Below are 70,948 nucleotides of genomic sequence, written 5' to 3' on the forward strand. Positions count from 1 at the left end.
CTTATAGTGCATTCATCCAGCCCATACTTCCTTAACTTGCTGACAAGAATACTGTGGGAGACCGTGTCAAAAGCTTTGCTAAAGTCAAGAAACAATACATCCACTGCTTTCCCTTCATCCACAGAACCAGTAATCTCATCATAGAAGGCGATTAGATTAGTCAGGCATGACCTTCCCTTGTTGAATCCATGCTGGCTGTTCCTGATCACCTTCATCTCATGCAAGTGCTTCAGGATTGATTCTTTGAGGACCTGCTCCATGGTTTTTCCAGGGACTGAGGTGAGGCTGACTGGCCTGTAGTTCCCAGGATCCTCCTCCTTCCCTTTTTTAAAGATTGGCACTACATTAGCCTTTTTCCAGTCATCCGGGACTTCCCCGGTTCGCCACGAGTTTTCAAAGATAATGGCCAATGGCTCTGCAATCACAGCCGCCAATTCCTTCAGCACTCTCGGATGCAACTCATCCGGCCCCATGGACTTGTGCACATCCAGCTTTTCTAAATAGTCCCTAACCACCTCTTTCTCCACAGAGGGCTGGCCATCTCTTCCCCATTTTGTGATGCCCAGTGCAGCAGTCTGGGAGCTGACCTTGTTCGTGAAGACAGAGGCTAAAAAAGCATTGAGTACATTAGCTTTTTCCACATCCTCTGTCACTAGGTTGCCTCCCTCATTCAGTAAGGGGCCCACACTTTCCTTGGCTTTCTTCTTGTTGCCAACATACCTGAAGAAACTCTTCTTGTTACTCTTGACATCTCTCGCTAGCTGCAGCTCCAGGTGCTATTTGGCTCTCCTGATTTCATTCCTACATGCCCGAGCAATATTTTTATACTCTTCCCTGGTCATATGTCCAACCTTCCACTTCTTGTAAGCTTCTTTTTTATGTTTAAGATCCGCTAGGATTTCACTATTCAGCCAAGCTGGTCGCCTGCCATATTTACTATTCTTTCGACTCATCGGGATGGTTTGTCCCTGTAACCTCAACAGAGATTCTTTGAAATACAGCCAGCTCTCCTGGACTCCTTTCCCCTTCAAGTTAGTCCGCCAGGGGATCCTGGCCATCCGTTCCCTGAGGGAGTCCAAGTCTGCTTTCCTGAAGTCCAGGGTCCGTATCCTGCTGCTTACCTTTCTTCCCTGCGTCAGGATCCTGAACTCAACCAACTCATGGTCACTGCCTCCCAGATTTCCATCCACTTTTGCTTCCCCCACTAATTCTACCCGGTTTGTGAGCAGCAGGTCAAGAAAAGCGCCCCCCCTAGTTGGCTCCTCTAGCACTTGCACCAGGAAATTGTCCCCTACGCTTTCCAAAAACTTCCTGGATTGTCTATGCACTGCTGTATTGCTCTCCCAGCAGATATCAGGAAAATTAAAGTCACCCATGAGAATCAGGGCATGCGATCTAGTAGCTTCCGTGAGCTGCCGGAAGAAAGCCTCATCTACTTCATCCCCCTGGTCCGGTGGTCTATAGCAGACTCCCACCACTACATCACTCTTGTTGCACACACTTCTAAACTTAATCCAGAGACACTCAGGTTTTTCTGCTGTTTCGTACCGGAGCTCTGAGCAGTCATACTGCTCCCTTTCATACAGTGCTACTCCCCCACCTTTTCTGCCCTGCCTGTCCTTCCTGAACAGTTTATAACCATCCATGACAGTACTCCAGTCATGTGAGTTATCCCACCAAGTCTCTGTTATTCCAATCACGTCATAGTTCCTTGACATCACCAGGACCTCCAGTTCTCCCTGCTTGTTTCCAAGGCTTTGTGCATTCGTATATAAGCACTTGAGATAACCTGTTGATCGCCCCTCATTCCCAGTATGAGGCAGGAGCCCTCCCCTCACAGACATTCCTGCCTGTGCTTCCTCCCGGTATCCCGCTTTCCCACTTACCTCAGGGCTTTGGTCTCCTTCCCCCGGTGAACCTAGTTTAAAGCCCTCCTCACTAGGTTAGCCAGCCTGCTCGCAAAGATTCTCTTCCCTCTCTTCGTAAGATGGAGCCTGTCTCTGCCCAGCACTCCTCCTTCATGGAACACCATCCCATGGTCAAAGAAACCAAAGCCTTCTCTCCGACACCACCTGCGTAGCCATTCGTTGACTTCCACGATTCGACGCTCCCTACCTAGGCCTTTTCCTTCCACGGGGAGGATGGACGAGAACACCACTTGCGCCTCCAACTCCTTTATCCTTCTTTCTAGAGCCACATAGTCCGCAGTGATCCGCTCAAGGTCATTCTTGGCAGTATCATTGGTGCCCACGTGGAGAAGCAGGAAGGGGTAGCGATCCGAGGGCTTGATGAGTCTCGGCAGTCTCTCCGTCACATCGCGAATCTTAGCCCCCGGCAAGCAGCAGACTTCTCGGTTTTCCCGGTCAGGGCGGCAGATAGATGACTCAGTCCCCCGGAGGAGAGAGTCCCCGACCACCACCACCCACCTCCTTCTCTTGGGAGTGGTGGTCGTGGAACCCCCAACCTCAGGACATCGCATCTCATGCCTTCCAACCAGCGGAGTCTCCTTCTGCTTTCTCGCCCCAGACATATCATCTGGTCCACTCTCCGCAACGGTACCTGTGGAGAGAACATGAAAGCGGTTAGTTACCTGTGTCTGTGTTACTGGAACCCGGACATTCCGCTTACCTCTTCTGGAGGTCACATGTTGCCAAGCTTCTTCACTGGCCTCTTGGCTCCTCTGTGCAACCTGCTCTATATCTTTAGAGCTTTGTGCCCCTAGAAGCCTATCCTGAGTTTTGTCTAGAAAATCCTCAGTTTCTCGTATGCAACGCAGGGTCGTTATCTGTTGCTCCAGACCTTCAATCTTCTCTTCCAATATGGAGACCAGCTTGCACTTTGTACAGACAAAGTCGCTTCTGTCCTGTGGAAGAAAGACAAACATGGCACATCCAGTGCAGGTCACAACAGCTGAACCCCCCCTTCCATATCACCTTCCTACTATGAGCTTCCTCAGAGAAGTTTGCAAGACGTAAGCCTCACTGGGCTCACTCCAGGTGAACTCCCAGGCAAACTCCTGCTGTGTGCTGCTCTGCTGTCCCTGTTGGTTCGCCGCCGCTCAGCTGGTTCGCGAAGCTCTGGCTATTTTTAAACAGCCAGGCTTCCCTGACGCAAACAAACAGACACCCTAATGCCCGCCCCCTGCAGGCTAGCAGCCAATCAGACACTCACTCAGGCTCTCACACTGATGATGCAAAGGAAAGATGGGAAGAATAACAAAAGGCCAATATCACCCTATGACGGGGTTGGGACTCACCACCGCGGTGCTTCCCGCTGGTGACTCTGGGAATTAGCTCAATCCTTGTGGAGCACCCTCCACCGGTGGTTTCCCATCTGTCTCTCACCCTCCATTGGTGTCTGGACCCACATTGCTCCTCTCGGCAGCATCCTCTTCAGTATACTGCCCTCCGGCAGTGTCCCTTAGTCCACACTCACCCCCTTCCAGGGGAGGGTGGTGTTTAACAGCAGTCTCCTAGTTTGCCCCTGCTGCAGTGGGCAACCACACCCCAAAGTCTAACCCCTTCCCTCAAGGGTCTGGTGCAGTCCATTATGGCCACTTCCCACTGCCAGATGCAAGATAAGGGGGAAAGGGGGGGACCCAGGCCCACCCACTACTCTGGGTCCCAGCCCAGGGACCCTCTAGCGACAGCCTCCCTGCCCTCCTTCTCTCCCCTTGTCTGTCTGCTCTCCCTGGGTCACTTCCCCTCTGACCCCTTTGCATCCTCTAGGCCCTTCTGCACAGAGCCCACAGCTTGGCAGGTAACAGGCTGGAGCTCTCCTACACTGTCCAGGTGCTGGTCTCCTTGCTCAGGAGACCAACCTTCCCTGCTGAAAGTCTGGGAGAGACTAACTGTTCCCTTCCTGGGCAGCCTTCATATAGGGCTGAGCCCAGCCCCGATTGGCCACCTCTTGCCCAACCCTGATTGGCTCTCTAACAGGCCCTCCCTGATTGGCTGCTGCTTTGCACCGCCTCTCTGGCCTGTCTTTGCCCACTCTCACAGGGGGGTTGGGCAGTCGCCCCACCACACACCCCATCAGGAGCTCTTTATTGCCTTAAAAATCTAAAAGGAATCCTTCAAAAATTGGAAACATGGACAAATTGCTAAGGATTAGTACAAAAGCATTGCACAAGCACATAGGGACAAAATCAGAGAGGCTAAGGCACAGAATGAGTTACACCTAGCAAAGGACAAAAAAGGCAATAGGAAGAGGTTCATTAAATACATTAGGAGCAAGAGAAAGATGAAGGAAAGTTTAGTTCCTCTGCAGTGCTGGCCTTACCATGAGGCGAACTGAAGTGGCTGCCTCAGGTGCCAGACTGTGGGGGAGCTCCACGAGGACCCAGAGTGTAGGAAATTGTGTCTGCTGCTGGTGCATCTGTATTCTCTCTGCTCTAGATGCACAGAGATAGTGGAGTGCTGTGCTGGGGGAAGGACGGCACAAGAGACATAACAGGCAGGCAGGAGAAAAGGTGAGAAGGAATAACAGAAAGCAGCAGGGGCTGCAGGGAGAGAGAGGAGGAGGAGCCTCTTATGTATGTCTCTAGCATCCCCAGGAGCCTGGACTGATTAAAACCAGCTTCTCAGGGAGCTTCCTGTTTCCTGCTGCTACCCTGAACCCACTTGAGGAGAACAGGCAGTCAACTGAAGTAGTAGGAGCCAGTTAGGCCCTTAAGACGCTGATATCTTCCCTCACTCAGGCCCTCCTATCAGCCTGCTTATTTGCCCCCTTCAATTGAGTGTTGAGAGCCACTATAGCTGGCACAGAACAGCAGTCATGAGTGAAAAGAAAACGCCCCTCTGGGGCAGCATTCAGAAAAGGAAAGAAAGCAAAGGAAGCTTCTCTATCTAAGCAGGAAGGAGCTCTCCTGAGATACATAGACACAAATGTTCACGGTGAGCCTTCCTGCCCCAGTGAGGATGTGAGTGGTGCGGAGATGCCTGATCTTCCGGTTAGAGTGCAGGTGACCTGGCAGCTATTGCAGCATCCATATCTACATCTCAAATAGATGTAACCATGCACATTGCTGAAGAAAAGTGTAGATCAAAGAAGAGTGTGGTGGAGGCACAAGAAACAGCTGCTTCTGAGTTTAGTTCCTTAAGTCTAGATGATCCAGGACTGTGGACTCACTTGAGCAGTAGCCCGAGGGACTTCCTTGTACTGCATGGACCACAGCAAGTGAAAAACTTCATGTTCCCCAAAGACAATGAAAATAGAAGTTTCCATCCAACACATTACTGGCGTGAAATCCCCAATGTGACAAAAGTGGAGAGGCCATGGCTTATGTACTCAAAATCTCAGAATGCTGCATACTGTTTTTGTTGCAAACTCTTCCAGTCTAATGTTCCAGCCACATTGGGTTCTACAGGAACAAAGGACTGAAAAAATCTGGCTAGAAATCTGGCATGCCATGAGAAGGCAGCAAATCACCAGAGAACATTCCATAGGTGGAAAAAGCTTGAGATGAGACTAAGGTTAAAGGCCACCATAGATGATCAGCATCAAGAGAAGATTGCATCAGAGTCTCTTTACTGGCAAAATGTTCTGAAAAGGCTCATTGCCATTGTGAGAATGCTTGCTACCCAAAACCTAGCACTGCGTGGCACTTCAGATCAGCTGTATGTGCCAAACAATGGAAACTTCCTTAAAGTTGTGGAGCTGATGGCTGAGTTTGATGCTGTACTCCAGGAGCATCTAAGAAGAGTCACCACCCAAGAAATTGGTACACATACCACAACCTTGGAAAAATAATTCAAAATGAGATCATACAGTTACTGGCAACAAAAGTCAAACAGAAGATTGTGGCAGATCTGAAGTCAGCAAGATATTACTCTGTTATTCTGGACTGCACACCTGACATCAGCCATATGGAACAAATGACTTTAATGGTGCGTTTTGTAACAACAACAGAACCTAGTGAAAATGTCCCTGCAATAGTGACGGTCAGAGAGCATTTTCTAGAATGTATTGACATTGATGATACTATAGGAGCTGGTATGACAAATGTGCTTCTTAAAAAGCTGGAAGATATGGGAATTGCGATAGCTGACGTGAGAGATCAGGGCTACTATGATAATGGTGCCAACATGAGAGGAAAGAACAGAGGAGTGCAGACACGGATCTGAGAATTAAACCCTCGAGCTATTTTTGTCCCATGCAGTTCTCATTCATTGAACTTGGTGGTCAGTGATGCAGCATCAGCTTCTAGTGAGGCTATTGAATTTTTTAATGTAATTCAAAGCATCTATGTATTTTTCTCTGCATCAACTCATCGATGGCAAATTTTGAAGCAACATCTGGGAACTTCCTCTCTGACACTGAAACCACTGAGTGCCACATGATGGGAAAGTCGAGTGGAGGCGATAAAGCCTATCAAACACCAAACTGGGAAGATAGATGATGCCATAGTTGCTATTATGAAGGATGACGCTATGACAGGAACTATTCGTGCGAGAACAGTGGCAGAGGGAAATGGAATCATCAGAAATGTACATAAGTTCAAAATTCTGTCTGGCTTAATGTTGTGGCATGACATACTGTTTGAAATAAATACTGTTTGAAAAAAATGTTGTAAGCAAGAGACTCCAAGGTGTTGACCTTGATATATGTGGAGCAATGGAACAACTGGACAAAGCAAAGTCATACCTACAGTCTTACTAGACAGATGAGGGATTTCAAAACTTTCTGAAAAGTGCACAGAAGTTGGCAGAGGAACTTCACACTGAAGCTATTTTCCCACCCATTCAAGAATGCAAGAGTCACCAAAGAAGAAGACATTTTGATTAGGAGGCACGGGATAATCCCATAAGAGACCCCAAACAACAATTCAAAGTTGAATTCTTTAACCAGGTGCTCGATTGTGCAATACAGTCAGTTGAAGAAAGTTTCATGCAGCTCAAGGAACACAGCAGTATATTTGGGATGTTGTATGATATTCCAAAACTCCTCACTATACCTGAAGAAGACCTACACCAGCAATGCAGGGCACTAGAGACACTGTTGACACATGATGACATGCACGATATTGATGCCAGTGATTTAGGTAATGAACTGAAAGCCCTTTCAAGATACATTTCAGCAGGATCAACTCCAAAGGCTGTTCCGAAATATATGTGCACAAATAAGATGACCACCCTTGTCATAAATATAAAGGGAAGGGTAAACACCTTTAAAATCCCTCTTGGCCAGAGGAAAAACCCTTTCACCTGTAAAGGGTTAAGGAGCTAGGATAACCTCCCTGGCACCTGACCAAAATGACCAATGAGGAGACAAGATACTTTCAAAGCTGGAGGGGGGGAGAAACAAAGGCTCTCTCTGTCTGTGTGATGCTTTTGGCAGGAACAGAAAAGGAATGGAGTCTTAGAACTTAGTAAGTAATCTAGCTAGATATGCGTTAGATTCTGTTTTGTTTAAATGGCTGACAAAATAAGCTGTGCTGAATGGAATGTATATTCCTGTTTTTCTGTCTTTTTGTAACTTAAGGTTTTGCCTAGAGGGATTCTCTATGTTTTGAATCTGGTTATCCTGTAAGGTATTTACCATCCTGATTTTACAGAGGTGATTCTTTTGTTTTTCTTCAATTAAAATTCTTCTTTTAAGAACCTGATTGCTTTTTCATTATTCTTAAGATCCAAGGATTTGGGTCTGTGTTCACCTATGCAAATTGGTGAGGATTTTTATCCAGCCTTCCCCAGGAAAGGGGGTGTAGGGTTTGGGGAGGATTTTGGGGGGAAAGACGTTTCCAAGCGGGCTCTTTCCTGGTTATATATCTGTTAGACGCTTGGTGGTGGCAGCAATAGAGTCCAAGAACAAAAGGTAAAACAGTTTGTACCTTGGGGAAGTTTTAACCTAAGCTGGTAAAAATAAGCTTAGGGGGTTTTCATGCAGGTTCCTACATCTGTACCCTAGAGTTCACAGTGGGGAAGGAACCTTGACATGGTGGCAGAGCGGTGGGATTAATATGAAATCATTTTGAGATCAATTTGAGATTTTTTTGAACCAGAAGCACAGATTTTAAAAGGAAATTTTTTTTTTAGTTTGGGCTGCTGGAAAGCAGGTTTTAAGCTGAAAGCAGTTAGAGGTGGTTTTTTGATTTTTTTTTTTTTTTTTTTTTGGTCTCTGCTTGGGGGCCAGAGCAGGGAAATTCATAAGTTTTCACAGACCTGAAGAAGTTTTTTTTTACCTAAGAGCAACTGGAGGGGTTTTCTCTCTATTTGCCTGGAGACAAAGGTGTTAGGCTTTTTTGTTGTTGTTGTTTTTTGTTTAAGCATTTTTCTGTAGGCTGACAATCACTATCAGAGACTATAGGTATCATATTACAGCACAGCAAAATGTTACAAGCCAAGTTTTTTTGTTTGTTTGTTTTATTTCTACCTCTCGGGTGTAAAGTTAGTTAAAAACAGAGAGGCAAAGATGACAGAAACCAAGACACAACACAAATTGGAGTTAATCAGACTGGAGGCAGCGAAAGACGCAGAAAAAGTTCTAGAAGCTGCCCACAGGAGAGCTATGGAGGCAAGGGACACAGAACTGGAGGAGAAGGAAAAAGAGAGGAAGCATGCACTGGAGATGGAGAAGGCAAAGGCTCAGCAGAATATACCAACAAACCCTAGCAATCCTTCTCCAGGTACCACTTCCCATCCCAGAAAGTTCCCCACCTACAAGGCAGGCAATGATACCGAGGCCTTCTTAGAAAACTTCGAAAGGGCCTGCCTTGGATACAGCATCTCTACAGACCAATACATGGTAGAGCTGAGGCCACAGCTCAGTGGACCCTTAGCTGAGGTGGCAGCTGAAATGCCTAAAGAACACATGAACCAATATGAACTGTTTAAAACCAAGGCGAGAGTCAGAATGGGGCTAACACCTGAGCATTCCCGTCAGCGGTTCAGAGCCCTAAAGTGGAAACCAGACGTGTCATTTACCTGACATGCCTACCACAATGTGAAACATTGGAATGCCTGGATATCGGGAGCAAGTGTTAAATCTCCAGAAGATTTGCCCTTCCTGATGCAAATGGAGCAGTTCCTAGAGGGTGTTCCTGAGGAAATAGAAAGATACATCCTAGATGGGAAGCCCAAAACTGTAATCGAGGCGGGGGAGATTGGAGCCAAATGGGTGGAGGTGGCAGAGAAGAAAAAAACTGATCGCAGTTGGAGTGGATACCAGAAGGGACAACCTCAGACCACACCCTACTACCGGGGGCAGCCCAAGGCCCCTCCTACACCCCAAGGAACCCTCCAGCCACCTTATCGTCCTGCCACACCGTTCTCCAGCAACCCACCTCACCCCAGTGACCCATCAGCTGGACGATGTTTTAAATGTAACGAGCTAGGGCATGTAAAGGCCAACTGCCCCAAGAACCTCAACAGATTACAGTTCATTGCACCAGAATCACACCAGAGGTCCTCAGGCCCAGATACCTCCCAGATACCCTCAGAGCGGAGGGAAACTGTGAAAGTGGGTGGGAAGAAGGTCACCACGTGGAGGGACACCAGAGCACAAGTTTTGGCTATCCATGCTTCCTTAGTGGACCCCAATTTAATCAACCCGGAGATCCAAGTGACCATTCAACCCTTCAAGTCAAACTCTTTCAATTTGCCTACAGCCAAGTTGCCTGTCCAGTACAAGGGCCGGTCAGGAATGTGGACTTTTGCAGTCTATGATGATTATCCCATCCCCATGCTGTTGGGGGAAGACTTGGCCAATCAGTGTGAAGCTAGCCAAGGGGGTGGGAATGGTCAACCACAGCCAGGCTAAGCAAGCTGTCACGCCTAGCTCTGTTCCGGAAACTTCTACCAGGACTCGGTCAGAGGTGATCGGCCCTGACCCCAGACCAATGTCTGCAACAGCAGTAGTGGATCCAGTCCCAGAGACCCAGAAAGAGCCAGTCCCAGAACCGGAACCGGCAGCAGCCGATAACCCTACACAAGAGGCTCAGCCAGAGCCTGAACCCCAACATAGTGCACCAGTGGAGACCGGTTCACAGTGCACGGAAACAGCCCCATCCCCAACATCACTTCCAGAGGTACCAAGCCTAGGTCCACAATCCAATGAGGAACTGATGTCTCCAGCATCAAGGGAACAGTTCCAGACCGAACAGGAAGCAGATGAAAGCCTCCAGAGAGCTTGGACAGCGGCCCGGAGCAACCCACCACCTCTCAGCTCTTCTAATCGATCCAGGTTTGTTGTAGAAAGAGGACTTTTATACAAGGAAGCTCTTTCTGGTGGACACCAGGAAGACTGGCATCCTCAGAGACAGTTGGTAGTTCCAACTAACTACTGGGTCAAGCTCTTGAGCTTAGCCCATGATCATCCTAGTGGCCATGCTGGGGTGAACAGGACCAAAGACCGGTTGGTGAGGTCATTCCACTGGGAGGGAATGGGCAAGGATGTTTCTACCTATGTCCGGTCTTGTGAGGTATGCCAAAGAGTGGGAAAACCCCAAGACCAGGTCAAAGCTCCTCTCCAGCCACTCCCCATCAGTGAAGTTCCATTCCAGCGAGTAGCTGTGGATATTCTGGGTCCTTTTCCGAAAAAGACACGCAGAGGAAAGAAGTACATACTGACTTTCATGGATTTTGACACCCAATGGCTGGAAGCAGTAGCTCTAAGCAACACCAGGGCTAAAAGTGTGTGCCAGGCACTAGCAGACATTTTTGCCAGGGTAGGTTGGCCCTCCGACGTCCTCCCAGATGCAGGAACTAATTTCCTGGCAGGAACTGTGGAAAGCCTTTGGGAAGCTCATGGGGTGAATCACTTGGTTGCCACCCCTTACCATCATCAAACAAATGGCTTGGCGGAGAAATTTAATGGGACTTTGGGGGCCATGATACATAAATTCGTAAATGAGCACTCCAATGATTGGGACCTAGTGTTACAGCAGTTGCTCTTTGCCTACAGAGCTGTACCACATCCCAGTTTAGGGTTTTCCCCATTTGAACTTGTATATGGCCACGAGGTTAAGGGGCCCTTACAGTTGGTGAAGCAGCAATGGGAGGGATTTACACCTTCTCCAGGAATTAACATTCTGAACTTTGTAACCAACTACAAAACACCCTCTGAAACTCTCTAGCCCTTGCTAAAGAAAACCTACAGGATGCTCAAAAAGAGCAAAAAGCCTGGTATGATAAACATGCCAGACAGCATTCCTTCAAAGTAGGGGACTAGGTCATGGTCTTAAATGCGCTCCAGGCCCATAAAATGGAAGCTTCGTGGGAAGGGCCATTCACGGTCCAGGAGCGCCTGGGAGCTGTTAATTATCTCATAACTTTCCCACCTCCAACCGAAAGCCTAAGGTATACCATATTAATTCTCTAAAGCCCTTTTATTCCAGAGAATTAAAGGTTTGTCAGTTTACAGCCCAGGGAGGAGATGACGCTGAGTGGCCTGAAGGTGTCTACTACGAAGGGAAAAGTGCTGGTGGCGTGGAAGAGGTGAACCTCTCCATGACCCTTGGGCGTATGCAGCGACAGCAGATCAAGGAGCTGTGCACTAGCTATGCGTCGACATTCTCAGCCACCCCAGGACTGAATGAACGGGCATACCACTCCATTGACACAGGTAATGCTCACCCAATTAAAGTCCAACCTTACCGGGTGTCTCCTCAAGCTAAAACTACTATAGAACGGGAGATCCAGGATATGTTACAGATGGGTGTAATCCGCCCCTCTGGCAGTGCATGGGCATCTCCAGTGGTTCTAGCTCCCAAACCAGATGGGGAGATACGTTTTTGCATGGACTACCGTAAGCTAAACGCTGTAACTCGCCCACACAACTATTCAATGCCACGCACAGATGAACTATTAGAGAAACTGGGACGGGCCCAGTTCATCTCTACCTTGGACTTAACCACGGGGTACTGGCAGGTACCGCTAGATGAATCCGCCAAGGAAAGCTCAGCCATACATGCTGGGCTGTATGAATTTAATGTACTCCCTTTCAGGCTGCGGAATGCACCCGCCACCTTCCAAAGACTTGTAGATGGTCTTCTAGTGGGATTAGGAGAATATGCAGTCACCTACCTTGACGATGTGGCCATATTTTTGGATTCCTGGGCAGAACACCTGGAACATCTACAAAAAGTCTTTGAGCGCATAAGGGAGGCAGGACTAACTGTTAAGGCTAAGAAGTGTCAAATAAGCCTAAACAGAGTGACTTTACCTTGGACACCAGGTGGGTCAAGGAACTATCAACCCCCTACAGGCCAAAGGGGATGCTATCCAAAAGTGGCCTGTCCCAAAGTCAAAGAAACAGGTTCAATCCTTCTTAGGCCTGGCCAGTTATTACAGGCAATTTGTACCGCAATACAGCCAAATTGCCGCTCCACTGACAGACCTAACCAAAAAGAAACAGCCAAATGCTGTTCAGTGAACCGAAGAGTGTCAGAAGGCCTTTAACCAGCTTAAAGCGACACTCATGTCTGACCCTGTACTAAGGGCCCCAGACTCTGACAAACCGTTCCTAGTAACCACCGATGCATCTGAGCGTGGTGTGGGAGCAGTTTTAATGCAGGAAGGACCGGATCAAGAATTCCATCTTGTAGTGTTTCTCAGCAAGAAGCTGTCTGAGAGGGAAAGCAACTGGTCAGTCAGTGAAAAAGAATGTTACGCCATTGTCTACGCTCTGGAAAAGCTACTCCCATATGTTTGGGGACGGCATTTCCACCTGCAAACCGACCATGCTGTGCTACAGTGGCTTCATACCACCACGGGAAATAACAAAAAACGTATTCGATGGAGTTTAGCTCTCCAAGATTTTGATTTCGACATCCAACACATCTCAGGAGCTTCTAACAAAGTGGCTGATGCACTTGCCTGTGAAAGTTTCCCAGAATCAACTGGTTAAAATCGTCCTTGAGATATGGAAAATATCGTTAGTTTTTATATATTTGGTAGTATATTTAGAGGTGCATGTGTCTATTTAACTCTGTTTTTTCCTAGAGCTCCAGGAAGAAATCCCAGACAGCGTTTCAACCTATCTGTGATTTGGGGGGCGAGGGGGCACGTGTCATGAATACAAAGGGAAGGGTAAACGCCTTTAAAATCCCTCCTGGCCAGAGGAAAAACCCTTTCAACAGTAAAGGGTTAAGAAGCTAGGATAATCTCGCTGGCACCTGACCACAATGACCAATGAGGAGACAAGATACTTTCAAAGCTGGAGTGGGGGGAGAAACAAAGGGTCTGGGTCTGTCTATGTGATGCTTTTGCCGGGGATAGAACAGGAATGGAGTCTTAGAACTTAGTAAGTAATCGAGCTAGATATGCGTTAGATTCTGTTTGTTTAAATGGCTGAGAAAATAAGCTGTGCTTAATGGAATGGATATTCCTGTCTTTGTGTCTTTTTGTAACTTAAGGTTTTGCCTTGAGGGATTCTCTGTGTTTTGAATCTAATTACCCTGTAAGGTATTTACCATCCTGATTTTACAAAGGTGATTCTTTTTACTTTTTCTTTTATTAAAATTCTTCTTTTAAGAACCTGATTGTTTTTCCATTGTTCTTAAGATCCAAGGGTTTGGGTCTGTGTTCACCTATGCAAATTGGTGAGGATTTTTATCAAACCTTCCCCAGGAAGCGGGGTGTAAGGTTTTGGTGAGGATTTTGGGGGGAAAGACTTTTCCAAACGAACTCTTTCCCAATAATAAATACCGGTTAGACATTTGATGGTGGCAGCGATAAAGTCCAAGGGCAAAAGGTAAAATAGTTTGTACCTTGGGGAAGTTTTAACCTAAGCTGGTAAAAGTAAGCTTAGGAGGTTTTCATGCAGGTCCCCACATCTGTACCCTAGAGTTCAGAGTGGGGAAGGAACCTTGACACACCCTAATGAATATTTTATTTTTTAAGTTTACAAGACAGTTTCATGTGTTTTATAATAATAATGTTGTCTGCTCCACGATACGGTCAAAACATGAGAGATCCTTAGACCAGAGGGTAAACAAGCTAAAAAGAAAAAGGAAAGAGACAGCTGAGAAGGAAAATTCACTAGCATCAATAGCTGATCATAGAATCATAGAATCATAGAATATCAGGGTTGGAAGGGACCCCAGAAGGGTCATCTAGTCCAACCCCCTGCTCGAAGCAGGACCAATTCCCAGTTAAATCATCCCAGCCAGGGCTTTGTCAAGCCTGACCTTAAAAACCTCTAAGGAAGGAGATTCTACCACCTCCCTAGTTAACGCATTCCAGTGTTTCACCACCCTCTTAGTGAAAAAGTTTTTCCTAATATCCAATCTAAACCTCCCCCACTGCAACTTGAGACCATTACTCCTCGTTCTGTCATCTGCTACCATTGAGAACAGTCTAGAGCCATCCTCTTTGGAACCCCCTTTCAGGTAGTTGAAAGCAGCTATCAAATCCCCCCTCATTCTTCTCTTCTGCAGGCTAAACAATCCCAGCTCCCTCAGCCTCTCCTCATAACTCATGTGTTCCAGTCCCCTAATCATTTTTGTTGCCCTTCGCTGGACTCTCTCCAATTTATCCACATCCTTCTTGAAGTGTGGGGCCCAAAACTGGACACAGTACTCCAGATGAGGCCTCACCAATGTCGAATAGAGGGGAACGATCACGTCCCTCGATCTGCTCGCTATGCCCCTACTTATACATCCCAAAATGCCATTGGCCTTCTTGGCAACAAGGGCACACTGCTGACTCATATCCAGCTTCTCGTCCACTGTCACCCCTAGGTCCTTTTCCGCAGAACTGCTGCCTAGCCATTCGGTCCCTAGTCTGTAGCTGTGCATTGGGTTCTTCCGTCCTAAGTGCAGGACCCTGCACTTATCCTTATTGAACCTCATCAGATTCCTTTTGGCCCAATCTTCCAATTGGTCTAGGTCCTTCTGTATCCTATCCCTCCCCTCCAGCGTATCTACCACTCCTCCCAGTTTAGTATCATCCGCAAATTTGCTGAGAGTGCAATCCACACCATCCTCCAGATCATTTATGAAGATATTGAATAAAACCGGCCCCAGGACCGACCCTTGGGGCACTCCACTTGATACCGGCTGCCAACTAGACATGGAGCCATTGATCACTACCCGTTGAGCCCGACAATCTAGCCAGCTTTCTACCCACCTTATAGTGCATTCATCCAGCCCATACTTCCTTAATTTGCTGACAAGATGGATGAATGGATGAAGCCCAGTAAATATATTTTGCTTATTGGTTTGGTTATTTTCTGAGGTTTTGTATTTTAAGCAAATACATAGGTGTGGGTGAGAAAGATGGTAAAGTTAAATTTTGTAAAATAATTTTTCCCCCCTAATCAGGCATGGGCAGCTCTCCTGACAATGCTGTAGTCAGAGCTACAGGGACATCTCCACCAGAACTGCCAAAGACCCAGGAATCTGCTTTGAGACCTTTAACAATGCCAAAGCAAAACAGCACAAGAGCACAGATGAAGCATCAGGACAATCCAAACCTCATATACTTCAAACCCAAGGACAAAACAAAAGACTCTGGTAAAAACCAACCATGCAAACATAACTCCAGTTCTTCAGTGGCAACCACCACACCAAGCCCTGAGAAAACTGTGAGTGAAAACGCCCACATTCACAAACCCGGAGCACGCACTCTAGTAGTTGTGAATGTGAGTGAAAACACATCCATTCACAAACCTGGAGCATGCGCTCTAAGGATTGTGAATAAAAATCCAAGGACCAACAAAGCATTCTCCCAACACCATAAGCTCGTCACAGGTCCCCCATATTCTAGTGTTTGGGAAAAGTATGATGCTTCATTCAGAAAACTGATGATGCTGTATCCTTGGGGGTTCTAAAAGAACGGTATTCTAAAAAGATTTGGGGAAAATATGATGCTTCATTCAGAATACTGGTGGACGCTGTATCCTCAGGGGTTCTAAAAGAAAGGAGGGCTGGAAACTACATCAAAAATGCAAAAGCTCTTGCGGGTGGCTTTTAGAAAAATACTTTTATTTTTCCAAAGGGTGGCTCTGAGCAGGCATGACTATTTGTGGAAAGGGGCCTGGGTAAAAGGGGCACCCTGAAGGGTACACATCAGTTAAGGTGTAAACAAAATGGGGGACAGCGCTTGGGGGATAAACAGATGGCTGCCAAAAAGTTCCAGGCCAGGGCCACTGTAAAAAATTTTTTAAAAGGCTAAAGAGGTAATGAGGAAAAAAAACAAACAAAAAGAGATGCCCCCTACTGGAGGCTCTCAAATTGGTGTGTCTTAGAATGGGGAGGCAGAATCCAACCTGGGGAGCAGTGGTGACTCTCACGCAGTGTCTGATTTAGAAGATGCCCCAGATGGCTCTCTAGATGGGTCCCCATCTACTCCTGATGACCCTCACGGAGGCCCCTTGGAATCTGACTCTCAAATAGCATCTGACTTAGAAGATGGTCCCGTAGATGAACCCCAAGTAATCCTGAAAATGCAGAGGTGGTATATGCAGAGAGTGAGAAGTTGGCAACGTGAATTACCTAGATTTGGGGGGTCAGTGTATTGTGAGGAATTTTGTTTTGTCAATCTTGAGAGAATAAATTCAGCTTAGCAGGTTGTTGAAGACATACACAGGGGGATACAGTTAGTTCTCGATGACATTAATGGTAGGGTAGGCGCTGATTATTATGTTCAGTTACGTTTAGAGAGCAGTAATTTAACTAATCCTTTGTTTTTGGTCAGAAGAACTAGGGATGAGCTGTCTGCTGAGGATTTCTTAAAAGAAATCTGATGAGGTTCAACAAAGAAGCGCAGAGTCCTGAACTTAGGATGGAAGAATCCCATGCACTGCTACAGACTAGGGACCGAATGGATAGGCAGCAGTTCTGCAGAAAAGGACCTAGGGGTTACAGTGGACAAGAAGCTGGATATGAGTCAACGGTGTTCCCTTGTTGCCAAGAAGGCTAACAGCATTTTGGGCTGTATAAGTAGGAGCATTGCCAGCAGATCGAGGGATGTGATCATTGCTCTCTATTTGGCATTGGTGAGGCCTCATCTGGAGTACTGTGTCCAGTTTTGGGCCCCACACTACAAGAAGGATGTGGAAAAATTGGAAAGCATCCAGCGGAGAGCAACAAAAATGATTAGGGGACTGGAACACATGACTTATAAGGAGAGGCTGAGGGAACTGGGATTATTTAGTCTGCAGAAGAGAAGAATGAGGGGGGGTTTGATAGCTGTTTTCAACTACCTGAAAGGGGGTTCCAAAGAGGATGGATCTAGACTGTTCTCAGTGATAGCAGATGGCAGAACAAGGAGTAATGGTCTCAAGTTGCAGTGGGGGAAGTTTAGGTTGGATATTAGGAGGGTGGTGAAGCACTGGAATGCGTTACCTAGGGAAGTGGTAAAATCTCCTCCCTTTGAGGTTTTAAAGTCAGGCTTGACAAAGCGCTGGCTGGGATAATTTAATTGGGGATTGGTCCTGCTTTGAGCAGGGGATTGGACTAGATGATCTCCTGAGGTCCCTTCCAACCCTGATATTCTATGTCAGGGTAGAGCTCATTCTGACTCTGCTTACATCAACATATTCTCCACTCCATTACACAACTTTTTAATGAAAATATTCCATAATACCAGACCCAAGACAGACCCTAGCAGGACCACACCAGATACATCCTCCCAGTTTGTCAGCAAACCATTGAGCACTACACTTTGAGTACAGTGTTTCAACCAGTTATGCAATCACCCTACAGAAATTTCATCTGGACCACATTTCCCTAGCTTACTTATAAGAATGTCATGCAGGGTGTTGAGAAAAGTACTACTAAAATCAAGATATGTCTATTGCTCCCTCCCTATCCAGTAGGCTAGTAATGCTGTGGAAGAAGGAATGTGGGTTGTTTTGGAACAATTTGTTCTTTACAGTCCATGCTGGCTATTACTTGTAATCCTATTATTCTCAGAGTGCTTAAAAACTGATTTTTAAATCATTTGTTCCAGTGTTTTTCCAGGTATCGAAGTTAAGTAAACTGAGCTATAATTACCCTGCTCTGCTTTGTTCTCCGTTTAAAAGATTGATACCATATTTGCTATTCTCCAGTCCTCTGTGGCCCATCCTCCTTGAGTTCTCAAAGACAAGGGTTCTGAGATTGCTTGGTTCCTTAAATACCCTAGGTATATTTCTTCACAACCTCCTGACCTGAATACACCTAACTTGTCTAAATATTCTTTAACCTGTTTTTTATTTGTTTGGGCTTGTAACATAGGCATTATACAACTCAGCCTTCTTGATATCATCTGTTATTAGCTCTCCTTCCCTACACTTTTCTTTTCTCTTTCTCTTGATCCTAATGACTTAAAAGAAGATTCTCAAGAGTGAATAAACCAGAGACAGTGTCCCAGAGAAATGTGACTCCTGCCTAGCGTTGCCAACTGTCTAACTACACAAACCCAAACACCCTTGCTCTGCCCCCTCTCCCTTCCCTTCCCAGAGGGTCCACCCCACTCATTCCATCCCCCTGCCTCCATCGCTCACTCTTCCCACCCTCACTGGGCTGGATAAGGGGGTTGAGGTGCAGTCTCTGGGACAGGGCCAAGGGGTTCAGAATGTGGGAGGGGGCTCTGGGGTTGGGGTGCAGGAGGTAGTGCGGGGTACAAGATCTGGGAGGGAGTTTGGGTGCAGGAGGGGGCTCAGGGCTGGGGCAGGGGGTTGGAGTGTGGGAGCACGTGAGCAGTGCAGGCTCCAGCTGGGCGGTGCTTACCTCGGGCAGCTCCTGGTCAGCAGCACAGACGGACTGAGGCAGGCTTCCTGTCTGCCCTGGCCCTACGCAGCTCACAGAAGTGGCCGGCACGTCCCTTCAGCCCCTGGGGCAGGATTGGGGGTCTCCATGCACTGCCAGCACCCCAAGCGACCACTCCGCAGCTCCCATTGGCCGGGAACTGTGGCCAATGGGAGCTGCGAAGGCGGAGCCTATCTTAGACCCACTGCACCACCAACCGGGAGTTGCCCAAGGTAAGCAGGGTCAGCAGGCTCTGCACACTGCCCCCTCTGCATGCTGCTCCCAGAAGCAGCTAGCATGTCCCTGTGGCCCCTGGGGAGGAACCAGGGAGCTCCTCGTGCTGCCCCTGCCTGCAGGCACCGCCCCTGCAGCTCCCATTGGCTGCAGTTCCTGGCCAATGAGAGCTGTGGAGTCAGCGCTTGGGGCGGAGGCTGCATGCAGAGACCTGCTACCCCCGGCCGCTTCTGGGAGTGGCATGGGACCAGGGCAGGCCAGGAGCCTGCCATAGCCCTGCTGTGCCACCAGACTTTTAGCAGTCTAAAATCTCCTGGAGTGGCTTCAGTAGCCTCTGGGAGATAGAGCCCGATTCTGGGAGACTCCCAGTGAAACCGGGTGGCAGGCACCCCTTGCTCCCCCTTTTTCTCCCCCAAAGCTAGTGGGGGATCAGCTCAGGCAGTGGGTTGGGGCAGCTCGGGCCGGCTGGCGGCCTGAGGCAGCTCAGGCCGGTCTAGGGTCAGGCCAATGCTCAGGCTGGCCAGTGGCTGGGGATCAGGACGGTTCACCCATGGCTCCTCCAGCCATGGTGTGGGAGGTTTCGGGGCTGCAGCAGATGAGGAGGCCGGAAGGGGTAGGGTTAGGGCAGGGCCTTGGGTGGAAGGGGTGGGTCTTGGTGGCTGGCCTCCCTGAAGGGGGTTCACCTGCCGCCCATGACCCCTGCTGCTGCTGCTATCCAGGGCTCTAGCCAGCCCCAGAGGCCAGGTTCCCATCAACTCTGGAGCTATTTATTTTGCTGTCCCAGCAGGAAGAGTTGCTCCCTCCCCCGCACCTCAGACAGGAACACAGCAAAGGAAGGATCAAGTGGGAGACTGCTTCCTTCAGAATTTGCTCCTTTACTGTTCCAGAGCAGACTGCAGTGATCTGAAATTGCTCAGTGACATCTGCTGAAACCGCTGCCCTCATTCCGTTCATATTACCATCACGGTCCACTCCTGCCCATAGATGGTGCTAAAAGTTGAGCAGAGAGGGAAAACGAGAAGGGAGGGGAGATTTGTGGAGGAGGTAGAATGGTGTCCAGAGGCATGGTGAAACTGGTGGAGGCAAGAGGAGAGGGGCAGACAGGGAAACTCAGAGCATGGAGCAAGAGCTGTCCTATGTGCTGTTCTGATTGCCCGAATCCACTCCCTTTCCTGCAATCCACTGTCAATGTAGTTTCCATCCTTTTTGTTATTTATTTTACATGTTATTTCTATTATTCTTGTTGTTGCTAGCACTCTATCCTTCACCCTGGTTAATATTTTCTGTATGGATCTCATTGTGCTTCCTCATCCATGGTTTCCTTATTTTGCAAATGTTCACTAAGGGCACTGTGCTACTGTTATAGGACAGGTTAAAGCCCTTTACATCGACGAATGAGGCATCCATCCTTAAAAGTAAGACAGGATAGCAAAAACACAATAGCAGTGGGTACACTGAAGGCCACCAGGGAGTTTGAGCTATGTTGGGAGAGAGCTCTGCTGAGAGGAGGGGGTGCATGTAAACCCAGCCTCAACAAGCTAGCTGCTAGAGGTTGGTGCTGTAAGGAAAATAAGTTGTCATCTGTTTTGTTTTGGGGGCTGCAGGTGGAGGTGGGGGCATTTGGTCCATCCTGCGTTCACCGAAACAGGACTTTGTGAACAAACAAGATTGCACAAAAAGGTCCCAGACTCCATTGTCGTATTCTCCTCCCAACTGGAACAACCCACAGGCCCTGACCTTTGGCTATCTGCTCAGGTGAAAAGGAGGTAACACTATATTGTATGAATCCCTCTCAAAGGAAAATTTCTACTGTAAATTTTTACTAAACATCTAATGCACGCACACACACTTGGGGCTTTTTGTTTGCCTTTTTTCTGTCCCTTTAATGTGCACTAGATTTTTTCTCAACAATCATGAAGGTTAGAATCATTTTTATGATTATTATTCTTAATGAAAGCTTTAATTCTCAAGCAAACTCTTGATCCTGTTAGCCTGAGACAGTTGGAACTAGGTTTTATTTTACAGAAGATGTGCTATCTGCAGTGTTTTACCCCTTCCACATCTATCATCGGTAACTGTGTATTTAAGACAAAGGCAGATTAAGGTTGCAAACAACAAAATGGTGTTTATTGAGATACACAATAAACTAGGACTTCCTGCAACTAAGATAACACAAAGAACAACAGCTTGGTTGTTAACACAGATGATGGAAATGGGGATGAACCCCAGAGCCCCAAACCCTATACACAATGGGGTACATAGGACTAAACAAGAAGGACGATACCATGTCTTGCAGACAGTGGACAGGAGAACAGGAACAGGAACACAGACGGGAGCCAGGGTCTCAGGGACAGGTGGCAGGAACAGGAACACAACAAGAACCAGATCTCAGGAACTTCAGTGACAGGTAAATAGATCTTCAGTATGTTGTCTTCTGTCTTCTATTCTTGATCTCATCATCCTGCATGCTGAATTCAAACACTATCTCACGTGATGATGGAACAGGTGAGTGGAGGTAAGTTAAGGGAACTTTAGTAGATGTTACTGGTTTACCTCAAGTCCTAATCCCTCAGAGCTCTAGCTAATAGCAAGGCTGGTATTCTGTGGGAGGGCTTCTAAGCCGCACTGGCATGAAGACTTGCTTTCACAACATCCAGAGACACAGAGTGCCCTTCAGAGGGTGACACTCCCTTATATGCTTTCTCTGTTGCTATGTAGATTTTACTGCCAGGCCCACGAGACACTATCTTTCCCGCCTTTTTCCTTGTTTTGGTGCCAAAAAGCTAAAGGAGAAGGGGTGCCAAGATGGAGGACAGGTTGTCCTTTTACCAACTCAAAATGGCGACTATGTACACTTAATAAATTGAACCTTTCCTACCCAATAATCCCAGAAGCTTCTGTTTTGAGAATTAAACCACCAAATACTGCTATACTCACGATAAAATCACCAGTGTCTAACACCCACCACATTGGTATCAATGAGAATATTTGCACTGTGTATGTAAAGTTAATGACTTGTTTAACTTTTTTTCTGCACAGACGGCATAGTCTGCAGGCTGATACTGCACCCATTTATTGGCTGTTAGTTCTCCCACAAAAACCTTATGGCAAAAATGACAACTTCAAATATATAGTTTTCACCCCTTTCTAATAAAAACCACAACAATGCTGCAACTAATTCTACCATCCTGCCATGCTTTATTACCTGTAAGCTACATCAGTGTTAATTTTTCTCCTGAAATGCTTATTGTTCTAATTGGACAACTTACTTTCCGAGCCACCTCTCCAAGTTTTCCCAGGCTCATCTCTTTTTTTGAGGTAGCTGTCTGGGACATCTGTCAAGGTGGTTATTTAGTACACAGTGCCAGTGTAGCTGTCTAGGAAATCCATAAGCATTATCAAAACACTGCCAGCTATCCCGTTGATCTGTGATCATCCCACATGTTCTGGATTTTGTACATCAAAGGTACAACCCTATGTCATGGCCTTTTCTCTGTGGTAAATTTTTGGAAGGATACATTTCAGTAGTGTTCATCATTCTGACAAGTTTACTTTTTGTTTGTTCTTCCAAAACCAATAAGGAATTTTTTTAATGAATAGTATGTTACTCCTTTGCATTAGTCTCAGCATCCACATTCCATTGCTATGTCACAGTAGTACCTATAATGTGTGTCTATAATGAAAAGGAGTATTTGTGGCACCTTAGAGACTAACCAATTTATTTGAGCATGAGCTTTCGTGAGCTACAGCTCACTTCATCGGATGCATACCGTGGAAACTGCAGAAGACATTATATACACACAGAGACCATGAAACAATACCTCCTCCCACCCCACTCTCCTGCTGGTAATAGCTTATCTAAAGTGATCATCAAGTTGGGCCATTTCCAGCACAAATCCAGGTTTTCTCACCCTCCGCCCCTCCACACACAAACTCACTCTCCTGCTGGTAATAGCCCATCCAAAGTGACCACTCTCTTCACAGTGGCCCAACTTGATGATCACTTTAGATAAGCTATTACCAGCAGGACAGTGGGGTGGGAGGAGGTATTGTTTCATGGTCTCTGTGTGTATATAATGTCTTCTGCAGTTTCCATGGTATGCATCCGATGAAGTGAGCTGTAGCTCACGAAAGCTCATGCTCAAATAAATCGGTAGTCTCTAAGGTGCCACAAGTACTCCTTTTCTTTTTGCGAATACAGACTAACACGGCTGTTACTCTGAAACCTGTGTCTATAATGATTCTAACCAATCAGGTTTATATTAGCACTTCCCCACAACATGTTGGAAGATGGGCTAGAGATGTTTTTCCTATGATTAATACCATCACTGCCTGCTCTCCCAAAGCTGCGCACCCCGACACCATCCCCTGTGTGAACCCCACTCCTGACACCCCTAGCCCTGCATATACACTGATTATTTTTTTCATTTGGAACATTTGGTGCAGCTCTTAGTTCGCTCTTCCCAGTTGGCACTCCCGGAGCTGGCGGTCAGGGGTCAGAGCCTGGGGCAGGGGCAGGGAGGGCAGCAGCTCCGGGACTCGCAGACCCCTGCCCCCCGCCCCGGGAGCAGAGCTGGGGCGAGGAGGGGCCGTTGGTGCAGAGTCACTTTCCTGCCCGGCCCCGGCCCTTCCCCCGGGTCTCTCCCCTCACCTGCAGGCTCCGGCTCAGGGGCTGGTTCCAGCCCCCGGAGAAAGTCCCCCCGCTGGGCCCAGAGGGGCGCTGGGGAAGGGCTCTCCCCGCACACACCCCGCTGGGCAGCGGCAGCGACTGACCCAGGAAGCTCTCACACCACCACTACCCCCGTATGCTGGTCAGAGAGACTGAGCGCTTCCAGCTCTGCACACCCGCCATTGCAGCAGTGCCCGGCGTGGGGGTCAAAGGATCCTTCCCCAGGACCTCCCTTTGCCCCACTCCCCCCAGGGATGTGCCCGAGGCGATCACAGCCTGTCTCCGCTGAGCTCGGAGGCCCTGACACTGCGAGCCCTCGCTGCCTCCTGGCAGCTGAAGAGTTAATGCCCCCTGCCGCCGCCGCGCAGCGCGACTCTGCCCATCCGGGAGGGAGGCGGCTGCTCTCTCTGCCTTTGAGCGGATCCGGGGCTGAGCTTCCCGGGTCAGACGCTGCCGCCGCCTCCATCGTGAGCCGGAGCCCGGGCTGAGCCGCTGCCGCTCCCCAGCGGGGTGTGTGCGGGGAGAGCCCTTCCCCAGCGCCCCTCGGGGCCCAGCCGCGGGGACTTTCTCCGGGGGCTGGAACCAGCCCCGGGCTCTGCCGACACCAGCCCCGGAGCCGGAGCCTGCAGGTGAGGGGAGAGACCCGGGGGAAGGGCCGGGGCCGGGGCTATGGCACCATCTGCGCTCAGTCCCACCTGCTGGTGCCCCGGCTCCACCCTGCACAGCGCGCTCGCGGGGGCAAATCGGAGGGGCCAAGTCCGTGCAGGGGCCAGACTGACTGGGCGGGGGGTGCCACACAGCTGGAGGCAGGGCCAGGAGAGCGGCCAAGGCGCAACATCAGGGCAGGGGGTAGGCAGCGGGGTTAAGAACAGATACAGGCACTGCCAGCCAGTGGCAGAGGGGAAACCCCGCGATAGAAGTGACCCCAGACGTGGGGGAGCCATCTGCAGTCTTTGCAAAAATCGAGTGTGCTCTATTAATAGGAGCTGCTCTCGGCCCTCCCTTCCGCAGCTCAGCACCCACTTTCTAGGGTTGAGTTCTTAAAGGCACAGGGCAGCCCAATGCATAGGCCAGGCAGATCTTCCTTAAATAACATGTTGTACTGAGCTGCCAAAGGAGACTTGGTTCAGTGACATATTTTACATACAGCCCCCCGATGTCAGACATGTTTTTAAGGTTTGAAAGAGTCCCTTATCAGTTTCTGTGACTGCATAAAACCTCATGGCAGTTCACAAAATGCCCTAGCTCCTATTCTCATTGCCTGAATTGCTCTGCCTTTTTCTTGTGTTCCATGGAACCTAGTTGCATTCCTTTGTCATTTTATTTTTAAACTATTCTTTTGCTCACTCTGAGCACTTCATAACGTACCTGCCTTAACATTCTGCATGTGGATGTCGTGCATCACTGTACATATTTTTAATAGCAAATAATCACTGAAAATATTAATTCGCTAGTGGCTTCAGCAATCCCATCTCACGGTGTTTCTAGTATAACACTTCCCATTTGCCTTGCAACATTTTAATTTTAAAATTTCCTGCGGGGAGATTTTCTTTTTTTTTAATACACAAGTTTATTCTTTGAGATCATATTTCTTGAAGGCATTCTGATTTCCTGGGTTGGTGTCAAAACGTCTTTCATTTCTTTGATCCACCAGTGGTGACTGCCTTTGTCAACTGTTATTTTGTCTTTCTATCCAGCACTCTAGTGCTTTTTCTACATACGGAGATAAAGGAAGAAGGGGGTACACGTCAGGACCATAATTGGGCCCTGGGTGATCGCTACTTCCCACCACCCAACACAGATGTAATGAGGTTGAGTAGTGCCTGTATAAGAAAAATTAAAACTACTAGTTATTCCTCAAAAAAGGTTTTTAATGATTTTTTACTATAAAAGCAGCACAGACAAAATAAGAAAAGAAAAAGTAAAGAGCAGCTTTGGATAAGAATTGATATAAATGGCAGATTATACTGAAGACAAGCACAGGTACATGTTATGAATCATTAAGAAGATAATGAACAGCAACCCTACATACACTGGTCCTGGCAGGTTATACTGAAAGCCCTGAAGACAAGCATATATAAAGCTATTATCCACCAGTTATTTACCACTGGTTTTACACTACAGTATTGATACAACTGAGATCAATTTAGCTCAAGCAACCAAACTACTTTACTCCATAATCTTACCCTGCATTTGTCTGAAAAATACGTTACCCTTCAGTCAGTCGTTTTCTGCACTGGCCAGGTACAGACAGTCGATAAGTGCACGTCCCTTTGGTTCAGGGGGTGTGGGTCAGGTTTCCCTTATGACCAAAAACACACACACAGTCCCGTGCCTTCGTAGTTTTTATCTGATCTGTTGGCCGTGTTTCAAAACAGACCAACCAATCAGGGTGGACCACATCGTTAATGTGGTCAGTGTGGTTGCCCCAGTTGTATAATTGATGCATACCTATCTCCTTATAGCCAATTTTCATATAATTTAGGCCTATTTATCTCCTGTAGCCAATTGAGTTTTAAGTGTGGTTAATGTGGGTTTGCTTAGTTCAGGGGTCTCCCACACGGTGCCCGCGGGTGCAATGGCACTTGCCAGGGTAGTTGTGTGTGCCTGCAGGACACCACGCCGCTGAAATGCCGCTGCCGAGCGCGGCCACTGGAGAACTGCCCGCCGAAATACCGCCAAGAAGTGTTGGCCACGTTTCTTGGCCACATTTCAGTGGCGACGCTTATTTCCATTGCCACTTTTCGGAGGCAGGGTGTCTGGCACCCACCACAATCCTTTGGGAATAGGAATGTGCTATTCCCACAGAAAAGTTGGGGACCACTGGCTTAGTTCATAGGAGTCAGCAAAAAGTTGCCTGGTTACAGCGCATCCTGACCACAAGTCTTAACTTCCTTTTGCAAAGCTTGCTTTCTAGAGCTTCCGGAAGTTTGAGGCCTAACATTGACAATACTTTTGTTCAGTTCAAGCTTGACAATACAGTTGTTCAAATTATTCACAGTCTGTAGAATTTGGTTGCCAAATATTCACTGAAGGCCATGTTTTTAAACCCTCCTACATCACAGTGTCCTCGAGCCTGGGCTACAGTCCAAGACCAGACATCTACACAGCAGTGAAACAACCCCACAGCCTGAGCTCCATGAGCCCAATTTGGCTAGCACAGTCCAGCCTCGGACGTCTAATTGCAGTGTAGATCTACAGAAAGGGGGTGTAAGCACAGTTCCCAGAATTAGGGGATAGTTGTTTTTGGGTGTGCATGTGTTGGGAGCATGGTCAGTACGTACTGCACGACAGCTCTTCTGTCTCTCGAGGCCCATGGGGCCTGCGGAAAGCAAAGTGTAAGTTAGAGCAGCATTAAGGCTGCTCTAACTTACACCAATAGCCAAGTAGGACTTTGCATAGACCCTGAATATAAGAAGTGTAAAAATGAGCCATACCCAGCTCCCTGATGTACCATCTAGCAGGCCTGGCATGGTGGGCAAACTGAAACTGAGGTAAACTAAATAGCCAGAAACACAGTGAAAATTAATATGAGGTTTCTGCATACTCTGCCAAGAGCCATAAAGAGGGTGAGATTTGAACATCTATTTAACTGTTGGCAATGTGATGCTGGAAACAGCCCTGGTGATAGGGCAGATGGCAAGGGAGGATGAGGAAGGGGAGCCAGTGACTGAACTTGTGAGATTGTGCTGTGGCTGCACGTGCTGAGTGAGGGACCCTTGCTGTTTCAGAAGCCAGTGACCTTCAAGAAGGTGCCTGTGTATTTTCCTGGGGCAGTGGGCTCTGCGAGACCCCAGTCAGAAAGCTCTGTACAGGGACGTCATGCAGAAGAATTCTGAGACTGTGACCTTGCTGGGTAAGGATTCCTGTCCCTTTGGTACTGCAAGCTGGGGTCCAGAAGCATCTGGGTTGGGTTGTGTTCATGGGTGTTCCCTGGCCTCTTAGATTTCAGAGGGAGCCACCTCTATCGTCCCATATCCCATGTGTGAGAGACCATCCCCTCTGCACCTCTCCCGCGGGGCCAGAGATTCATGGACATAATGATGGTGCTGCTTTTCCCATAAGTAAGGCTCCCAAGTGGGAGAAACTCCACGTTCCCAGCCGCTCCTTCCCAGGGAACGTTCCATCCTGTGGGGCCTGTGACCCCTCTGCCAATTTAGGGATGGACTCGTGTCTCATGAGTCAGCGCTGCCTAAGTCCCCAAGGGCCAGGTTTTCAAGGGTATTTAGACATCAAACTATGCAGATAGCTGCCTCGTGGGATTTTCCAAAGCACAATGGAGATAGGTGCCTCGGCGCTACTGAAAATCCCCCAAGGAGCCTGTATGCATCTTTAAGCACCTGAAGACCTTTAAAAATCTGGCTCCAAATTCCCTGTCGGTGTGGATCCCTAAACTCACCTTAGTGACTCAGCATCTGGGCCACACATGCTGCCTTTCCCAGGAGGATATGGGACTATTTCCCTTGTTGTTTGTATTAAATGTCCCTCCAGCAAAGAAAGGGGTTAAAATCCTGGCATAACCTCCCTAACAACCACTCAGCAAACAGAGGGTGGGTTTGATCCCACTTGCTTTCTGTCCTCTGAGTAGGATTTCCCATTCCCAAATCCAGCATCATCTCCTGGTCAGAGCAAAAGGAAGAGCTGTGGGTCCTGGCTGTCCAGGGCTCTGAGGAAAGGGAGCTCCCAGGGGTGGTTAAACCAACTCAGAAACCATCAGTGAGGGAAGCAAAAATCTGAGATTCCCACAAAAGGTCCATGAGCTCCACCAGTTCTGCCTCTTCTCACCCAGGTCAGGATTATCCCCATCTGGGGTCATAGTCTCATGGCAGATGTCACTCATCATAGCTTCCCACCCACCCTAACAAATAGCTGGCAGTCTCTCCCTCTCTCTGAGTGTTCAGATGGGATGTAGATGAGAATCGGTCCCCTCCTTTCTCCTCTCAGGTATTCAGCTTCTGAATCAGCTCCTCTTTGGTTTGTTCCCCCCTTTCTTGTTCTCTTTCAGAGGTTCCCATTCCTGCCAGTACAGGGAGTGGCTCCTGTCTGGATTCTCTCTCTGTCCCAGCAGGGGATAGGACACCGAGAAAGAATGAGGAAGAGAATCTGCAGCAGGAAGGTGTCAAGCGAGTGGAATTGCCCGGGATGTTATTGCGACATCCTGAAGGGAATGTTTCCCAGAGCCTGGAGCAGGGGACTGACAGGTGGAATCTGCGCAGGTCCCTTAGGCAGAAAGGAAAACAGCCTGTGGAGAGAGAGCTCAAAGAAACCATCCACCAAGAAATTCCCACTGGAGAGACACCGAACACGTGTAGTGAGTGTGGGAAGAACTTCCGGTGGAGATCAGCCCTTATTGACCACCACAGAATCCACACGGGAGAGAGGCCCTATCACTGTGATGAATGTGGGAGAAGCTTCAGCAGGAGTTCGAACCTTGCTACCCATCAGAGACTGCACACGGGAGAGAGACCCTACAAATGCCCTGACTGCGGGAAAGGCTTTAATCACAGCTCCAATCTTTCTGCACATCAGAGAACCCACACAGGAGACCTTCCTTACAAGTGTCCCGAGTGTGGGAAAAGCTACAGCGTGAGCTCCTACCTCCTGAGACATCAGAAAATCCACACAGGAGAGAGACCCTATAAGTGTGATGAGTGTGAAAAGAGTTTCGGCCAGAGCTCAACCCTTGTTATTCACAAGAGAGTGCACACGGCAGAGAAGCCCTATAAATGCCTTGAGTGCGGAAAATGTTTCAGGAACAGCTCTGACCTTATTAGACACCAGAGAACCCACACAGGAGAAAGACCTTATGAATGCAGCAAGTGTGGGAAAAGTTTCAATGAGAGCTCGCACCTCACCAGGCATCAGAAAACCCACACACGGGAGAGATCCTATAAATGCCTCGAGTGCAATAAATGTTTCAAGAACAGCTCCAGGCTCATTCGACACCAGAGAACCCACACAGGGGAGAAATCCTATAAATGCCCTGACTGCGAGAAAAGCTTCAATCGGAGTTCAAATCTCATTGTCCATCAGAGATCCCACATGCAGCAAAAGCCCTACAAGTGCCTGGACTGTGCTAAAACCTTCAGCTGCAGCTCACAGCTGATCAGGCACCAGAGGATCCACACAGGAGAAAAACCCTATAAATGCCCCGACTGCGGGAAAAGCTTCACCGTGAGCTCACAACTGACTTCCCACCAGAGACTCCACACCGGAGAGAAGCCCTATGGATGCCCCGAGTGCGGGAAAAACTTCCGTCACAGCTCAGGACTCGTGTCACATCAGCGGAAACACAGGAAGGAGGGCTGCCCTGTGACTGTTCCCATTGTGATGACAGCCCACACTTTATTGCATATTACAGTGATGCCCGTGCAAAGCAGCAGTGCCTAGATCCCACGCAGGAGAGAGGCACTATACATCTGTAGAATGGGTTGAAACTTTCCCATGAAAACTATTTTTGATGGAAAATTGTGTGGGTTGATTTGACCCGTTTTTGTGAAAAGTGTCAAGTGTCTGGGTTTTTTGTTGTTTTTTTTTTTTTGGGGGGGGGGATTGGTGGTTGGGGGGGGGGAGTTGGCAAAAAAACTGAATGCCCCGAACCTGAAATATTTTGCTTTGGAAATGTTGCTACATTGCCTCATGGGAGTTATAGTTCGGTTGTCTTCCTCCTGTCCCAATTCTCCCCTATGGGCCAGGCTCTCAGCTGGATTACATCTCCCATGATGCACCACCTCCCTTCTCTAAGAGTATGTCTGCACTGCAGCTGGGAGCATGCTTCCCAACTTGGGCAGACAGCACATGCTAGCTCTGCTCATGTTAGTACGGTGAAAATTGCAGAATGAGCCAGGGCGGCAGCTCGAGCCAGCCACCTGAATCCAAACTGACCCAGACTACCCCTGGCTATGCTGCTATTTTAGTGCACTAGCTTAAGCAGAGCTAGCACGTGTCTGTCTACCCGCTCTGGGATGCACCCCCCCAGCTGCTGTTTAGATGTACCCCAAGAGGGAAAAGTATGGTGCATCATGGGACTTATAGGTGAACCTGGCCTATAAAGAACAATTCAGGCATGAGATATCCACGCTATAACTCCCATGAGGTACTGTGGTGACATTTCCCATTCAAAATATTGCTGGTTTTGGCCAAAATTTTCTGTTGGGTGTAGAATCATTTTTCACAAGCTAAAGATGAGTCGAATATGAGTCAACAGTGTAACACTATTGCAAAAAAAGCAAACATCATTCTGGGATGTATTAGCAGGAGTGTTGTAAGCAAGACATGAGAAGTAATTCTTCTGCTCTACTCTATGCTGATTAGGCCTCAGCTGGAGTATTGTGTCCAGCTGTGAGTGCCACATTTCAGAAAAGATGTGGACAAATTGGAGAAAGTCCAGAAAGGAGCAACAAAAATGATTAAAGGTCTAGAAAACATGACCTGTGAGCAAAGATTGAAAAAACTGGGCTTGTTTAGTCTGGAAAAGAGAAGCCTGAGAGGGGACATGATAACAGTTTTCAAGTACATAAAAGGTTGTTACAAGAAGGAGGGAGAAAAATTGTTCTCCTTAACCTCTGAGGATAGGACAAGAAGCAGTGGGCTTCAATTGCAGCAAAGGTTTAGGTTGGACCTTAGGAAAAACTTCCTAACTGTCACAGTGGCTAAACACTGGAATAAATTGCCTAGGGAAATTGTGGAATCTCCATCACTGGAGATTTTTAAGAGCAGGTTAGACAAACACATGTCTGGGATTGTCTAGATAATACTTAGTCTTGCTCTGAGTGCAGGGGACTGGACTAGATGACCTTTCAAGGTCCCTTCCAGTCCTACACTTCTATGATTTCACTAGTTCAAAAATCCCTTCCCGAAGAGGAGGCTTATTAACCATGAAACAACCAGCAAAGGAAAGAACTAGATTGACCTCCCCTCCCATTAAAGGTGTGAAAGCAGGACACACCTCAGGATCCAAACACTAAAAAAAGGAAATGGGCAGCAATTATTAAAATTAGGTAGAGCTTACATTTAAACACAATTGTACAATACAGGCTACTATCGGCCCTCTTGCAACCACCTCTCATGGAAGTGCCACTTACATCCCCGCAACTGCAAGACATTATCCCACAGTACGACACTCCCACTGGACAGCTCCGGCAGCACTGGTGTGCCATAGACTTCAGGAGTTTGTGATGCACTGGCGGGATCTTTGTGTTATTGCATAGGAACATGCTTAACACACTACTGAACAGCAGCATAGTTGTAGCTGTGTCAGTCCAAGGTTATTAGAGAGATAAGGTGTGGGAGGTAATATCTTTTACTGGACCAAATTCTGTTGGTGAGAGAGACAAGCTTTCAAGCCACAGAGAGCTCTTCTTCAGGGCTGGGAAAGGTACTCTGAACATCACAGCTAAATGCAAGTTGGAACATTGTTTAACATAAGTAATTAGCACATAGGGACCATTAGCACTCAGATTCTATGGTGGGGGAGCACAGTACCTATATAAAAAAATAGATAAAATAGAACATAGGACTGGAAGGGACTCCGTGTCAGAGTCCAGTTCCATACTACTACAGGCAACCCCAGCATATACTCCAATTAATAAATGTACCAAGCTCGATCTTAAAACTAGTGAAGTTGTTTGGCCACTGCTCCTCATGATGGGAGGCTGTTCCAGAACCTCACTCCTCTGATGGTTAGAAATCTTCTTCTCAGTTCCAGTCTAAACACGTGTGACCAGTTTATACATTTGCAGCTTACCTCTGGGGTGGGTGGGGTTCTGTACCGGCGAAAAGGAGAACACAGTCATAAGTTTATGGTACAGTTGTTAGTGACGTTCACATTTTGTCAACAGAATGGACTATGTATTGGATAGTTGGCAAATACGGTGAGTGGAAATTATCAAAGCCTACAGATTAACTGGCAGATCTTTCACACTCTATACTTGGTTACTGAAGGAAGTTGTGCTAACATGTTAACATAAGGTGTGAATTTAAAATGATTTAGTTAAATCAATGCAAACTCATTTGTGGACATTCTTATTTTGATTTAAGATTGGCCAATTGCAGTGTAGCTTCAGTCAATAATGAATAGGGTGAAGTTAACTGAAATAAGCCACTCTTCAAATGTGAGGGTTGAAATGATTTAGTAAAATCAGTGTTTTAACCCATTAAGTCAGTGCAAAAGCTGTATGTGAAGAAGGACTCTGCTCACATTTTCAAGGTGGTATTTGCACACATAACCAATCGAACCAAAGATTATCTTTATCAAGTTGCAGTGGGGGAGGTTTAGGTTGGATAGTAGGAAAAACTTTTTCACTAGGAGGGTGGTGAAACACTGGAATGCGTTGCCTAGGGAGGTGGTGGAATCTCCTTCCTTGGAAGTTTTTAAGGTCAGGCTTGACAAAGCCCTGGCTGGGATGATTTAATTGGGGATGGGTCCTGCTTTTGAGCAGGGGGTTGGACTAGATGACCTCCTGAGGTCCCTTCCAACCCTGATATTCTATGATTCTATGAACAACAATCCGACCAAAGATTATCTTCGCTAACTGGTAAAGACTGATGTTTCTATTGTATTTTGGATGTAGCTATAACTTCCATTGAAGAAAGATTTTATCAGTTGCATGGTCATTGTGAAACTTTTGAATTTTTATATGATATTGGAAATATTAAAAATCAGTTTTCCAAAGAAGACCTCATGAAGCACTGCCAAGACCTACATTTAGCACTCAGTTCTGATAACGCTTCTAACATTGATGAAGTAGAATTGTATGATGAATTAATAGCTTTATCTGAGATAATAAGTCCTAAAACTTCTCCTCTAAAAGTATTAGAATTTATAGCAAAAAATGATTTTTTCACTCCAAACACTGCTATAGCAGTACACATTCTTTTAACATTGCCAGTATCAGTGGCTTCTGGTGAGCGCAGTTTCTGAAAACTGAAATTACTAAAAAATTATTTGAGGCCCACCATGTCTCAAAATCGTTTGTCAGGACTCGCATTAATTTCAGTTGAAACTACCATTGCAAAAAATTTAGATTTCACTGAATTATTAAAAGACTACACAAGTATAAAAAGCAGAAAAATTCAGTTCATATAAATTCTTTTAATTTATGAGAAACTGGCCGCACCAGAAGACACTGATGTTTTTCATTACAGTGTATAGTTGAACCCAAATTGTTTGTAATTATGATTTTGTTAAAATTAAATGAGTACATTAGTAGGAAGTTGTTTTATTTCACTCACTACAAATTCTCTGTTTTAATTTTTTTAAATTTTAAACAGTGAGAAAAAAAAAATCATTGCAAAGTGCAAACGTGTAAAAGCGAAAAGAGGGGGCAGCCAAAAATTTTTTTGCTTGAGGCAGCAAAAAACCTAGAGCCAACCCTGGCTGAAGTCCCAAGCTCTGGGGCTCTTGGAGAATTTAAGCCATGTTGGGGGGTGAGGAGCCCAAATAAAAGAGGACTAGATGGAGTAGGGAGAGGGGCTACTAACCCTAATTTAACTCTCACATAACTGCCACACACCTGTATCCTGAGGGACCCAACTGTGATATTACAGTTTTCTGATTTTCCCAAAAGTCAGTAGGGTTCTGTCCATTAATGCCTAGAACATTCCCTGAAATTTTGGAATTGATCAGATATGGCTTTCAAAAGTTGTCATGTTACTTACACATAAGACAACAGAGAAATGCCATTGAGTTGAGGACAGAAGGTCCTTGTTACTTAACCAGTGAAACCAGTGCACAGACAAACCCACCAGCTTAACCTGACAGGTCACAATGGCTGTTTGTTCAGGGTAGGTAAAATCTTTAGTCCAGCTCATGGACATTCTAGGCCACGTCTACATGGTAGCAATTAAAATGGCATAGCTGCAGCACTGTGGTTACACTGGTATAACCCAATAGTGCAGACGTAGCGCACAGCAAGGGAAGGGGTTTTTCCATTGTTGTAGGAACACTCCCTCTCCAAGTGACAGTAGCTGGGTTAATGGAAGCATTCTTCCATGGACCTACCTGCATCTGTGCCAGGGTTAGGTTGGCATAGGTACAGTGCACAAGGATGTGGATTTTTCACACCCCTAAATGCCATAACTATGTCAACCTACATATTAAGTGCAGACCAGGCCTTCCCTGCCTCAGCTGTAATCTTGTTCAGTCCCGATAATGCTACTTCTCTGGGTTGCACTCGTATTGGGACAGGACATGAGCCCTGCTCTGAAGCTACCATTCTGGACTCCAGCATGTCAGTTCCAATTTCCTTTGTCAAAAGTAGTCTAGATTCATGAAGGGACATAGGTGTTTTGACACCAAACGTCACAGTGCCTAACGTTTAGGCATGTAAAAGCCACAGGAACACCCCTGGTATCCATAAAGCCTGAGGTAGGTGCCCAGGCTCAAAGAATGGGGACAGACATGTGCCTTAGATTGTGGGGAGCCGCGTAAGATTGCTAGTGGGAGATTCCAATGAAAGGAGTGGTGTGCAACCCCCACCCCCATGGAGATAGGGCCTAAATCCAGGCTGCAGGGAACCCTCTCTTGGAGTTAGGCACGTGAGGCAATAATTCAGTGCTGGGAGCATGGGGTTAGAATTAAGGTGCCTAAAACTGGGGATTAGGTATTTAAGTACCTTTGTGAGTATAGGCCACAGTATCTCTGTTGTGCGTGCAAATACCACCTTGAAAACGTGAGCAGAGTCCTGCTTCACACACAACTTTTGCACTGACTTAATGGGTTAAAGAAATGATTTAGTAAAATCAGTGTAACCCTCACATTTGAAGAGTGGCTTACTTCAGTTAACTTCACCCTATTCATTATTGACTGAAGGATTTAATTCTCACTGTCTTGAAATAATGGTGAGTCAATAAGAGGCTAAGAGTCCTGAGACTAGCAAGGAATTGCTTAACAGGATTGGCAGGAGAATTGTAGTCATTAGGTTTCAGAGTGAACATGCAGTGGCTATTAATGTTACCATTCTAAATTCTTGGAGCTCTTGTAGTAGCATGTCGATCTGAGACACCAGTGCCGCAGTGTGACTCTGACAGGGTCTCTGCAGCCAAGGGAGTAAAGTCTGCAAGAAATCTCAGAGGCCCCAAAGAATCCCAGGCGACTCAAAACCTTTGGATTGGGCAGGAATTCTGCTCTCCCAAGTTCCAGTCCTCCAGCCCTGCCCATCCCTCTCTGCAGCAGTGTCCAGAGTGGGGTACAGATACCCATACTCCCTGTCCCCACTCACCCTTCCACCCTAGCACACATGTGTCAAGGTTCCTTCTGCACTCTGAACTCTAGGGTACAGATGTGGGGACCTGCATGTCCCCCAACAGCATGGGGATGGGATAATCATCATAGACTGCAAAAGTCCATGTTCCTAACCAGCCCTGGTACTGGAAAGGCAACTTGGCTGTAGGCAAATTGAAAGAGTTAGACTTGAAGGGTTGAATGGTCACTTGGATCTCCGGGTTGATTAACTTGGGGTCCACTAAGGAAGCATGGATAGCCAACACTTGTGCTCCGGTGTCCCTCCATGCAGTGACCTTCTTCCCGCCCACTCTCACAGTTTCCCTCCGCTCTGAGGGTATCTGGGAGGTATCTGGGCCTGAGGACCTCTGGTGTAATTCCGGTGCAATGAACTGTAATCTGTTGGGGTTCTTGGGGCAGTTGGCCTTTACGTGTCCCGGCTCGTTACATTTAAAACATCGTCCAGCTGACGGTTCACTGGGGCGAGGTGGGTTCCTGGAGAACGGGGTGGCAGGACGACAAGGTGGCTGGAGGGTTCCTTCGGGGGTAGGTGGGGCCTGGGGCGGCCCCCAGTAATAGGGTGTGGTCTGAGGTTGTCCCTTCTGGTATCCACTCCAACTGCGACCAGTTTTTTTCTTCTCTGCCACCTCCACCCATTTGGCTCTAATCTCCCCCGCCTCGATTACAGTTTTGGGTTTCCTATCTAGGATGTACCTTTCTATTTCCTTAGGAACACCCTCTAAGAACTGTTCCATTTGCATTAGGAAGGGCAAATCTCCTGGAGATTGAACACTTGCTCCTGATATCCAGGCATCCCAATGTTTCACAATGTGGTAGGCATGTCAGGTAAATGACACGTCTGGTTTCCACCTTAGGGCTCTGAATCGCCGACGGGAATGCTCGGGTGTTAGCCCCATTCTGACTCTCGCCTTGGTTTTAAACAGTTCATACTGGTTCATTTGTGCCTTAGGCATTTCTGCTGCTACCTCAGCTAAGGGTCCACTGAGCTGCGGCCTCAGTTCTACCACGTATTGGTCTGTAGGGATGCTGTACCAAGGCAGGCCCTTTTGAAGTTTTCTAAGAAGGCCTCGGTATCATCACCTGCCTTGTAGGTGGGGAACTTTCTGGGATGGGAAGTGGTACCTGGAGAAGGATTGCTAGGGCTTGTTGGTATATTCTGCTGAGCCCTTGCTTCTCCATCTCCAGTGCATGCTTCCTCTCTTTTTCCTTCTCCTCCAGTTCTTTGTCCCTTGCCTCCATTTCCCTCCTGTGGGCAGCCTCCATTTCTTTTTCCCTGGCCTCATGTACATCCATCTCTATCCGCATGAGTTCTGTCTGTCTTTCATATTCCTTTTGTTTTTCCTCAGCCTCAAATCTGGCTAATTCCAGCTTTTGTTGAACCGTGGAGTCTGTCATCCTAACCTCTCTGTTTTTAACTAACTTTACACCCGAGAGTTACACAGGAAACAAACAAAAAAAAACAACTTGACTTTTAAAATTTTGCTGTGCTATTCTCTGATAGGGATTGTCAGCCTACAGAAAAATAATAATAAAAAAAAAATAACCCAAACCCACCAACAATAAAAAAAATTCAGAAAAAAAACCCCCGAAACCCTAACACCTTTGGCTCCAGGCAAATAGGTAGAAAACCCCTCTAGTTGTTCTTAGGAGAAAAAAAAAAACTTCAGGTCTGTGAAGACCTGTGAATTTCCCTGCAGGAGGTTAACTACTCTGCCTTTAGGAAGAGAAACTGCAGCTCACAAAGGCAAATCCCTTTTGTCTCTGCTCTGGCCCCAAAGCAAAGCAAAACACCTCGAACTATTTCCAGTTGGGAAACTTGCTTTCTAGCAGCCCAAACGAAAAAAAAAATTCCCTTTTAAAATCTGTGTTTCTGGTTCAAAAAAATCTCAGATAGATCTCAAAATGATTTCAAATTGATCCTACCGCTCTGCCACTCTGAACTCTAGGGTACGGATGTGGGGACCTGCATGAAAACCTCCTAAGCTTACTTTTACCAGCTTAGGTTAAAACTTCCCAAAGGTACAAACTATTTTACCCTTTGCCCTTGGACTTCCACTGCCACCACCAAATGTTTATCTGGGTTTATTTTTATTAGGAAAGCATTGTTTGGAAAAAGTCTTCCCCCCCAAAATCCTCCCAACCCTTGCACCCCACTTCCTGGGTAAGGTTTGGTAAAAATCCTCACCAATTTGCATAGGTGACCACAGACCCAAACCCTTGGATCTTAAGAACAATGAAAAAGCATTCAGTTTCTGAAAAGAAGGATTTTAATAGAAGAAGTAAAAAGTAAAAAAGAATCATTTCTGTAAAATCAGAATGGTAAATACCTTACAGGGTAATTTGATTCAAAACATAGAGAACCCCTCTAGGCAAAACCTTAAGTTACAGAAAGACACACAGACAGGAATATTCATTCTATTCAACACAACTTAATTTCAACAAGAAAAGGAGTACTTGTGGTACCTTAGAGACTAACCAATTTATTTGAGCATAAGCTTTCGTGAGCTACAGCTCACTTCATCGGATGCATAAAGTGGAAAGTACAGTGAGGAGATTTTATACATACACATGGACCATGAAAAAAATATACATTGTAAGGAGAGTGATCACTTAAGATGAGTTATTATCAGCAGGAGAGTGGGGTGGGGGGAGAGAAAACCTTTTGAAGTGATAATCAAGGTGGGCCATTTCCAGGAGTTAACAAGAACATCTGAAGAACAGTGGGTGGGGGGGAAGGAATAAACAAGGGGAAGTAGTTTCACTTAATATAATGACTTAGCCACTCCCAGTCTCTATTCAAGCCTAAGTTAATTGTATCCAATTTGCAAATTAATTCCAATTCAGCAGTCTCTCGTTGGGGGGCTGTCTGTAGGCAAGGACTGGCCTGTCTCCCAAGATTTGTGAGAGTGATGGGTCGTCCTTCAGGATAGGTTGCAGATCTTTGATAATGCGTTTATCATCTAGACCCATGGAAAAGAAGCCCTTGAGGAATTCCACCACGATTTCAACAATTTCCATCCCACCATCAAGCTCAACCTGGACCAGTCCACACAAGAGATCCACTTCCTGGACACTACAGTGCTAATAAGCAATGGACACATAAACATCACCCTATACCGGAAACCTACTGATCGCTATTCCTACCTACATACCTCCAGCTTTCACCCAGACCACACCACACGATCCATTGTCTACAGCCAAGCTCTACGATACAACCGCATTTGCTCCAACCCCTCAGACAGAGACAAACACATACAAGATCTCTATCAAGCATTCTTACAACTACAGTAGCCACTTGCTGAAGTGAAGAAACAGATTGACAGAGCCAGAAGAGTACCCAGAAGCCACCTACTACAGGACAGGCCTAACAAAGAAAATAACAGAACGCCACTAGCCGTCACCTTCAGCCCCCAACTAAAACCTCTCCAACGCATTATCAAGGATCTACAACCTATCCTGAAGGACGACCCATCACTCTCACAAATCTTGGAAGACAGGCTAGTCCTTGCCTACAGACAGCCCCCCAACCTGAAGCAAATACTTACCAGCAACCACATACCACACAACAGAACCACTCACCCAGGAACCTATCCTTGCAACAAAGCCCTTTGCCAACTGTGCCCACATATCTGTTCAGGGGACACCATCACAGGGCCTAATCACATCAGCCACACTATCAGAGGCTCGTTCACCTGCACTTCTACCAATGTGATATATGCCATCATGCGCCAGCAATGCCCCTCTGCCATGTACATTGGTCAGACTGGACAGTCTCTACGTAAAAGAATAAATGGATACAAATCAGATGTCAAGAATTATAACATTCATAAACCAGTCGGAGAACACTTCAATCTCTCTGGACACTCGATTTCTGATCTCAAAGTGACTATCCTTCAACAAAAAAACTTCGAAAACAGACTCCCACGAGAGACTGCTGAATTGGAATTAATTTGCAAATTGGATACAATTAACTTAGGTTTGAATAGAGACTGGGAGTGGTTGAGTCATTATACTAAGTGAAACTATTTCCCCTTGTTTATTCCCCCCCCCCCCCTGTTCCTCAGACATTCTTGTTAACTCCTGGAAATGGCCCACCTTGATTATCACTTCAAAAGGTTTTCTCTCCCCTGCCCCCCTCCTGCTGGTAATAGCTCATCTTAAGTGATCACTCTCCTTACAATGTATATTTTTTCATAGAATATCAGGGTTGGAAGGGACCCCAGAAGGTCATCTAGTCCAACCCCGTGCTCAAAGCAGGACCAATTCCCAGTTAAATCATCCCAGCCAGGGCTTTGTCAAGCCTGACCTTAAAAACCTCTAAGGAAGGAGATTCTACCACCTCCCTAGGTAACGCATTCCAGTGTTTCACCACCCTCTTAGTGAAAAAGTTTTTCCTAATATCCAATCTAAACCTCCCCCACTGCAACTTGAGACTATTACTCCTCGTTCTGTCATCTGCTACCATTGAGAACAGTCTACAGCCATCCTCTTTGGAACCCCCTTTCAGGTAGTTGAAAGCAGCTATCAAATCCCCCCTCATTCTTCTCTTCTGCAGGCTAAACAATCCCAGCTCCCTCAGCCTCTCCTCATAACTCATGTGTTCCAGTCCCCTAATCATTTTTGTTGCCCTTCGCTGGACTCTCTCCAATTTATCCACATCCTTCTTGAAGTGTGGGGCCCAAAACTGGACACAGTACTCCAGATGAGGCCTCACCAATGTCGAATAGAGGGGAACGATCACGTCCCTCGGTCTGCTGGCAATGCCCCTACTTATACATCCCAAAATGCCATTGGCCTTCTTGGCAACAAGGGCACACTGCTGACTCATATCCAGCTTCTCATCCACCGTCACCCCTAGGTCCTTTTCCGCAGAAGGGTCTGTGTGTATGTATAAAATCTCCTCACTGTACTTTCCACTTTATGCATCCAGTGAAGTGAGCTGTAGCTCACAAAAGCTTATGCTCAAATAGATTGGTTAGTCTCTAAGGTGCCACAAGTACTCCTTTTCTTTTTGCAAATACAGACTAAGACAGCTGCTACTCTGAAACCTAACAACTTAATTTCTCAGCCATTTAAAGAAATCATAATCTAATGCATATCTAGCTAGATTGCTTACTAAATTCTAAGACTCCATTCCTGTTCTGTCCCCAGCAAAAGCATAACACAGACAGACTTTTTGTTTTTCCCTCCCCACAGCTTTTGAAATTATCTTGTCTCCTCATTGGTCATTTTGGTCAGGTGCCAGTGAGGTTATCCTAGCTTCTTAACCCTTTACAGGTGAGAGGATTTTTCCTCTGGCCAGGAGGGATTTTAAAGGTGTTTACCCTTCCCTTTATATTTATGACAACATGCATGAGGGACAGTTCCACCAGATCAAAACCTTCACTGGGATGGGAGACACAGAGGCTGCTGGAACATGCCCTCTGTCTGTGAGAGCTGCTGCTAGCAGAGACATGTTTAATGAATGTTACAATACCCAGTGACACTGGGGGAGACTAGCAGTGCTTAATTTGTAATGAAAGAGGTGCCAGGGCACAAGCACTTTTTTTACATTAATAACTGATGCAGCAAGACCAGAGGTGCTGGAGCTATGAACTGTCAAGCCCACAGGTGCCAGGGCTCAGCACTGGCAAGCCCTGGCACAAATTAAGCACTGGAGACTAGCCCTGAGGTTTTAAAGCCCAGGTCTAAACTACACCTAGGGGGGTGATTTTCTTAGTGACTTTCTATAGTACAGACTTAGTGATTTTCTATAGTGCAGACACAGTTATATCAGCATCACAGTGCTTCAGCTGTGTCCCTGCAGCTTATTTTGCTTGGGCAGCACCTGGATTAAGCTCTGCTAGCAAAAGCACATCTTTGCTTGTATAAACTGCATCCCCAGGAGGAGGTCTGCGCAAATCTATCTCTAGTGTAGAAATTAGCTGTTGCCACAGGAGGGCTCTGGATAAAGCTGTGGGAGAGGGCTGCTCTTTCTGCGCTCAGATCAGGATATCAGCAATTGAGCTTCCGGGGTGAGACATTAGTGACCCCTCCATTGTCATGTAGGGGAGCCGGGGCTGAGCAGCCACTGCTCCCTAGCCGGGAGAGAGACACCCCCCCCCCGCCCGTGCCCAGCCGCGGGGACTTTCTCCGGAGGCTCGAACCAGCCCCGGGCTCTGCCGACACCAGCCCCTGAGCCGGAGCCTGCAGGTGAGGGGGGAGACCCGGGGGAAGGGCTGGGGCTGGGCAGGAAAGTGACTCTGCACCAGCGGCCCCTCCTCGCCCCAGCTCTGCTCCGGGGGGGGCGGGGGTCTGCGAGTCTCGGAGCTGCTGCTGCTGCCCGCCCCCCGGCTCTGCCCCCCTGAGCGCCTGCAGGAGCCGAGCCAGCGCCGGGAGAGCGACCGCCTCGGGACCGGGCCAAGGACCGAGTCTCCCAGCCCGAGGGGAGGGGAGGGGGCAGGAGGGAGATGGGCAGAGGCTGGCAGGGGCAGCAGGAGCAGTCAGTGGGGAGGGAGGTTCCCGGCTCCCAGCCCTGCCCAGCCCCATTCCCTGCAGCACCCTGGGCAGATTGACTTTTCTGGGACAAGGTGAGGAGCAGGAAGAGGAAAAGCCAGTTCCTGCCTCTGCTGGGAGAATGTGCTGCTCTGGGGACAGTGTCAGGGGGATCCCCCAAAGTGGCTCCTTTCATCTCTTTTCTAGTATTTGGTTCAGAGACGCTGGTATTGGGGCGAGTGGGGGGTTGAAATGTTGTAGTGGGGTTGGTCCTGGTGCAGGGAGCTGAGTCTGCACTAGCATGAAGCAACCAAGCCTTTTCCCACCACCACTGAGTCATGAGCGTCAGTCCACAGGGAAAAGGCCTGCTGGGAATCAGGGTGTGAAATGGCCTAAAGCCCCTTCTGAAACCTGCCCCATTTTTTCGCCCTGACAGGCTGAAGAACCACATCCGGTCCATTCCAGACTGCACTACCCTCCTGGGGCATGGGGCAGGGACATGGCTGGAGCAAGGCTGGCTCAGGTAGGGCATTTGTATTGGAGTTCATGGAAAAGAGAAGAAGGCAGTGAAAGGCTGGGGTCAAACAGGCCCTCATGCTTTGGATACAAACCTGTCCTGGAGGGTTGGGAATCCTCCTGTGATGTGGAAGGTGAACCAAGCCCCTGACGGTCCTGAAGCCATATTTAAACTCCCTTATGGGTAGGGGCTGCTGGGAGTTTCTGAAGGAACTTCTCATTTCTGCTACAGGTCCTGTTTTGGCCCCACTGCTCTTTGGTAGTAGAGACCAGCACAGTTACGTCTAGGACTATCTGAGCCACATAGTGCAATCAGGGAACCCTACTGAGGATGGCAGCTTTGAGGCCCCCAGACTACAACTCCCATGAAGCACCAGGGCAGCATTTCCAAATCAAAATATTTCTGGCTTTGGATACCATTTTCCACAGGGGTAGGTGGGTGCGGGAATGGTTTTTTGACCTGCCTTTTGGAATTGAACTAGTTGAGGTTTTGTCCAATATTTTTTTCAGTATTTGAATTTTTACCAAAAAAAAAAAAATCCTGTTTTCTGTCCCACTCCGGTGATGCTTCTGGGAGTAATGAAAGCAGGGACAGAACCATCAACAGTCTGTGGGGTACAAGGAAAGTGGGGTGAGGGCCTTTTGGAAGGTGATTCTAATTCTAAGCTAGGATTCATGGGAACTATACCGATCCCTGCAGGGCAGAATTCAGCAGAGGGCTCAACCAGGTCTCCCGTGACTGAGCTGGTGGGACTGTGGCTGGCACAGGAAGCTCTGAATGGGGGATTCTTGGTATTCCAGGAGCCGGTGACCTTCGAGGAGGTGGCTGTGTATTTCACCAGGGAGCAGTGGGCTCTGCTGGTCCCAGGTCAGAGAGCCCTCTACAGGGACGTCATGCAGGAGAATTATGAGACTGTGGCTTCACTGGGTAAGGATTCCTGTCCCCTCGGGTACAGCTTGTGACCATGGGGGCCTCTTCCAGTCTTCTGTTCTTATAAGGGAGCAGGGAAGGAACCCTGAGCAGAAGCCAATGCAGGTGCTTAAGAGACCCCACATCTTAGGGATACATTTCATAGTCCCCAGATCCCATATGAGAGACATCCTCCACATCTCTTCTCATGGGCCAGAAGATTCTGGGACCCACCAGGGATTCTTCTCTTAATATCTCTAGTGATTTGAACAGGGACACACTTGCTTTATTCCCCCAAATTCCTGATAGTGGTTTAAACCCTCTTCTTAATCATTATTAATACTGTGAGTATTTAGCTTGCAGTAGTGCGCAGAGGCCCAAGAGGCCAGGGCCCCATTCTGCTAAGCACTGTACAAACATATAGTAAATGACTGTCTGTGACCCGAGGAGTTTACAGCCTGAAAATCTACTATGACAGGTGTTGACGCACACAGAGACAAGACACATCTGTGGGATCTGTAAAGAAAATAGAGTTCCCCCTCACACAATTTATTTCAATTCAAGGTGATAATATTTCTCCCTAGCCTCTTAGTAATTGTAGAGATGCCTGCCTTAAAACAACACAAAAGAGTGTGTTTATTAGCTGTCAGTGTTTAGGGAAGATCATCAGCACAGCCTGCTTCAGAGCTTCATAAAGAAGAGACTATAATAACCATCTAGTCTGACCTGCATCACACAGGCCAGCGAATTTTACCCAGAGATTCCCAATATCTTGTGGTTGAACTGGAGGGTATTTTTTAGAAAGACATCTGGTCCTGACTTGAAATCTCCAAATGATGGAGAACATGCCCTGTCCCTTGGTAAATTGTTCCAGTGGTTAATCCCTCTCACAGTTAAGCCTGTGCACCTTATTTCTAGCTTGAATTTATCTAGCTTCAGCTTCCAGCTTTGGACCTTGTCACTATTTTTGCCTACTAAATTAAAGACCTGACTGCTACATGAAATCTCCTGCCCATGTAGGTAGGTGCTTGTAGACCTTTCAGGTAGAGCTAGATGAGAAATCGTTTTCCCATCTTGTGAAAATTTTGAGATTTCAAAGGGTTTGGGAGTTTTTTTCTTTTTTGACCCATCCTCATCAAGACAAAAAATGAGACCTTTTGAAATTCTGTTGCAGAGAGATCCACCCAGAATAGCTAGAAGCCCAGGCATTAGGAAACTCATCTGGGAAGTGGTAGACCCAGTTATATAAGAATACTAGAATGGCCACAATGTGTCAGACCAATGGTGCATCTAGTCCAGTATCCTATCTTCCAACCGTGGCCACTGCCAGACGCTCAAGAGAGAATGAACAGAACAGGCAATTATCGAGTGATCCATCCCCTGTCATCCAGCCCCAACTTCTAGCAGTCAGAGGTTTAGGGACATCCAGAGCATTGGGTTGAATCCCTGACCATCTTGGCCAATAGCCATTGATGGACCTATCCTCCAGGAACTTATCTAATTCTTTTTTGAACACAGGTATAGTTTTGGCCTTCACAACATGCCCTGGCAACGAGTTCTGCAGGTTGACTGTGTGTTTGTGTTTGTTGTAAACCTGCTGCCTTTAATTTCATTGGGTGATCCCTGGGTCTTGTGTTTTGTGAAGGAGTAAATAACATTTCCCTATTCATTTTCTCCAAACCATTCATGATTTTGTAAACCTTTATCATATCCCCTGTTAGTCATCTCTTTTCTAAGATAAACAGTTTCAGTGTTTTTAATCTTTCATTGTATGGAAGCTGTTCCACACCCCTAATCATTTTAGTTGCCCTTCTCTGTACTTTTTCCAATTCTAATATAACTTCTTTGAGATGGGGCGACCAGACCTGCATGCAGTATTCAAGGTGTGGATTTATATAGTGGCATTATGATATTTTCTGTTTTATTATGTATCCCTCTCCTAATGATTGCTAACATTCTTTTAGCTTTTTTTGCTTACTGCTGCACTTTGAGCAGATGTTTTCAGAGATCTATCTACAGTAACTTCAAGATCTCTTTCCTGAGTGGTAACAGCTAATTTAAACTCGATTATTTTGTATGTGTAGTTGGGATTATGTTTTCCAATATGAATTACTTCGCACTTATCAATATTGAGTTTCATCTGCCATTTTGTTGCCCAGTCACCCAATTTTGTGAAAGCCCTTTGTAGCTCTTCACAGTCAACTTTGCACTTAACAATCTTGAGTATTGTCTGCAAACTTTGCCCCTTCCCTGTTTATTCACTTTTCCAGATCATTTACGAATGTATTGAACAGCACAGGTCCCAGTACAGATCCCTGGGGACCCCACTATTTACCTGTTTCCATTCTGAAAACTGACCATGTATTCCTACCCTTGTTTCCTGTATTAACCAATTACTGATCCATGAGAGGACCTTCCCTCTTATCCCATGACAGCTTAATTTGCTTAAGAGCCTTTGGTGAGGGACCTTGTTAAAGGCTTTCTGAAAGTCCACATACACTGTATCAACTGGATCACCCTTGTCCACATTTTTGTTGATGCCTTCGAGGAATTCTAATGAATGGGTGAGGCACAATTTGCCTTTACAAAAGCCATGTTGTCTCTTCCCCAGCTTATTGTATTCATCTATGTGTCTGATCTGTTCTTTACTATAGTTTCTACCAATTTACCTAATACCAAAGTTAGGCTTGCAAGTATTTGCCAGTACTGCCTTTGGAGCCTTTTAAAAAAAATCAATGTTACATTAGCTATCCTCCAGTCTCCAACCCTACTCCCTGGCAGGAGCACGGAAGGGGTGGGGAGGGACCCCCACTTGTTCTGGTCCAGGGCCCCACAAAACCCTAATCCATCCCTGTGCAAGGGTGTTAAATTTAACTGCATTGCGGTCACTATTACCAAGCAGTTCAGCTATATTCACCTCTTGGACCAGATCCTGTGTGTCATTTAGAACTAAATCAAGAATTGCCTCTCCCCTTGTGGGTTTCAGGACTAGTTTCTTCAAGAAGCATCCATTCATGGTGTCTAGAAATTTATCTCTGCCTCCCATCCTGAGGGGACATACCCAGTCAAAACGGGGTAGTTGAAATCCCTCATTATGATTGGGTGTTCTGTTTTTGTGACCTCTCTAATCTCCCTGAGCATTTCACAGTCATCATTACCATCCTGGTCAGGTGGTCGGTAGTATATCCCTACTGCTACACTCTTATTATTCAACTATGGAATTTCTATATATGGAAATTCTATGGTATGGTTTGATTCTTTTAAAATTTTTTCTTTTTTGGCTCTATGCTTTCTTTCACACGTAGTGTCACTCCCCCACCAGTGAGACCTTCTCTGTCATTCCTCATCACACCCTATTTTGTACCCTGGTGTTCCTGTGTCCCACTGGTTATCATCATTCAATCAAATTTCTGTGGTGGCTATTATATCAATATCCTCATTTAATACCAAGCACTCAAGTTCACCCCTCTTAGTATGTAGTCTTCTGGCATTTGTACACAAGCAATATTTAGTTGTCTGCCTTTCTGTGATGTAACGGTGATGGATTCTTTTTCTTTGAACTCTTTTTTTTTTTTTTTCCGCTTCCTACATGTACAGTACTTTATATCTTCTCCTCTTTACTAGGTCCTTCTTGTAGTGTGGGACTCAAATCTGGACATAGTACTCCAGATGAGGCCTCAGCAATGTCAAATAGAGGGGAACGATCACGTCCCTTGATCTGCTGGTAATGCCCCTACTTATACAACCCAAAATGCCATTGGCCTTCTTGGCAACAAGGGCACACTGTTGACTCATATCCAGCTTCTTGTCCACTGTAACCCCTAGGTCCTTTTCTGCAGAACTGCTGCCGAGCCATTCGATCCCTAGTCTGTAGCGGTCCATGGGATTCTTCCGTCCTAAATGCAGGAATCTGCACTTGTCCTTGTTGAACCTCATCAGATTTCTTTTGGCCCAATCCTCTAATTTGTCTAGGTCCCTCTGTATCCTATCCCTACCCTCCAGCATATCTACCACTCCTCCCAGTTTAGTGTCATCTGCAAACTTGCTGAGGGTGCAATTCACGCCATCCTCCAGATCATTAATGAAGATATTGAACAAAACCAGCCCCAGGACCGACCCTTGGGCACCCCAGTTGATACCGGCTGCCAAGTAGACATGGAGCCATTGATCACTACCCTTTGAGCCCGATGATCTAGCCAACTTTCTATCCACCTTCTAGTCCATTCATCCAGCCCATACTTCTTTAACTTGCTGGCAAGAATACTGTGGGAGACTGTGTCAAAAGCTTCGCTAAAGTCAAAGAATAACACATCCACTGCTTTTCCCTCATCCACAGAAACAGGCATATTAGAAGGCAATTAGATTAGTCAGGCATGACTTGCCCTTGGTGAATCCATGCTGACTGTTCCTGATCACTTTCCTCTCCTCTAAGTGCTTCAGAATTGATTCCTTGACGACCTGCTCCATGATTTTTCCAGGGACTGAGGTGAGGCTGACTGGTCTGTAGTTCACTGGATGCTCCTTCTTCCCTTTTTTAAAGATGGGCATTACATTAGCCTTTTTCCAGTCATCTGGGACCTCCCCCCGATTGCCATGAGTTTTCAAAGACAATGGCCAATGGCTCTGCAATCACATCTGCCAACTTCTTTAGCACTCTTGGATGCAGCGCTTCCAGCCCTATGGACTTGTGCTCGTCCAGCTTTTCTAAATAGTCCCAAACCACTTCTTTCTCCACAGAGGGCTGGTCACCTCCTCCCCATGCTGTGCTGCCTAGTGCAGTCGTCTAGGAGCTGACCTTGTTCGTGAAGACAGAGGCAAAAAAAAGCATTGAGTACACTAGCTTTTTCCACATCCTCTGTCACTAGGTTGCCTCCCTTGACTTTCTTCTTGTTGCTAACATACCTGAAGAAACCCTTCTTGTTACTCTTAAAATCCCTAGCTGCAACTCCAAGTGTGATGTGGCCTTCCTGATTTCACTCCTGCATGCCTGAGCAATATTTTTATACTCCTCACTGGTCATTTGTCTAAGCTTCCACTTCATATAAACTTCTTTTTTGTGTTTAAGATCAGCAAGGATTTCACTGTTAAGCCAAGCTGGTCGCCTGCCATATTTACTATTCTTTCTACACATCGGGATGGTTTGTTCCTGTAACCTCAATAAGGATTCTTTAAAATACAGCCAGCTCTCCTGAACTCCTTTCCCCCTATTGTTGTTCTCCCAGGGGATCCTGCCCATCAGTTCCCTGAGGGAATCAAAGTCTGCCTTTCTGAAGTCCAGAGTTCGTATTCTACTGCTCTCCTTTCTTCCTTGTAAGGATTCTGAACTCGATCATCTCATGGTCACTGCCTCCCAGGTTCCCATCCACTTTTGCTTCCCCTACTAATTCTTCCCAGTTTGTGAGCAGCAGGTCAAGAAGAGCTCTGCCCCTAGTTGGTTCCTCCAGCACTTGCACCAGGAAATTGTCCCCTACACTTTCCAAAAACTTCTTGGATTGTCTGTGCACCTCTGTATTGCTCTCCCAGCAGATATCAGGGTGATTGAAGTCTCCCATGAGAACCAGGGCATGCGATCTAGTAACTTCTGCGAGTTGCCGGAAGAAAGCCTCGTCCACCTCATCCCCCTGGTCTCGTGGTCTATAGCAGACTCCCAGCACGACATCACCCTTGTTGCTCACACTTCTAAACTTAATCCAGAGACTCTCAGGTTTTTCTGCAGTTTCATACTTGAGCTCTGAGCAGTCATACTGCTCTCTTACATACAATGCAACTCCCCCACCTTTTCTGCCCTGCCTGTCCTTCCTGAACAGTTTATACCCATCCATGACAGTACTCCAGTCATGTGAGTTATCCCACCAAGTCTCTGTTGTTCCAATCTCATCATAATTCCTTGACTGTGCCAGGACTTCCAGTTCTCCCTGCTTGTTTCCCAGGCTTCTTGCATTTATGTATAGGCACTTGAGATAACTCGCTGATCGTCCCTCTTTCTCAGTATGAGGCAGGAGCCCTCTCCTATCCTTCCTTACGTCATTGGTACCTACATGGACTACCAGCTCCTCCCCAGCATTGAACACATGTCTATCTAGATGTCTTGAGAGGTCTGCAACCCTCGCACCAGGCAGGCAGTTCACCATGCAGTTCTCCCAGTCATCACAAACCCAGCTACCTATATTTCTAATGATTCACTCTCCTATTCCTATTACTTGGCTCTTCCTAATAACTGGAATACTATGACATCATCTGGAATCGTTTCCCTCTGCTCCAGTTGGATGTTCTCCTTCCCCATAAGAACATAAGAATGGCCATACTGGGTCAGACCAAAGGTCCATCCAGCCCAGTATCCTGTCTACCGACAGTGGCCAATGCCAGGTGCCCCAGAGGAAGTGAACCTAACAGGTAATGATCAAGTGATCTCTCTGCTGCCATCCATCTCCACCCTTTGACAAACAGAGGCTAGGGACACCATTCCTTACCCATCCTGCTTAATAACCATTAACCCCAAGACTTCCTTACCCATCCTAGCTAATAGCCATTAACCCTGAGACTTCCATCCTCCTCAGCAGCACAGAGGCTGTCAGACTTGGGGTGGGACCGTTCTGCTCTGTCCTGAAAAGTCTTGTCTGTAATTAGGGGGCTGGAACACATGACTTATGAGGAGAGGCTGAGGGAACTGGGATTGTTTAGCCTGCGGAAGAGAAGAATGAGGGGGGATTTGATAGCTGCTTTCAACTACCTGAAAGGGGGTTCCAAAGAGGATGGATCTAGACTGTTCTCAGTGGTAGAAGATGGCAGAACGAGGAATAATGGTCTCAAGTTGCAGTGGTGGAGGCTTAGGTTGGATATTGGGAAAAACTTTTTCACTAGGAGGGTGGTGAAGCACTGGAATGCGTTACCTAGGGAGGTGGTGGAATCTCCTTCCTTAGAGGTTTTTAAGGTCAGGCTTGACAAAGCCCTGGCTGGGATGATTTAATTGGGGATCGGTCCTGCTTTGAGCAGGGGGTTGGACTAGATGACCTCCAGAGGTCCCTTCCAACCCCGATATTCTATGATTCTATTATTCTACCTCTCTGTCTCCCTTAGCTTCTCCAGTTTAGTCACTCTGGTCTCCACAGCCCATACTCAGTCTCTGAGGGCCATGAGCTCTTTTCACCGAGTGCAAAAATATGCCACCATAACCCGCCCACAAGGCAGATAATCATACATGTTTCATTCAGGGCAATAAACTGGATAGCCCCCACACTGCTGCTGGGCTTCTGCCTGCATTCTTTTTTGCTTTTGCAGGATTGGTTGGTTTGTTTGTTCATTCATTCTTTGGGGGTTTTGTTTTGGGTTTTTTTTGTGGGGGTGTGAGTGGGGTTATTGGCCTAAGTTTAAAGTATGTTTGTTAGATGTATCTTGCTTTCAGGCTTCCCCCCCACACACACACCCCCGAAGTTGCCTTGCAAAACTCAGAAGCAGATTTTTTAAACCCCTCTTTTCCCTGAATTAGCCTTGCTCCTTGTCAAGGGGTCAAAGGATGGCTGGCAAGAGCCCCATTAGTAAGGTCTCAGCCTAGCCTAGCAGGCCACTAGGCTCAGCACACAGCCCCCAAAACAGACCACACTATAAACATCAATCAAGCAGGCACACAACAAGCTAACAGACAGCAAACCCACCCCCAGGATCACCTAATCACTCCTCCTGCACCTGCAGAGCTCCCTCCCAGGACTCCCCCGTTTGCAAGGCTCTGATCTGGAGCAGAGACTTGGCTCTGCCAGTCCCTCTGGGGTGCCCAAACCCCCAGGCTGTGGAACCAATTTCTCTTGCGTCGGCCCAATTAATATTTAATTGCTTATTCAAAGTGGAACAGCTCCAATGGGGGAAGTTCGCAAAGAGTGAGAAAGATCTGAGCTCTCCCTGGGGTGCAGAAGGTATAGACTGAACTTGCTGCTCTGCTAGATTCTGGCCACGGACTCAAACCTAGATCCCAGCCGCGTTCCCTACCCATTGGAATGGATAGGGCTGTCTGACCCTAGGCTTCATCCTGGACCTGAGAAATTGGTTTCCATAAATTGGCATTTTCTGATTTAAAAAAAAAAAACATTGTGTCAAAAATTTCCCCACCAGCTCTGTTCCAGGTCTTTGCGGTAAGGGCAGGATTCATGTCCTTCCCCTGATTTCCCAGCATGCTTTGGCCCACTCTAGAACATTGACAGAGAATCATAGAAGATTAGGGTTGGAAGAGAACTCAGGAGGTTATCTAGTCCAATCCCTGCTCAAAGCAGGACCAACTAAAGCATCCCAGCCAGGGCTTTGTCAATCCGGGCTTTAAAAATCTCTAAGGATGGAGATTCCACCACCTCCCTAGGTAACACATTCCACTGCTTCACCACCCTCCTGTGGAAGCGTTTCAGCTTCAGAGAGAGGACCTGGACTTCAATCTCTTACTAGCAGCCTAAATTTAGCCTCCAGGACCTCTCTCATAGAATCATAGAATATCAGGGTTGGAAGGGATCTAGTCCAACCCCCTGCTCAAAGCAGGACCAATCCCCAACTAAATCATCCCAGCCAGGGCTTTGTCAAGCCTGACCTTAAAAACTTCAAAGGAAGGAGATTCCACCACTTCTCTAGGTAACACATTCCAGTGCTTCACCACCCTCCTAGTGAAAAAGTTTTTCCTAATATCCAACCTAAACCTCCCGCACTGCAACTTGAGACCATTGCTCCTTGTTCTGTCATCTGCCACCACTTAGAATAGCCTAGCTCCATCCTCTTTGGAACCCCCCTTCAGGTAATTGAAGGCTGCTATCAAATCCCCCCTCACTCTTCTCTTCTGCAGACTAAATAAGCCCAGTTCCATCAGCCTCTTCTTGTAAGTCATGTGCCCCAGGCCCCTAATAATTTTCATTGCCTTCTGCTGGACTCTCTCCAATTTGTTCACATCCTTTTTGTAGTGGGGGGCCCAAAACTGGATGCAGTGCTCCAGATATGGCCTCACCGGTGCCAAATAGAGGGGAACGATCACATCCCTCAATCTGCTGGCAATGCTCCTATTAATGCAGCTCAGTATGCCATTAGTCTTTTTGACAAGGAGGGCCCACTGCTGCCAGAGCTGCCAGAGTGAGCTACATTTCCCAGTATGCCCTGCTCTTGGGCAAAGACATCTGAGGGCAACTGCCTGGAACCCCCAGAAGCCATCTTGGCCCATCACTGGCAAGTGGAGCACAAGCTTGTCTGGAGATACTTGTACCACTCCAGCCTCAGGCGGTAAAGCTAAGGTCAGCAGTTGCTTCCTTATTAATTCCTGGCTGCTTCTCCAGTTCAGTGACTTGGTCTTTTGACCAAGGATCCTAGAACTGAGCTGGGCTGACCGGGTTCCCATCGTACACCTTAAAAAGTCAGTCCACTGTCCTGTTACACCGTGAAATGGGCAGGTGGATTTTTACACCCCAGGGACACGTGTGTGTGTGTGTGTGTGTGTGTGTGTGTACAAACCGGGGAGCCTTAAGTGGACTGCAGAGAACCCCATTTGTCTGCCACCGGATGTGTGAACCCACAGAGTGGGTCTCCATGAATATTTTCCAGTCGCTTTGTCTCAAGCACCCCCTCACCCAGCAAAGAAAGGGGCTGATATGAAAGCAGAGAACTGCCTGCATGAAAAGCACAACGTGAATACCAGCCTCAACCTCTCCCATTTTCTACCCCTGAGCAGGGTTTCCCGTTCCCAAACCCCGTGTGATCTCCCAGCTGGAAGGAGGGGAGGAGCCGTGGGTACCAGATCCCCAGGGCTCTGAGGACAGGGAGGTCCCAAGACACAGCCACAGAGGTGAGGATTTAGTTAAACTAACTTGGAAACCATCCAAGCCCTTGGGAGCTCCCCCAGTTCTGTCTCATCTCATCCAGGTCAGGATTGTCCCCAGCAGGTCATATCCTCATGGCGGACTCAACTCAGCGCTTCCCGCCCACCCTGGCTGGAGATCCCTTCCCATGCTTGCTCAGACGGGCTGCGGGGGCAGGCCTGGCCCTGCTCTCTCTCCTCTGGGAGAATGGAGGGTTTGGGGAATCAGCTTCTGATTTTTGACCCTCTCAATTCCTTTGTGACACTCCCTTTAGCATCCCCATTCCCAATGTTCCCTTGCTGCCTGCAGAGACACTGACTCATCTCTGGATTCTCTCAATTGCAGCTGCCGAGGGGATGGCGAGGGAGGAGGAGGAGAGGCCGCAACAGGACACCCCTGCGCAGCTGCAGGTGCAGAGCCCTGGTCAGGGAGCAGCCTGTGTGACTGAGGGCAGTTCAGGAAGGCAGCAGAGAAACTCGCCCTCAGAGTCGGAGTGTGAGCCAGGCTCTGGGCAGCACCCCACCAGGGGCCCATCCCCTCCCTGTGGCGGAGCTGTGGAGAGTCAGGGCCAGGCCAGGGAGCGGCCCAATGTGTGCAGCGAGTGTGGGAAAGGCTTCCGGCGTGGCTCAGACCTCAGCAAGCACCGCCGGTCCCACGGCGAGCGTCCCCACCAGTGCCCCGAGTGCGGGAAAGGCTTCCCCGTCCGCTCAGCCCTGGCCACCCACCGGCGCATCCACACAGGGGAGCGCCCCTATGCTTGCGACGCATGCGGGAAGCGCTTTGGCCAGAGCTCCCACCTGATGCAGCACCTGCGCTCCCACACAGGGGAGAAGCCCCACCGGTGCCCCGAGTGTGGGAAGAGCTTCCGGGAGGGCTCCACGCTGGCCCGGCACCGCCGCACCCATCGCCAGGAGAAGCCCCACACCTGTCCCCACTGCGGGAAGGGTTTCCACGAGCGGTCCAACTTCGCGCGGCACCAGCGCACCCACGCCGGAGAGCTGCCCTCTGCCCCAGAGGAGGAGGGGAAGTCCTTCATCTGCCCCGAGTGCGGGAAGGGCTTTGGCCGCAACGCCTACCTGACCCTGCACCGGCGTGTGCACACCGGGGAGAGGCCCTACGCCTGCACCGACTGCGGGAAGCGCTTCAGCGCCAGCTCCAACCTGACCCGGCACCAGCGCGTCCACACGGGCGAGAGGCCCTACCCCTGCGCCCGCTGCGGGAAACGCTTCTCCCAGAGCTCCACCCTCTTTGTGCACCTGCGCACCCACACCGGGGAGGCACCCTACCGCTGCGCTGCCTGCGGGAGGGGCTTCAGCCAGAACTCCACCCTCCTGGCGCACCAGCGCACCCATAGGGGTGAGAAACCCTGCCGCCTGCCGCCAGGAGCCTGTGCCAGGAATGGGCCCTACCTGGGCAAGTGCTGTGCCAGCGACCCGCTGCTCCAAAGGCACCAGAAGGCACACCTGTGATGGGGGGCTGTCACCACACGGAGGCATGGTAGAGCGCAGCCCTGAGGAATAGCCCAGGGTCAGGGCCCTGCCTGGGGATAGGAGACCCAAACTCAGTTTCTTGCTCTTCCATAAATCACTTAGGCCCAGATTGTCAAAGGTATTTAGGCTCCTGACTCTTATTGATTTAAATGGACTTTAAGGTCAGATTTTAAAGGTATTTGGGTGCTGAAAGATGCCTAAAAATTCAGTTCCAAAAGGGAACCAAAAAAAGTAGAAATTTCCCATGCAACAAAATTCCATCATGTTCTGGCTGTGACTTTATATGTTTTTATTTATTTATATATAATACACACACACACGTATACTATATGTATTATGCAATATATATATTTTTTAATTGAAACAAACAATCATTTTAAAAGGAAAATCAAAATGGTCCCTCCCCAAAAGGTAGAAATAGAACCTTTCCGCCTTCTAGGCATGTTTCCATCTCATTTTATTTTTCCTCAGTGAAATTTCATCAGAACTAATCCATTTCTCCTATTTTGACAGAATGCCCCTTCCAACAGAGAACCATTCCCTCAAAATGTTTTTGGCTAGCTCTAGTGCTTAACCTCCTCCAGTGCTTTCAAAAAATCCCTCCAGCTGCCTATCTGCAGCTTTAGGCACCTAGATACCTTTGTAAACCTGGGCCTTTGTGTGTGTGGCTCTCAGTCCCCCATCTGTAAAATGGGGTTATAGCTCTGCCCTGCCTGGCAGAGGTATGCAAAGAGAAATGCACTGAAGGTTGTGAGGTGCCCAGATGCTACGGTGATGGAAGATCTCTTAGCATCATAGATAGGTAGCATGGGGTTAGCGAACTGCCATTGAATTTCCCTGGGACTTGGGTGCCCAAGTCTTTGGGGGCCTAAGTCCTTTAGGTTTGTCATAAATATAAAGGGAAGGGTAACCATCTTTCTGTATACAATGCTATAAAATCCCTCCTGGCCAGAGGCAACATCCTGTTACCTGTAAGGGGTTAAGAAGCTCAACTAACCTGGCTGGCACCTGACCCAAAGGACCAATAAGGGAACATGATACTTTCAAATCTTGGAGGAGGGATAGTTCAGTGGTTTGAGCATTGGCCTGCTAAACCCACGGTTTTGAGTTCAATCCTTGAGGGGGCCATTTAGGGTTCTGGGGCAAAAATTGGGGATTGGTCCTGGTTTGACTAGGGGGTTGGAGAAGATGGATTTCTGTCTGGTCTCTCTCAGTCCCAAGAGAGAACAAACACATAAACAAAGAGCACAAACAAAAGCCTTTCCCCTGTGAGAGACCGCGAGACCCTGAAAAAGAGCTGCACGAGCTGCAGCAGCAGCATGAACGGGCTGGTGGAGAGATTTTATGGGACCCTGAGGATGATGCTGAGGACTTTTATGAATCAGCGTCCGCAGGACTGGGACAAGTACCTGCTGTGACCAAGTGGGACTGTTCTTAATGTTTCCTCTGAATACTATAGGGGTGCCTCAGTTTCCCCTATGCATTTCTTAAGTCTCTAGGTGGTGGGATAAGGGAGAGTAATGGCCGACACTCTGTCTCCTGGCAACTGATGGCCTGGGCCCTTCCCCCCTGCAAGGTGAGAGCTAAAGGGTTGGAGAACAAAGAATCAGGTGACCTCCTGGCCTGGGAAAGGGACAAAGCCCAGAGGAGGCGGGGCTGGAGGGTGAGTCAGTGTGGGGCCAGCTGGGGACGTGGAGTGAAGTGCAGACAAGGTTGTCTGGCTCACTGCCCCCCAAAATGGATCCGGCTGAGGGGTCCTGTTCTCTGTACCTACAAGCTCTGTTTTAGACCATATTCCTGTCATCTAATAAACCTCTCTTTTACTGGCTGGCTAAGAGTCACGTCTGACTGCGAAATTGGGGTGCAGGACCCTCTGGCTTCCCCAGGACCCCGCCTGGGTGGACTCGCTGTGGGAAGCACACGGAGGGGCAGAGGATGCTGAATGCTCTGAGGTCAGGCCTAAGAAGGTGGAAGCTGTGTGAGCTTTTTGCCCTGTAGACAGGCTGCTCACAGAGAGGAGACCTCACCCCAGTCCTGTCTGGTTTCGTAGGGAGTAGTTCCAGAACATCGCCCAGAGACTCTGTGACAACTGGTGTCAGGGGTGGGATGTACTGCACCCCGTGGATGGCACTTCCTGCAGTAAGTGACTGGGGAGCAGTAAAAGGAAGGAGGGCTAATGAGGACCAGGCATGCTGAAGGCTCAGAGAGGAGCAGTTTCAGGGGCGGAGGAGCTATGCTTAACTCCTGGGAGGGTGTGACCAGCGAGAAGGACTGTGCAGTAATGGGGTCCTCCTGGGGACTGCAGTGAGCAGTCTCAGGGCAGAAGAGCCTGTGGCTTGGCCCTGGCAAGGAGGTGGTGACCTTGAGAAGGCTGGCACACTAGGGGTTCTCCCTAGAAACCATGGGGGAGCTAAGAGCACACAGGCCTGTGAGTCCACAACAACTTGGGAACAGCAAAGTGATGGCCTATCACCATCTCCTTAAGAAGGACACTGTAATCCTGTGCAAAAAGAGAGGGTTCCGCATTCAAAAGTTCACCAAAGCACAGTTAATCGTGCAGCTGGAGGATGATGACCACTCTAAGGAACAGATTCCTGACCCAAATGAGGCTATAGCAGGATCTGGGAGCAGCTGGAGTGGTAGCCAGGCATCCCCAAGGCTCCTGTCCCCAACCAGATGAGGGTCTTCACGATTGGGTTCCTCATCAGGGGATCAGAGACAGACGGATTGGAGCTGAGTCCCAAGAGAGAACCAACAGGTAAACAAAGAGCACAAACAAAAGCCTTTTTCCCCCCCTCCAAGATTTGAAAGTATCATGTTCCCTTATTGGTCCTTTGGGTCAGGTGCCAGCCAGGTTAGCTGAGCTGCTTAACCCTTTACAGGTAACAGAATGTTGCCTCTGGCCAGGAGGGATTTTATAGCACTGTATACAGAAAGGTGGTTACCCTTCCCTTTATATTTATGACAAGGTTCCTTTGAAAATCTTAGCCCACAGTGCTTAGGAGGATAAGGGGATTGGTGTGTGTGTGGTGTAGGGAGAGGAACAGTCAGAGGAGGGAGGGAGCTGGTATTTGAGTGGGGGAGGGAGTGGCTGCCTTGGGAAGCAGGGGTTCTGGTGAAAGAGGTGGGCACTGCATGAATGGATTGTTTTTCTGGGGTTGCGAGGAATTGGGAGCCAAAGGGAAATTTTATTTTTCTTAAAGCCCCAAACTATCCAAAGTGATGAAGGCCTCTGGTTCTCTGGGGTGGCAGGAGGGGAGATAACAAGCTAGCTGTGCCATCTGGTGTATTGCCCCCTCCTGCCACACACATGCATTCTGGGCAGTTCCTGTGTTTTGGAGCTCTCCATAGTGATGGACAAAAATCCTGTAGCTCCCTCTCTATGCAGCTGGTCACAATACAGGAAACAGCATTCACAAATGTGTTTCAAGGGATGTTTCCTGTTCTTTCACCCGTATGCAGTCCAGACCAAGGGCAAAGCCCCACTTCAGTCCCATTTGTGCTCTATTTTGAGGGATTAAGGGGGATTTAATACCCTCTAACCCAGGGGTAGTCAGTTATTTTTTCTCAAGATCCAAATTTCTTGGTCAAGTATAATCAAGGTCCAGACTCCAGAGAACATAATTTTAAAAATCCCAACAATAATGATAATAAGTAAATAACATTTTGGGGTCTATTCAAAAGTGTCTGGTGGTCCGGATTTGGCCCATGGTCCACCTATTGACTACTCCTGCTCTTATCTATCAATCTATCTATCTAATCACATTAAAGTTGGTCCCATGGAAAATTATCATGAAAATGAGGGGGGAAATGTTTTTGTTGAAATTTTTCACAGGAAATTTCAACTTTTAAATGCAAAATGGAAATATTTCAATTCTGAAAGGACACCATGGTGCCTCATGGGAAATGTAGTTTGTGTGCTTCTTGCCCCCATTCTCCTTTATGGCCAGGCTCCTTAGTTGGCCCTCATCTCCCATGATGCCTTGCTGAGGGAAGGTGGTGAATCATGGAAGTCCCATGGCCATGATACATCATGGGAGATGAAATCCATCTGGGGAACCCGGCCCATCGAGTAGAATGGGGATATGAAACAACTGAACTACAATTCTCATGAAGCAACCTTGGCAGAATTTCCAAATGGAAACATTTCATTTTGAGGGAGTTCAGGGTTTTGCTTTTTGTTTTGTTTTGTCTTTTAGATGAAAAACTGATATTTTCCTCAGAAATCATATATTTTCCTTTTCATGAAAAATATGTTAGTCAAAATTCAAATTTCTATCAATAAAAAGTTTAGACAGCATATGTTTTGGCCAGTCATAATCACCATGCATATCCCTCTGTCAGTCTAGCTGTACTTCATATATGTGTTTGGTAATATATATGTGGAGAAAACTTCCAGTCATTTCCTTATCTGTAGTCTGTCTTTTTCTCTGTTTTGTCTTGTTTAAATTGTAAACTCTTTGGCACAGAGACCATGTCTTTCTATGTGTTTATGTAGCGCTCGGTGCAATGGAGCCCCAATCAGAACTGGGCCTGTTCATTGCTACTGTAGTACAATTAATAAATGTTAATTACTTCTGTTTAAATATGAATCATGCTTGGAACACACAGAGAATTGTGTGTGTGTTTGTGAGCGAGCAAATGTAGGCCTGGAGCAGGATGTAAATGGTAGAGCTGGGCAAAAAATTTTGGAGAAACAAAAAGAAAAGAAACCAGAACATTTTTTTTGATGTTTTTGGAAATGAAACATTTTGATTTTTGGTTTGGAACAACATTTTGTTTCATAATTTCCTTTAATTGTTTTTAATGTGAAAAGTATTGAAATCAGAAACCTTGTTCGATCCAAAACCATTTTTTCTGACTTTTCAATACACTTAAACTTTAAAAAAAATTGTTTTTAGGTCGACCTGATCTTTTTTTCCTAATTTTCTTTAGGAATTGCCAGTGACCTGAAAAGTCAGTTATTTACCTGGATTTAATAAGCAGAGCCTGGCTCTCATGCTGATCCTCTGCCCAAGGGGAATTTCAGCCAATGTCTATGAAATAAGTACATTTTATGGCACACATACTCAGCTGGTGCACTGAGTCCAATGGAGCAACACCAGTTTACACCCAGCTGGGGATTGACTGTAGTGGAGATAGGGCTGATTCACACCAGCTGGGGCTCTGGCCTCATTTACGTCTCTGGGGGCTGTTGATGAACACATGTAGCTGGCTCTAGGTCAGAGGTGAGCAAACTACGGCCCAGCCCATGGGACCCTCCTGCCCAACCCTACCCTGAGCTCCTGACGTGGGAGGCTAACCCCTGGCCCCTCCCTTGCTGTTCAGCCTCCCCTGCAGGCTCAGCTCACAATGCTCTGGGTGGCAGGGCTGTGAGCTCTTGCCGGGCAGCACAGCTGCAGAGCCAGGGCCTGACCCGGTGCTCTGTGCTGCACGGTGGGGTGGCTGGCTGTCCTGGCGCTCTGAGTGGCGCGGCTGTAGCTCTGGTAACCACCGGTGCTCCAGGCAGTGTGATTAGGGGGCAGGGAGCGGGGGGTGGGGGGTTGGACAGAGGGCAGGGGAGTTCAGAGTGGTGGTCAGAGGACGGGGGTGTGGATAGGGGTTGGGGCGGTCAGAAGCCAGGGAACAGGTGGGTTGAATGGGGACAGTGGTCCCGGAGGGGGGCAGTCAGGAAGGAGGGGGGGTTAGATGAGGCAGTTGGGGGCAGGAGTTCTGGGGGCTGTCAGGGAGAAGGGGTGGTTGGATGGGGCAGGGGTCCCGGGGGGGGCAGTCAGGAATGAGAGATGGGGCGGTAGGGGGCAGGGAGGGATGGATGGGGCAGGGGTTCCCAGGGGGGCCATCAGGGAACAGAGGGGGTTGGATGGGGCGGGAAGCGGGGGGGGTCAGATAGGGGGTTGGGACTGGGCCAAGCCTGGCTGTCTGGGGAGGCACAGCCTCCCCTAAGCGACCCTCCATACAATTTCAGAAACCTGATGTGGCCCTCAGGCCAAAAAGTTTGCCTGCCCCTGCTCTAGGTGAACCCAGGTAATGCAGGCCAGAGGAGATAAATGTCTTGATAAACCCTATTATCCTGCATTAGGTAGCTTCAGCTATGGTAAGTAGCCTTGTGGACTCTCCTCACTGATCCTAAATACCCATATAATGATGCTACTAGCTGGGGTCAGCTGTAGCTTTTCAACATGGGACCTCATCCCAGGAGCCTATACTGCCTGAGCTAAAGCATCATTAACTCATGTTACCCCTTTTTGACCCAAGTTGGTAACTTGCCCTACCAAGATTTTGGGGTCCTGTGAGTTGCTTCTACTAGGAAGAGAAATTAATGATAGAGTCAGGTGTTTCTTTGGTGCAATCCTGTTTGTTTGCAAAGAATGTACAAAGCCCTGTTTTCCTGAATACAAGAGGAATCAAACAACAGGAGACAGTTTCTTTGATCACAGCTCAAAGGTCTTTCAGCCAGCACTCTGCCCAAAAGCTCTCCCTTGGCTTTTCACAGGGCCTCCTTTCTTTCTTGCTGCCCTTTATCTCAACTTCTGTGGTTGTTCTGCTGCTTCCCTTCCAGACACACAAACCTTCACAAAACACTAGCCAGCAAAACTTCTCCACAAAGCTCAGATTCTGGATGGGGACATGTACTTTTGTTTTGGGTGGAGGCTGCTATTGTTTCAGTTATTTCATTCTATAAAGGAGCTTCATTGTTTCTTACATTTATCCCAGTTGAAGGGTGGTTACAGTCACCAACTTCACTGAGGTTTTACCCCACCCATAACAACCCAAAAGAAGCAGCAGACTCTCTAGAGGCAGTCTAGCCACTAAGGGGGGCCAAACAGCAGGACTGGATTAGTTTGTGTTACACCCACATAGCAACAATCACTGTGATTATTTTTTCTTCTTCCATCAGCAGCTGGACAGGAAGTGATATGGACTTGCCCTGGTGGTTTATGCCCTTGTGACCACCAGACTGGAGTGCTGTAAGAGAAGAGGAAGGGTGGTCCAGCGGTCCAGGATCTAGCTTATCACTTGTGAGACCTTGGTTCAATCCCTTGTGCTGCTGCAGCCTCCCTTTGGGCAAATCCCTTAGCCTTTCTGCACCTCAGATCCCTATTTGGATGCTAGCACTGCCCTACCAAGTATGTTGTGAGGAGAAACGTACTGAAGATCATGATGGGGACCAGATAAATACATGAAGCTGACAGAATGTCCTATACATACGAGTGAATACAATACTTCTAAAGAAGCCCCTCAGCCAGGCATAGAACAGGGTAACCTGCTGCCGCGGTGACCTGTGCAGGGGAGGGAAGCTGTCTTCCTGATTTTGAAATTTGGCTTTGTACTAAATTGGAATGAAAAATTACCGCGTTGCCCCTCCCCCCAATTGTTTCAGTTCATGGTGTCACGGTGGATTCTCCATCACAGGCAATTTTTAAATCAAGATTGATTTTTTTCAGATAAGCTCTAGCTCAAACAGGAATGGGCCTGTCTCTCTCTCTGGGTTTCTCTCTGAGGTTTCCTACAGAATTTACCCTCCTGGCTGCGGAGATCCTATGGGAGCATCATTGGTGTCTGGCATAGCTACAATGGCCCCAAGAGAGATGGCAATAGTCCCATTCATCCACAAATAACAGAATCAGCGGGTGCCCACCTTATGCTGAATCCCTCCCTCTTCGACCTCCCTGTACCCATCAATGAACTGTCATGAGCCAGGCCTGGACCATCCCTCCTGTCCCAGGGTGAGGGAATCATAGAATATCAGGGTTGGAAGGGACCTCAGGAGGTCATCTAGTCCAACCCCCTGCTCAAAGCAGGACCACTCCCCAATTTTTGCCCCGATCCCTAAATGGCCCCCTCAAGGACCACTGAGCTATCCCTCCCTCAATACACATCCTTTGATGGCCTGGGGGGACTCAGGCTATATCCTCCCTAAAACACTTCAACCTCTTCTACCCCCATCCCCGGGCGTGACTGTGCCTGAGCGTGAGGGACAAGCTCCTTAGGCCCAGAGCGGCTGGGAGTCCAGCACCAAGACTGAGCAACTGAGGGGAAGGGAGCCCAGCAGAAGGACCATGGGCTGCAGGTATAATAGGCCAGGGGAGACTAAGCCTCCCCAAACAGGATGCTGTGCACCTCCATTTGGAGGCATGTCACCGGCTCGCCACCTTTGAGAGTGCGGACACCTGGGCCATAGCCCTGCCTGTGCTCCACCCCAAAGCCCACTCCCACTCTTCCCCCCACGCTGCCTCCCCCACTCTGCTCCTCTTCACCCCCACTCCACCTTTTCCCCCCTCCCAAGACCTGCCCTCATTTTGCCCCTTCCCATTCCTGCCCCTTCCTATGAGGCCCCACCGCCTGCTGAGTCACTCCTTTCCTCCACCCACCCCCCTGCAAGGCCCCCACCGCCTTGTGCGAGTATAACATTTTTCACACAATAGTTGTACCAGTTTAAAGGTTGTCTACATGAGGAAATTGTACAAGCATAGCTGCATAAATATACTGATATAGCTCTGCTGGTATAATGCCCTTAAACAAAGGGCTGGGGGAAAGGTGACAGGTGTTAAAGAGCACATGGGTTGGACAGAGAGAGCCTTAGGGGAGGATTTATCAAAGGGTCTCCTCTATATCCTAGTAAAGAGGAGAGGATAGAAATTGCTGAAGTATGGGTAGGAACTGAAGAGAAAAAGTCAATCGAAAAAAAGTCCCATTCAATTATATCACATGAAGGCAGACAACGAATTATTGACAAATATTATAAGTGCTTGTCAATAATAATACTAGATATCTAAATACCAAGATGGGTGAATTTGAGTGCCTAGTGTTAAATGAGGCCCTTGATATAATAGACATCACAGAAATTTGGTGTAATGATGATAATCAAAGCTACATGGTAATACCAGGGTACAAAATTTATGGGAGTGACAGAGTAGGTCATGCTGGTGGGAGAGTGATAATATATGTAAAAGAAAGCATAAAGTCAAATATAGTAAAAATCTTAAATGACTCAAACAGTGTCATAGAATCTCTATGGATAGTAATTCCATGCTTGAATAATAAGAATATAGTGGTAGGAATATACTACCGACCACCTGACCAGGATGGTGATGGTGAAATGCTCAAGGAGATTAGAGAGGCTACAAAAAACAATAATAATGTGTGATTTAAACTATTCCTATATTGACTGGGTACATGTCACCCCAGGACAGGATGCAGAGATAAAGTTTCTTGACACCTTAATTGACTGCTTCTTGCAACAGCTAGTCCTGGAACCCACAAGGGGAGAGGCAATTCTTGATTTGGTCCTAAGTGGAGTACAGGATCTGTCCAAGTGGCGAATATAGCTGAACTGCTTGGTATCCTACTGAAGAAAATAGAAAGGAGCAGAAATTCTGGCAAGTGTAAAAGTATAAAGAGGCAGGGCAAAAACCAACTAGCAAAAGACACAAACCCTAACATCAAAAGAAAAAAGAAAAGAAAAAGAAAGATGTACATCAGAAGCATGAAGCCTGCCAAACAACCAGTGGGGCCACTGGGGGCTAGTCTACACTAGAATCACTACAGTGAAGCTGCTGTTGGGCTGTGAGTGCAGACGCTTTATGCTGACGGGAGGGAGCTCTCCGATTGGCGGTAGCTATGTTGACGGGAGAGCTTCTCCCACTGACACAGCGCTGTCCACACCGGTGTGTTGGTCACTGTAACTTAGATTGCTCAGGGTGGGGGGGCTTTTCCACACCCTTGAGTGACTTGAGTTATACTGAAGTAAGCGTTAGTGTGTACAAGCCCTGGATGATCAAAGTGCTAAGGGAGCACTCAAGGAAGACAAGACTGCTGCAGAGAAGCTAAATGAATTCTTTGCGTTGGTCTTCACTGCAGGGATGTAAGGAAGATTTCCACACCTGAGCCATTCCTATTAGATGACAAATCTGAGGCACTGTCACAGATTGAGGTGTCAATAGAGGAGGTTTTGAAACAAATTGATAAATTACACAGTAATAAGTCACCAGGACCAGATGGTATTCACCCAAGAGTTCTGAAGGAATTCAAAATATGAAATTAGAGAGACAAGATGGGTGAGATAATATCTTTTATTGGGCCAACTTCTGTTGGTGAGAGAGACGAGCTTTCCAGCTTACACAGAGCTCTTCAGGGCTGGGAAATGTACTCATAGTGTCCCAGCTAAATACAAAGTGGAACAGACTGTTTAGCATTATTAGTTAACACATATTTCAAGGGACCACTCACAGTGAAGTTAGTCCCATAAAAGATATTGCCTCACCCACCTTGTCTCTCTAATGTCCTGGGACTGACATGGCTACAACAACACTGTATCAAATATGAAATGGCAGCACTACTGACTGTGGTATGTACAGTAATCTATTGCTAAAATCAGCCTCTGTACCAGATGACTGGAGGATAACTAACAATGCAATTTTAAAAAAAAAAAAAGTCTCCAGAGTAGAGCCTGACAATTACAGGCCAGTGAGCCTAACTTCAGTACCAGGCAAATTCCTTGAAACAATAGTAAAGAACAGAAATATCAGAAACATAGGTAAACATAATATGCTGGAGAATAGTCAACATAACTTTTGTAAAGGGAAATCATTCCTCACCAATCTGTTAGAATTCTTTGAGCATTTCAACAAGCATGTGAACAAGTTGGACAACTATATCCAGTTGATACAGAGTACTTGGACTTTCAGAAAGCCTTTGATAAGGTCCCATACTAAAAGCTCTTGAGTCAGGGGATAAGAGGGAAGGTCCGCTCATGGATCAGTAATTGATTAAAATATAGGAAAGAGGTTAATAGTGGGGTCCCCCAAGGATCTGTATTGGGACCAGTGCTGTTCAACATATTCATAAATGATCTGGAAAAGGGGGTAAACAGTGAGGTAGCAAAGTTTGCAGATGATACAAATTACTCAAGATTGTTAAATCCAAAGCAGACTATGAAGAGCAACAATGGGATCTCTCAAAACTGGGTGACTGGACAACAAAATGGCAGAGGAAATTCAGTGTTGATAAGTACAAAGCAATGCACATTTGAAAATCTAACCCCAACTGTACATATAAAACGATGGGGTCTAAATTAGCTGTTACCACTCATGAAGAGATCTTGGAGTCATTGTAGATAGTTCTCTGAAAACATCCACTCAATGTGCAGCAGTAGTCAAAAAAGTGAATTGAAAATTAGGAACCATTAGGAAACAGATAATAAGACAGAAAATGTTATAATGCTACTATAGAAATCTAGGGGACATCCACACCTTGAATACTGTGTTCTGGGTGCCCCATCTTAAAAAAAGATTATATTTGAATTGGAAAAAGTACATTGTATCCAGTTTGCAAATTAATTCCAATTCAGCAGTCTCTCACTGGAATCTGTTTTTGAAGTTTTTTTGTTGAAGAATTGCCACTTTTAGGTCTGTAATCGAGTGAGCAGAGAGATTGAAGTGTTCTCCAACTGGTTTTTGAATGTTATAATTCTTGACGTCTTCAGACCTAAAAGTGGCAATACTTCAACAAAAGAACTTCAAAAACAGACTCCAATGAGAGACTGCTAAATTGGAATTAATTTGCAAACTGGATACAATTAACTTAGGCTTGAATAGAGACTGGGAGTGGATGAGCCATTACACAAAGTAAAACTATTTCCCCATGTTTATCCCCCCCCCACTGTTCCTCAGACGTTCTTGTCAACTGCTGGAAATGGCCTACCTTGATTATCACTACAAAAGGTCCCCCCTCTCCCCCCCTCCGCTCTCCTGCTGGTAATAGCTCACCTTAAGTGATCACTCTGGTTACAGTGTGTATGGTAACACCCATTGTTTCATGTTCTCTATGTATATAAATCTCCCCACTGTATTTTCCACTGAATGCATCCGATGAAGTGAGCTGTAGCTCACAAAAGCTTATGCTCAAATAAATTTGTTAGTCTCTAAGGTGCCACAAGTACTCCTTTTCTTTTTACATTTAAATCAGTTTAAGAATGCTTTAAAAATAGCTTAAATTTAGTTTGTTGCTGATCAGAAAACAATTTAATTAAGTCTGTATAAAAGCTGCATATAGATGGCGCCTAAGCTTAATAAATCAGTCAATCAAATCAAGCTCCGGTGTTTGCACAGTCCAGCCCAGCTGTTCCTGGGCTCCTTTCAACTGCCAGCATTGCTTCTCTCAGATTAACTGGGTTTCCTTGTGCTGTCTCTTCTCTGGGTGTGGAGAACATCCCCACAAGTGCACTCTGATCTAGCACCAGACATGTCCTTGCACAAGCCCCCCATATCTCCTGCCTCCAGCCCCTGCTGACTGCTGTCCAGGAAGGAGTGCACTAGGTCGGGGGCACTCGGTGGGGTCCATCATGGAGGAATTACAGATAACAAGGGGAACATGGGCCCAGCTCCACAAAGGTGTTCAGGTGCCTCTCTGCCTCATCAGGCACCTAATTCTGCCACTGGGCATCACTGACATCGTCAAAGCTGCCACCTAACCCCATAGGCACCTATGTCCTCCCAGCACCTATGTTTCCACTGGTCGACATTCACAAATCTGCCTAGAGGCTGACACCACCCCACAGCTATGGAGTCACTCAGTGCCCCCGCTCAAGCCAGCACCCCAGAAGTCAGATTCTTAAATGAGGCTGGGGAATCCTTGCTCCCCAGCCAGGCCCAATCCTGTAGGGGTGCTCTGAGCACCCCTAACATCTTTTAGGTCACAGGCCCTGCAGCAGGAGGGCCAGAGATGGAGGGAGTCGGGGCAGCACAGTTCCCACACAGAAGACAGCGGGGGGGCACAGGGAAACATAGGGCAAGAGTGAGAGATAGACTGGGTGTGACCAGGAGACAGCAGAGAGACGGTTTAGGCTGCTCCAGCCTGGGCTATCTGAGCGGCTGACCTGGCCTGATGCCAGGAGAGGATTTGCAGCTGAGGATCCCAAATGGAGGGAGCGCCCCAAGCCACATGGGTAATTAGGCCACTAACCCAAGACCTAGGTGCTAAATCCCTGTTTTATGCTCCTCTGTGACACACAGAACTCCCACTGAACCCTGTGGGAGCCTAAACTCACTCCTCCCCTAAGTATGCAGAGTGACAGTTCCCTCAGCACCTACATGTCCCTGGGCATGCGTATGCCTGCCGCACTCTGGGTATCCTGACCCCTATGTGCCCTGCCTCAGCCCCAGAGTGATCCATGGAGAAAGGCAGGTGTTCAGCCACCTACGATCCAGTGGGTGGGTGCTGAGAACACCTACCAGATCAGGTCCCATCCAAAATCTGGCTGAGGGACTATCTCTCTTATAACTTTTAGCCCAGTTGTTAGAAGCCCCACATCAGAATATCCCATAGGCCAGGGCACTCAGCTAAGACTTAGGAAATTCCCATTCAAATTCTCTTTTCCCCGACATGGTAGAATTGAACATGGATCTCCAACATGAGTGGTGTCACCACTGTCTCCTCCAGCCATTGTGCATGGAATGAGACAGGTGCCCAATGCATTCTTGCAATAACTGGCCCCACCTGACTCCAGGCAGAGGGCTCCTGGGCATGGCTCACAAGCAGAGCTGGGCACCTCCCTGCAGCCTGGACTTACACATCTAACTCAGTGAGAGGAGTGGGGTTTAGAACACACCCCTCAGCTGGGCACCTCCCGTTGGCTAGTCAAGGCAAGGTACCATCTAGCATGCTGGGTTTTGTGGCTCCCTTTCAGGGGCACCTATCTCAATCTCAGCCCATTCTTTGGAGAGGGGGCCCAGGCACCAACCTCAGGCTCTGTGGATCATGGTGCTGTTCCTGTGAGTTCCTTGGCCCCCAAACGCTGAGCCCCACCATGCCCGAGTCCCTCTGTGGATCTGGGTTGTGATTCCCCCGCCCTTGGCAATAATCAGAGCATTCTCATGCTCCCCTCGGGACAGAAATGCAGTACAGGGGGGATCCAGCCAGAGACCTTCTCTCCTTCCTGAGCAGAAAGAAACCTCCAGAGCGAATGGACCAGAGAGAGCCCAGAGAAACCTGCCCCCTGCTGCCAGCTGGGGCTTTGGGCAGCCACGGGGGCCAGGTGCCCATCAGCACCAGGAACCTTTTATTTCAGGCATTCCCCGAGGTCACTGCAGCTCTTCATTCCCCTCTACCTGCCCTATTTACGCTCATGCCCCAGACGTGCACCTCCACAATGGCCAGGAGTATGAGGTCAGAGTCACGTTCTTGTTGTTTAAATGATAAAAAGACTCACAAGAGAGAGAGGACAGTGAGACATGGACAGCTGGGTCCCTGCAAATAAGGGCTCTGGGCAGCTGCACTGGGCCCAGCCTCCCAGGCGGGGTCTGCACAGGGCCCTATTGGGTATTGTGCAGATAGATAAAGGGAATTTGGATGCAGGCCTCTGAAATGAGCAGGAGTCAGGCTAACTCTAGCTTTAATAACGTGAGGTTTGTAGAAGCGGAGATAGGGTGAAGCGAGTAGAAAACAACTGTGAAAGAGGCTCTTGTGACCTTGTATTAGATAAGAATAGAATGCAGACTATAAGAGAAATGGTAAGAAAAATAAGATATCATGAAGGAATATGTATAAACAATATGCAGTTGTTGCTTATTACTGTCTGTAATAAAGGCATAAATACTCGCTCTAATTGTTTATCTGGGAGAGACCTGCCTAGGTGGGGGAAACCCTGTGTCCTAGTGCACTCTCTCCCTCCAGGCAATTGCTTGAGATAATAAAGTGTATCTGACTTGCCGCACCCAACCTGAGAGTGAGAACGGTGTTTTTCTCTGACAGTATGTCTACACTGCAGCTGAAAACAAGACTCACATTACCAAGCCACGATCTAGCATGATAAAAATTGTGTGGCCATTGTGGCTTGGGCTGCATCTCAGGCACTTGAGCCCAACCAACATCCTCGGCTTCAGCCCAACTGTGATGTTCACACTGCTAGTGTGGCAGGTCAAGACCCGCTAGTGCAAATCTGTCTACCTGGGCTGAGGCACACTCCCAGCGGCAGTGTAAACACGTCCTATCTGGCCTGTGAGCCCTGTGCACCAGGTCAACTGCTTAGACAGCTAAGCCCCTCTCCTCTCCCCACCCCTCTGCTTGGCATTTCACTCCTGGGTAGCTTCGACAGCTCCCCGCACAGTTTGCTGGCTTCAGGAATCTATTCCCTGGATACCTAACTCTACCCACGCATTGTACGGGGAGGGAAGTGAATTCCACTGGGCAGCAGGGTGCTGAGGAATTAGGTGTTGCAAGACTGAGCAGAGCAATGCTTAAGTACCTTTGAGGATCTGGGCCATGGATCCTCACACCCCTTTCTGACTCCTACAATCTCAGTAACCAGCACCTTCCTCTGCCTCTCAGCACGTCAGTTCCCTTACCCCTCCCCAGACAATGCATTTCCTAGTTTATTTGCACTGCTTTAGGCTCCAATAAAGGAAAACTGTGAATTTCTAGTGTATGTGGGTTCTCTGGTGTCGAATAAGGATTGAGCTCCGGCCAAAGCTTTTCCCGCAGTCAGGGCATATGTATGGTCTCTCTCCCGTGTGGGATCTCTGATGCATGATGAGGTTGGAGCTCTGACTGAAGCTTTTCCTGCAGTCATGGCATTTGTAGGGTCTTTCTCCTGTGTGGATTTGCTGGTGCCTGATAAGAGTTGAGCTCTGGCTGAAGCTCTTCCCACACTCAGAGCACCTGTATGGTTTCTCTCCCAGGAGGAGTCTCTGATGCTGAATAAGATACCTCCTGGCTCTAAAGTTTTTTCCACAGTCAGAGCATTTATAAAGCTTCTCTCCAACGTGGATTCTCTGGTGCTCAAAAAGGATCGAGCTCAGACTGAAGCTTTTCCTGCACTTCTCACATTTATAGGGTCTCTCGCCCATATGGATTCTCTAGTGCACAATGAGGGCTGATCTCCAGTAGAAACTCTTCCCACATTCCCCACGTGTCATGGATCTCTC

At 47.6% G+C, this 70,948-nt stretch overlaps 2 protein-coding genes across 7 annotated transcripts; both read left to right on the plus strand.

The window, feature by feature from the left end:
* The first annotated feature begins 23,731 nt into the window (after positions 1-23,731).
* LOC311531237 (uncharacterized protein) lies at positions 23,732-30,088 on the plus strand. 3 transcript variants are annotated; one of them, XM_084648470.1, is made up of 4 exons: positions 23,732-24,205; positions 25,274-25,387; positions 27,308-27,432; positions 28,582-30,088. In XM_084648470.1, exons 3-4 carry the CDS (start codon positions 27,399-27,401, stop codon positions 29,964-29,966), a joined length of 1,419 nt encoding a protein of 472 aa, XP_084504596.1. In that variant the 5' UTR covers positions 23,732-24,205; positions 25,274-25,387; positions 27,308-27,398; the 3' UTR covers positions 29,967-30,088. The 3 variants fall into 3 exon arrangements, with proteins under 3 accessions (XP_084504596.1, XP_084504594.1, XP_084504595.1); XM_084648468.1 differs by lacking the exon at positions 25,274-25,387 and having other exon boundaries at positions 23,733-24,205; XM_084648469.1 differs by lacking the exons at positions 23,732-24,205; positions 25,274-25,387 and having other exon boundaries at positions 25,471-27,432.
* Positions 30,089-41,815: 11,727 nt separating this feature from the next.
* LOC311531240 (uncharacterized protein) lies at positions 41,816-59,611 on the plus strand. 4 transcript variants are annotated; one of them, XM_084648475.1, is made up of 5 exons: positions 41,816-41,834; positions 42,731-42,817; positions 43,612-43,738; positions 53,409-53,522; positions 53,881-59,611. In XM_084648475.1, exons 2-5 carry the CDS (start codon positions 42,794-42,796, stop codon positions 55,002-55,004), a joined length of 1,389 nt encoding a protein of 462 aa, XP_084504601.1. In that variant the 5' UTR covers positions 41,816-41,834; positions 42,731-42,793; the 3' UTR covers positions 55,005-59,611. The 4 variants fall into 4 exon arrangements, with proteins under 4 accessions (XP_084504601.1, XP_084504599.1, XP_084504602.1 ...); XM_084648473.1 differs by lacking the exon at positions 41,816-41,834 and adding an exon at positions 41,848-42,012; XM_084648474.1 differs by lacking the exon at positions 41,816-41,834 and adding an exon at positions 42,368-42,389.
* Positions 59,612-70,948: the final 11,337 nt, after the last annotated feature.

This window comes from Lepidochelys olivacea (genome assembly GCF_965140295.1).
Source record: "Lepidochelys olivacea isolate rLepOli2 genome assembly, chromosome: 14".
NCBI classification, from domain to species: Eukaryota; Metazoa; Chordata; order Testudines; family Cheloniidae; genus Lepidochelys; species Lepidochelys olivacea.

Excerpts from the sequence above, each read along its gene's own strand:
- LOC311531237 (XM_084648470.1), top strand. The coding sequence starts at position 27,399 with ATGCAGAAGAATTCTGAGACTGTGACCTTGCTGG. Across the intron at positions 27,433-28,581 it reads TGAGACTGTGACCTTGCTGG|AGGTTCCCATTCCTGCCAGT; the intron begins GTAAGGATTCCT and ends GTTCTCTTTCAG.
- LOC311531240 (XM_084648475.1), top strand. The coding sequence starts at position 42,794 with ATGGCTGGAGCAAGGCTGGCTCAG. Across the intron at positions 42,818-43,611 it reads CTGGAGCAAGGCTGGCTCAG|GAGCCGGTGACCTTCGAGGA; the intron begins GTAGGGCATTTG and ends TTGGTATTCCAG. Across the intron at positions 53,523-53,880 it reads CCCAAGACACAGCCACAGAG|CTGCCGAGGGGATGGCGAGG; the intron begins GTGAGGATTTAG and ends TCTCAATTGCAG.